This window comes from Tasmannia lanceolata, unplaced genomic scaffold (assembly GCF_043159265.1).
Source record: "Tasmannia lanceolata isolate RefF3 unplaced genomic scaffold, GAP_Taslan_0.1 ptg000037l, whole genome shotgun sequence".
Lineage (NCBI taxonomy): Eukaryota > Viridiplantae > Streptophyta > Magnoliopsida > Canellales > Winteraceae > Tasmannia > Tasmannia lanceolata.
The window spans coordinates 41,144,713-41,216,801 of NW_027518714.1; the positions used below are offsets into that span (position 1 = coordinate 41,144,713).

At 39.7% G+C, this 72,089-nt stretch overlaps 1 protein-coding gene and 3 long non-coding RNA genes across 17 annotated transcripts; 2 read left to right on the top strand and 2 right to left on the bottom strand.

The window, feature by feature from the left end:
* Nucleotides 1-2,748: 2,748 nt before the first annotated feature.
* On the top strand, nt 2,749-22,168 carry LOC143861965 (uncharacterized). Of its 12 annotated transcripts, none has more exons than XR_013240091.1 (6): nt 2,749-3,589; nt 3,714-3,805; nt 5,818-5,896; nt 13,967-16,349; nt 16,487-16,578; nt 21,421-22,168. It is a non-coding gene; the product is annotated as an uncharacterized LOC143861965 (long non-coding RNA). The 12 variants fall into 12 exon arrangements; XR_013240093.1 differs by lacking the exon at nt 5,818-5,896 and having other exon boundaries at nt 21,421-21,476; nt 21,574-22,168; XR_013240094.1 differs by lacking the exon at nt 5,818-5,896 and having other exon boundaries at nt 21,421-21,476; nt 21,651-22,168.
* Nucleotides 19,819-50,302, bottom strand: LOC143861964 (quillaic acid 3-O-glycosyltransferase CSL1-like). Of its 3 annotated transcripts, none has more exons than XM_077372947.1 (8): nt 49,652-50,302; nt 44,070-44,183; nt 23,849-23,980; nt 21,596-21,718; nt 21,409-21,520; nt 21,141-21,319; nt 20,693-21,040; nt 19,819-20,569 (listed from the first exon to the last, which is right to left on the bottom strand). In XM_077372947.1, exons 1-8 carry the CDS (start codon nt 50,264-50,266, stop codon nt 20,021-20,023), a joined length of 2,172 nt encoding a protein of 723 aa, XP_077229062.1. In that variant the 5' UTR covers nt 50,267-50,302; the 3' UTR covers nt 19,819-20,020. The 3 variants fall into 3 exon arrangements, with proteins under 3 accessions (XP_077229062.1, XP_077229060.1, XP_077229063.1); XM_077372945.1 differs by having other exon boundaries at nt 21,596-21,808; nt 49,652-50,301; XM_077372948.1 differs by having other exon boundaries at nt 20,361-20,538; nt 21,596-21,808; nt 49,652-50,301.
* Nucleotides 25,087-42,881, top strand: LOC143861966 (uncharacterized). Its single transcript, XR_013240101.1, has 4 exons — nt 25,087-25,144; nt 25,279-25,555; nt 25,939-25,999; nt 42,471-42,881. It is a non-coding gene; the product is annotated as an uncharacterized LOC143861966 (long non-coding RNA).
* On the bottom strand, nt 43,680-44,068 carry LOC143861967 (uncharacterized). Its single transcript, XR_013240102.1, has 2 exons — nt 43,970-44,068; nt 43,680-43,897 (listed from the first exon to the last, which is right to left on the bottom strand). It is a non-coding gene; the product is annotated as an uncharacterized LOC143861967 (long non-coding RNA).
* Nucleotides 50,303-72,089: the final 21,787 nt, after the last annotated feature.

Below are 72,089 nucleotides of genomic sequence, written 5' to 3' on the forward strand. Positions count from 1 at the left end.
ATACATATATCCCTTCCCAACAAAAGTACCCCCCTTAGAAAGAATGAACTTGTCAGATTCAAATACAAGTTTGAAGCCATTCTTGTTGAGAATGCTTCCAGACACTAAGTTCTTTCTAACTTCTGGTACATGGTAGACATCGGTTAGAGTGAGTCGCTTGCCGGATGTGAACTCAAGTTCCACCTTGCCCTTCCCTTTGACTTCTGCTGTCGACGAATTTCCCATGTATAACATGCTTCCATCTTCAACTGTTTCATAAGTTGAAAACAGGTTCCTGTTTTTACAGACATGCATCGTCGCACCAGAGTCAATCCACCAATCATTGCCATCTTCAAGCATATTTGCCTTTGAAATAATGGCGACAAACTTTTCTTTGTCTGTTGGTGCACCCGACTTCTTATCCTTAAGAAGTCGGCACTCACTCTTGTAATGACCTGGTTTGCCACAGTTGAAACAAGCACCATTTCTTTTCTTACTCTTATTAGTCTTCTTTTCAGGGTGTTTGTTTATCTTCCAATTGCCTTTTCCTTGTTAGTTCGAATTCTTGACATTTTCCACCAAATAGATCTTAGAGGATACAGTTTCATCTTCTTTCTTATCTCTAATTCTTGACTTTTCCTCAATCATGAGGCGTTGAGCCAAGTCTTTAATAAACATTTCCTCTTTCTTGTGTTTTAGACTTTTTCTAAAGTCTTTCCAAGTTGGTGGAAGTTTGTCAATAATTGAAGGGACAAAAAATGATGAATGACCATGAACAGCAGTGTTTGTCACTGAGCTTATTACAACGGGAAGAATGGATACTACACATCTTCTCTAGAATGTTAACACATTCTCATTATCTAAGAGATAGTCTTATCCCATAGCGGAAACTCCCTCAAATCTATAACCAATTCTTCTATCCCATTTCTGAAGACATGAGTAGACTCACAACAGACTGATTTCTGCCGCAATGTACTTATGTACCCTGTTTTGAACATCGGGGCTGCTGTTTTGGGAAGCTTTAAGAAGACAACATAACCAAGATTCTTGAAGTCCAAACTGATTCCTCCATGAGTTTCAATCTTGTTAATCCAAGTTATCCTTGAAAAAGCTGCAGTTGATTCGAATTATCAAAAGTTGATTGGCCTGCCTCCCTTTTGTTGGTTACTATTTTTTTTGCCTGGTAAAAACTATCAGAAGGAAATCAGACACGGAGAGCTGCTGATTGAAAGTCCAAGCAGCACGAAGAAGAGATAGCAGAGAAAGGCCAGCCCAGAAGTACCCTCACATGAAGGTAAAGAAAATCAGAAGAGCACAGATTGACGCCGGTGCCAGTCGGTTAATCTTGAGATCTATAACATTACTCTCACATATGGATTGAACTAGAACCGGATTCCTTCTAGAACTGGTATGTATTTTTTTTTGGAATGGTTCATGATACGGAAATTTATGCTTATAGGATGAGAATTCCTTCTTGATTGAAGTGTTAGTTAGAACTGAATTCCTTCTAGGGAGGGGACGAGGCTGACACATCAGCGAACATGCAGTGAATTAGGCCCTGTTCGTTTCAGATTGTGACAACCGATGGTGAGGGCCTCCCTATCAGTTGTCACAGTTGTGAAACGAACAGGGCCTAAACTAGGAGACATCCCTGGGAGTCTACAGGGATTTCAATTCTATATTGGCAACCAAACATTCGGTTGTCAAATCTGAATCGAATAGGGCCTTTACTTGGAGACATCGTTGGAGTCTACAGGGATTTCAATTCTATCTTGGCAACCGAACAAGGAATTTTGCTGATGTGGCACCTAAATGCCAAGCAAAATCCCTAAGCCGAGGCTTTTGTGCAACCAACCACACCATTGTGTATTTCAAATGGTAAATATGACAAATGGTTAAAATGACTAAGGCCCTGTTTGTTTTGGGTGTTGAGAACCGATTTTGAGTTCAAAACTGGTTATTCTACTCAAATTAGGCACTGTTTGTTCTGGATTGTGAGAGCCTATTGTGAGTCCAAAACTGATTATTGTAGTCCAATTATCAGTTTGGACTAATAATCAGTTTCTCAAAATCCAAAACAAGCAAGGCCTAAGTGTAATTTTGAGTCCAGCAACCAGTTTTGGTAGTTTGTACTTTGTAGGGAATTATGAGGTGACCTCGCGAAGAAAAGAAGGCGAATATATCTTTTCCCTTCCCTTCCTGAAAATAAAGTCATTTTCAGGAAAGGATAAGCAAAAGGGGTGTAAATGCTGGAAGGGGGGATTAACTTTGCACATTTGAAGTTACCAAATCCTAATGAAATTTCTTAAGTCGTGAGATTTTGTCTCGCTGTTTGGGTCCACAGAAAGCATTTTATTTTTTTTTCAAAAAAATCCACGAAAAAAATTCCATGGAAAGAGAAATTCCAGGGTCTAGCAAATTTTGAATTATGGAATCCAAGCATATTCAGAGCAAAAGGGCCCAGGGACTAGAGGTGGGGGCCATCAATCGGTGGTTTATGTCATTAATGGCAGATCACGGGGCTCTGGTTTGTTTGATTGGTAAATATCTATAATTATATGTAGCGCCCTCCTCTGGGTTTGTTTGGCGTACCGTTTGAAACGCCGTTACGTTTTCATGTTTGGTTGGCCAGATCAAAACGTCGTTTTAAATGGCAAACAGAGGTATTGTGTGTTTGGTTGCAAATGCCCTAAAACGGAGTTTTAGTAGTAAAATGACAAAAAATGGCATTGTTTTAGGGAAATTGCAGAGAGAGAGAGAGAGAGAGAGAGAGAGAGAGAGAGAGATGTTAGGGCAAATGGTGTAAAAATGGGTTTTGGTGAGGGCAAATACGTAAAAACCCACAGCCCAAAAATTCTCTTCCAAACGGCGTTTTGCAAATAGACCTTCCTCCCTCCATTTGCAAAATGCCATTTTGAGGGTTCAAAACGGTGTTTCAAACGGTGGCTGCGGACCAAAACACTCCCAAACAGCCGTTTGGCCCCAAAACGGTGTTTCAAATTTCAAACGGTGTTTTAAACGGTACGCCAAACGCGCACTTAAGCGGTCAGGACACAGGAACATTCAGCTCATAGGCCCAATTATCAATTAGGCCAGTTTAGTTGGACAATTCTAATCCTCCGATTTACCGAAGACTTCACCAAAAATTATGAACAGTTGTCTTCCAATTTTCAGCCGTCCATTTAAAATTGCACATATTGAATGCCAAGAATACAACGTGGTCCAAACTCCAAACCGGTAGATGGTTCGATCAATCTTGTCCCTCAACATGTGCTCTTTAAATGGACGGCTGAAAATTGGAGATGCTTCGATCATCGAGCAAATGGCCCCACTTATTTGGCCCCCGGAAATGGTATATTCTTACCCTTTTCTTCCCTGGGCCACCACCTGTTAGTTTAAAAGCCTAGTAGACGTGAATTCAATTCGCTCGATGGGAGTGGCCGGGAAATAAAAGGACAAGTATATCACTTCCGTGAAACAGCAGTGAGTCACGCACCACCTCTTTTGGGCTAAAAACAATAGGGAAAATAAGTATTCGCAGTGAAAGTCATGGCAGGAGAAGAAATAGGGTCGAAGTTCGTTCGCTTATTCTTCTTCGTTGGTGCCGGAGGTATAATTTTTCTAATCTTTATGTTCTCATATTAATCACATCGTTCTCCATATTCATGTTTCTTCTTTCCATTTCTTATTCCTTTTAATGCAATCTCTACTCCAAACCTTCAATTGTCTTTCAGTCATCTGCACCGCTGCGATTAATCTCTGGCGTGATCTCGAACGAAAGGCCGCTAATCAGGCTATCCAGGCGCCTGAAAAGCCTTCGGAAATGGTAAAGGAAGCAATCGAATCATAGTTAGGGTTTCGTTTTTTTTGAATGATATGGTTAGGGTTTTGTTTTTGTTCCTATATGTTTTTTTTTAAATCTAACGTTGCTGTAATTCCTTTTAAATGTTGGAATTTGTGGTGTTCCTTCCATTATATTGTTATTGGAAAATTATTGGATAATCTTGAAGTTTCACTAAGGATCAGATTATGCGATGGATATGTGTATTTGTTGATTTATGTGTTCTTATCGTTAGAGAATCAGTCCTTCTGAGATTCCTCTAAGAGGCCGAGGGAAGAATTATTCTTTAGATGGTTTCTTATTAGTTATAATTGATTTCATTATGGAATTCATTTCTAGGGATGAGAGTGTTATATCTGTCTATAACCTAGAGATTGGGCTATGCTAACTTGTAGAAGAAGTCCATTCACTTGTAATTACTCGATATGGAAAGTTTTGAGGAACTGTTAGTCGTACATCTGAGACAATTCTTTCTATTTTTATTTCATTCTTCTGGTTCAGCTCTGGTTCTATCGTTTACGCTTTCAGTTTTCTTGTGTTTCGTGTCTTGTTTTCAAAACATTTACAAATCTGTTTCCACAACCATATTGCGTTGAAACATGATGTGGAGAGAATTTTGAATTTCAAAATTAAGGCATGGCTACTCTCTTAAGAAAAATAGAGAGAGAATGAAGGAGATGAAGTGACAAGTCTCATCTCTTGCAAAAAATATGATGAAGAAGAAGAACACGGTTGTTTGATTTTCTTCTTGCATAGAGAAGGAAGAAGGTGAGAGGTTCTTGATTTTCTCTCTTGTGGTTTCCTTTTGTAGAAAAAGGGGTTTTTGACTTTTTCCTTTCTTATATAGAGAGAGAGAGAGATTTGAGAGAAAAGTATCTCCATGTAAGAGTAAACAAAAAGTTACGTGTACGGAATTGTGTTAACTAACCCCTTTTCTAATCTCTGTCGTTTATCTAATAGTGGAAAACGTTATCTCACCCGTGGATGTAGGCCATTGTGCCGAACCATGTAAATTCGTGTGTGTTATTTGTGTATTGTTGCTCTTTTTTGATTCTTATGGTCGCTTTCCATTTTGCCTTTGATTGTGTTCTTTGATCTTATTTTTTGTCCGACGGGATTTTACCGCACAAGTTTCATCTCCAGACGGTCTTCTTTGCAATATGGAAGGCCAAGGCCAATGCTAGAACGTTCAGTTATTTCAAATTTCCAACTGGGTCTTCCTCTACTTCCTTAGAGTCCGTTGCCTTGCTGCTTATCAAATCTAGATGAGCGATATTTGAGTCTGGAAAACATTAGTGGAGAGATCCTTGCTTCTATGAATTCCACCATTAAGCAAAGAAACATGTACTATTCACATTAAAGTTGGCCTTTCATTACCCCTGTTGACGAGAAACTAGAATTGTGAACAATGCCCTTGTTCTTATCTGCTTGCACATGCATTTATGGACACTTTTTGCAGAGGTTAATGGCCTTTGACAAAACATCTTGCACAAAGAATCTGAATGTGTTGCCATTCAAAATAAAAAAATAAAATAAAGAATGACTGCATGATAACCTGAAGGTCTCCAAAAGTATAAAGTACATATAGATTCTGTGTACTTACAAGGCATCTAGTGTTGTTGGTAATTAGAACTGTTTTTTCTTAAATGGGTATTTTTAATAGGCTTGAAAGGCGGTACTTTTGGAGAAGTATTTAAAAAGGGCAATTTTAGACTTCCATTAAAAATATCCTAGAATCTTCAAGGGATAATACAAATTGAAGGTTATGAACAGCGGCTGTGAGGAAGAAAAATTGAAAGGGCAAACCAATGGTAGGAATAATTTCAAGCTAGAGAACTGTTGTATGCATTTTCTTGAACCTCTCATATAAATATTCAAGAATTAATTGCATAGTATTGGTTTATAATCCAGAAAGTTTCGACCTGATGCGTGATAATTGTTATAAGTAGCTGATGTATGATAGTTTTCTAATTAGAATTGTTTCTGTGTTTTAAAAGGTAAGTAACAGGAGTAGCTAGATAACATGGTTTGTGGCTCTTCCTCCAACAAGTGACATCTGAGCGCTAGGTTTCTCAGGTAGTTTTGAGGAACTTGCTTTAGCCCCAATCTTTTTATCAAGAACAATCCCGAAAGTTGGTATTATTTGAATGAAATTGCTGCTAGGCTTTTTTGATTTTGTATTGTACGGTTGGGAATTCCACAAGAAGCTATTTTTGCTCCATTTTGAAATTCAAGGAAAAGAGATAGAATAACTATTTACTAAATCTAAGATAGGTATGCATGAAACCACTTTTGAGAGATTAAAGCCAAAACTTCTTTGAAGTATCAAGAATTCTCTATATTACAAAATACAGAATGGAGGAAATAAGGAAGTTCACATTATATATAATGGGTCATTTTGACGAATGTCTTTCAGTTTGAATCAGCATTTTTTGCTATAGAACTTGTACTTTTAATTCCATTATGTTGAGTTTCTTTGTTAGGGTTCAACAGTAGAGAGGGTCGAGGGTGATGAGGAAGGGTCTGATGGCGACGAGGATGGAGATGGGCGATGGTGGCCAACTTGTGGGTCTGTCATGATAGCAAGGGTGGAGGCATGAGAGACGCAGTGGGAGAAGGGAAGGGGGTGTTGGTTAGGGACAGAATTCCATTTCAAAATCCATGGACAAAATTTCCATGAAAAATAAGGCAGGTAAAACCTTGTAAACTCATTTTTTAGGAAATGACTCTTAAGAGTCGAGTTTGCGACATTGTATAGGTGTATCTAAATTGATTTTAGATAAGTTCTTATTAATTTCCATAAACCAATAGAGTAGGAAAGGAAGTTTTTGATGTCACTCGGATGGTGGAGAATGTGTAGGCTGTTACATTTTTTCTATATTATTTCAGCTATAAAAGAGTCAATGATTTATATACGATGACCATTGACCAACTATTGGATCCTTTTAAGCCCTTGAACATAGGTTTACCAATAGGGGAGAACTCTTTTCAACATGCTCTCCAAACCATGCTTATTGAATTTGACTAGCAAAACTAAGCTAAAGAGGATTTGGTTATGAAAAAAGGGAAAACATTAGCTGGAATGGCTTTTAGCCTTTGATAATGGCAGTTAAAGAAGGTAAATCTTGTGTCAAGAATCAAATCAGTGTTTAAAATAGTGGATGCGGCGTTGAAAGCGGCCAGTGAGAATCCTAATCGACTTGGCACAATGCGGTCAAGAACTCGGTTGATGTGGTCATAACTCAATAGTGTCAAAGGAGTTTTTATTGACTATGTAGGGCAAAACGTGGAACGCGGATGCGACACAATGCGGAACGTGGCCAATGTAAAAGGGAGTCGACTCATGCGAGTTGATGCGGACGCGGTGGAGTTTTAAAACTATATTCAAAAGAAGTGGAGCTTGGGCCAAAATCGTCTAGATTTAAGTTGGTGTGGCTCGAGTTGTCAGGGTAAGAGGTTGAAGGGCGATGGTGTCAGTTGGATTTTGGGGGGGAAAGGGATTACAATTTATCTAAATTGTAATTATTATCTTTATTTATAAATCTAATAGGCACCTGACTTGGCAAGATGATCAGCCACCTAGTTAGTACTTCTAGGATTGTGAAAAAAAGAAAAAATCTCTGAGTAATCGAGTCGATAGTGCCATCAATGTACTTAGACAATTTGCAGGACCCTCCCCCCTTTACCCTTAAACCCAGGAAATAGCTTTGGAAGAGTCACATTCCACAAATTAAAGTCCCTGCTGCCCATGTGGAACGCCCATATTTCCACCTTCATCGAGTCAATGATTACCAATGAGGCCTAATAAAGAGCGCACGATGGGACCGCTACCATTCCTGAAAACTCCCAAAATGCCAGCCATACCGGGTTTGCCAAGAGAGCAACCGTCGACAGTAATTTTAATAACACCCGATGGAGGGTTTACCAACGGGGGTAAAGCTTTCAAAGAGCAACTTGGCTGTCGGGTTTGGGATGGAAGGTTGACTGAGAAAAGAATCAAACGCCTTATAGATTTGAAAGAGATCTAATGTTCAAGAAGAATGGAGATCTAATGTTCAAGAAGAATGGTGGTTTGGGGATTGTCAACATTAGGGTTAATAAGCAAGACATTTGGAGGTTCAAAGAGGGAAAGAGATGCTGATTGAAGAAAAAAACATATCGGACAAGCAGTGTTGGTTGGGGGTGGTGGTTGATGCGGGAGGGGGGGTGTGGTAAGCTCCCTATGGATTCATGTTCAGGTGCATGGCAATCTGTAGTTTTTGTCGTTGAGAAAATTTTAAAACGTCTTTTCAATGCCCTGAGACATTCAAAATCCATTGATAAAATACTTAGTTTAATGGCCTCTTTGGTTGCTGCCAAAATTGGTCCTTATCTACAAATAAAATTATTTGAAGTTTATCTTATTTGAAAACTTTAATCCCTCTTTGGATGCCATAAACTATATCATTGCTAACAGTATTACAACCATTCTTTTCACGTAATCATATTTTAACTTCAAAACCATTTTATAGAAAGATAATATGCAAATAATTTCAGAGGTATCCACAAGGGGCCTAAGCTTTCCTCCCCAAATGTTGTCCGTGTATCTGATGTCGAGCATATCGATCATCTCGTCAACAACATGCTCCTCTTGCTACAAGATGCCTACCTAACCATTATTTGGATTCAACTTTTCCAACTTTTCTTGTTCACTCTAACATTAACTTTTCTAAATGCTACTGCTTTTTTCTTTTCTTTTTTAATCTCAAAGGGCCCTAACAAGGTGGTCATACTTGAAGATGCAACTGGAATCTGAATTACCTTGTTCAAGGGAGAACCATATTTTGGTTCAATACATTGGAGCTAAGGATAGAGGGCGAGCCTTGGCGCAACGGTAAGTTTGCTCCATTGTGACCTGGTGGTCATGGGTTCGAGTCACGGACACAACCTCTCTGTAAAGCACGCGTAAGGCTGCGTACATCTAGCCCTCCCCAGACCCCGCAATGTTGGGAGCCTCGTGCACTGGGCCGCCCTTATTTTTACATTGGAGCTAAGGATGAGGCATATCAATGACGTAAGATATTAAGGATCTTTTATATGTGATTAGAATGTGCCAAGGATTTAACATATTATGCTGTGATGCTATAGCAGAATTATGTCTACCAATATTAGGGTCATAAATCAAGGATTTGCTTCGTTTTAGTGGAAGTATCATTTGTGCAGTGTCCTAGTGGGTTCCTGTAAAATTTGAAAGTTTTTTTATGAAATTAGCATGTGTTGTAGCCATTCAAAAAAAAAACTGTATTGTCGTCTATGATATCAGAAATTTTCTATATGATGACCTCACTAATTGACTATTATTCAAGAGAAGAGAAAGGCAAGAAGTATGTGCTTCTTTTGATTGAGTTAGCGTCCTTGCATCCTTATTGGTGGAAGCAAGATGGGTTCAAATGAAATAATATGAACACCCCGTTGTTTTGGTATGGGTCCCATGACACACATCAATAGGAATGCACATTTGTTTTGATTCTCAGAACAAGTGGGTACCTACCATGAAGAAACACACGAGCAAACTCGAGAAACATGTACTTAATACCTGCTCTTGAGAGTTCTAGTTATATCTGCTCAAATTTTGTTGCTCTGGTATTCCATCTTCTTTCTACTTACATTTTCTTCGTGCTCTGATCTTTGAAATCGTTTCATGGCTGTTTCTTGCCAAGAAATCAGTTGGTAGTTGATTTTTTGAGGGGATTCTATTCTCTCTGCCATCTACACGTTGAGATACAAGTTATGCCTCAATAGATATAAATGAAGATCTGCCTCAATAGATATAAATGAAGATCAATCAACAAAGATGGGGAAACATTTGTATTGAACTGAAACCTACAAAACCTCACTTATATTGTCATACAAGTAGCATGACTTTCTCTTGAGTTTGATGGATCTATGCTAAATTTCAGCAGACCAATAAAATATGATCTAGGAAAGGAGTGATAGTGATGGTGGTTGTTTGAATGCATGCAAAATCCTGGTTGAGTTGCACTTTTTGTTAACAAATTGAGCTTTTTTTCTTTGCGTGTTTGGCAACAAGAGAACAAGTCTTTTCTCCCAAGTGTCTAGATATCTGCTTATGCCAATATCTTGTTCTTCCCATATTTATACAAAGCATTTAGTTGTGTATAAGGTTGAAAAACAGAACAAAAACGGAAAATTACATTGAATCAAAAGAGGAAAAGGAAAACAAGAAAGCAGAGATACAATGCTATCTGTAGATTTCGCATGATCACATCTAGACCACTCATTTAGATAAGAGGAGAGAAAAGCATCACCAACTTGTGGTAATCCAAAACCAACCTAATCATTTCTTGGTTGAGGCTGTTGCTGTTGATCACCTCCTTGCCATGTCCATACAATGTCCTTAAGAGAAGGCTTGAGGTCTTGGTTACAGAAATCCTGGTACTCTATTGTATCCCCAGATGATTTCTTCACTTCTACTATGTATAACGAAGGTGTAACCTCAAAAATCTCTGGGAAGGTGTATTTTGGAAGAAAAATCAACAACCGTATGCATCCAACGAACAACTGTTGGTTTTTCTTTATTTTCTTCTGCTATAAATAATGATAAAAACGTGTTACTTAATTAATTCACACCTAATAGCAATAATAAAGAAAGGGAAATGATTTCACTGTGCTCCCATGTTTGTCGTGTAGTGTTTAAAGGGCTTTAAGAGCTTTTTGAGAACCATAATATTCCTCTGACAGCCCTTTAAATACTACACGACAACCCATAAATTAAGTTGCATTTGAGGTGAATTGACTGAATAAGACAAAATCTGCCGAAAAGTGAGCCTGTGTGACTGCTCTCACATGCAACAGCCCCACCGCGAAATATCTTTTTGCGATGGTCCTTAGCAAATCCTATATAGTAATTGTACTAGTACATTAAAGCTTGATGTATAAACCATTTCTGTTTGACAATATGAGCACACCCATATCAATCAGGACCGTCTAAACAACGGTACCATGGCTTGGATTAGGCTTTGCCACAAAACTAGGCCAATTAGATGTTCCCATCCAACCATTGATGGGATATGTTATGGACTTTTGGTGACCCCACCAATATAAATGGCTAGGAAAGTCTGATCTTTGCGATTTCTAGGGGATTTCCATCTAAGAGCCGGTCCTCCAATTGTACGATATGGATTGATGGTCATATGCCCTGTTTAGATTGTAAAGATGGTATTTTAGCTGAGTTTCATTGCATTGTTATGAAATTATGGCTTCATGACAGAAGTGCATACACGCTACAATCCATGTATTGTAGAATGATCTCTGTTGATCGCAGAGATGGGTGTGCCTTACGACCTGGTGTATTTCTTTCTATCAACCTATGATTTGGCCGACACTCCGAATTTATTGCCGACTCACGTGTCCTGTCGTATCGGACACGACACGCGTGTCCACACGTGTCGACACTCCTTTGGACACTCTTACTTGTATTGCTAGACTTAATGTGGGTGTGTAGACATGTTTTTGTACCGTGTCAAGCGTGACATTTTTTTATTTTATTGAATATTGTGTTTACCTCATTTAGACAACTCGTATCAATGTCGAAATTGGACACATGAATCCATATCCACAAATCATTATTACATATGCTTTCTATTTTAGCCGTGTCCCCATTTCTAAAGTTTGAGGGTTTGCCGTGTCCGACGCTCCGTGTCCATGTCGACATGCGACACTCGTGTCTGTGTCCACAAATCATAGCTATCAACCCATTTCATTTAAAACGTATGGATCACATTGAATATAATGGTTTGGTTTGGTTTGGTCGACAAGAAATTAGGCGTGCAATTGGCCCACGTCCTGAGGTGAGTCCAGAACCGCGTGTCAAAATGTAAGAGATTCCCTATCGGATTGGAGACTTTCGTAAGCCACATGTAGCTGATGATACTATCCACACCCTCATAAAGACAAAGAGAGGGGCCCACAAATGCTGGGACACAGGATGCCAGGTGTCATTCCACGAGACTGCATGTGAGTGGTTGGGCCTGCAATTTCCACAAGAGCCACACACATCAACGTTGAATATGAAATTGTAGTGTTGTAGCTTATCAACGTGTCTTTGGATAAGATTCAGCTTATTCGTGTTACATGTATGCGTGATAGATAATTCAGCTAATAAATGTGTCGCTTGAAGTGTATTGGTTCCTAGTAGAAGCTAGAAAGTGAGGTGAGGTGGCCTGAATTTGTGCCAACATGGCCCACATAACACATTATCTTGTCTCGGAGCTGGTTTTGATTATAGGATTATAATTAAGAACAAATTAAGACTTATACATTGATTGTAAAGGAAAATTTAATCAAATTTACTGTGAAAAGTCGGATTAACTATTTCGTACCATGAAAAAATTTGAGGGAACTTTCTCCTCAAATCTGATTCTTCATACACTCCTGGGCTGATCTGTATTTGGTCAAAGCTCCGATTTCTGAAATCTATAACCAATTCTTCTATCCCATTTCTGAACACATGAGTAGACTCACAACAGACTGATTTCTGCCGTAATGTACCCTGTTTTGAACATCTGGGTTGCTGTTTTTGGAAGCTTTAAGAAGACAACATAACCAAAATTCTTGTAGTCTAAACTGATTCCTCCATGAGTTTCAGTCTTGCTAAGCCAAGTTATCCTTTAAAAAGCTGCAGTTGATTCGAATTATCAAAAGTTGATTGGCTTGCCTCTATGAGTTTTAGTCCAAAACCTTGGGGCTGGGTACTCATAGCTTTTTTTGTTCCTTACAAACTCAATCCATGTGCTATTTATATGCCTCATTTCTGCCCGATTTATGCTCTTTTACCTTTTATTTTATGATGGTACTGCTTACTGTTTATGTTTATTTTAGACAGCAGAAACCCCCCTTTTATTTGATTTTATTTGCTATCTGTTCTCAAGACAGAAGGGGCAAAGGAAAAGCTTATTTTTCCAACATTCTCAAACTAGAAGTAAGAAAATTTTATTATTCGCCATCCAAACTTCTAAAACAAATCAGTTGACCAACTGGAAACTTGCAGATAAATTTCTTTAGTACTGGAGATGAGAAGCTTGAGGAGAGTAAATACCAATGGAATCCCATGCTCATGAGAGAGAAAAGGCATGACCATGATGGTAGCAGTTTTGGAGCTATCTTGCAAACCATTCTCAACTACTAAAACATATGCTTAAGCTATGAAATTCAACACTAATAAAATTTCTTCGAGGAAATTTATGGAGAAAACGCTTGCAACACCGGTAGTAATTTCAATTCACAAATTTGCTGCTCTCAGTATGTACTTAGCTGGAACAATTGTTTTGTGAAATGTTTTTGGCCTTACTAGAACATTCTCGAAAAAAAGAAAAAAAAAACATAGAGTTGGATAACTAATGGAGTTAAAAATCTACACTAAATGCCACCGAAGGTCGCAGCTATGACCCGGTATGTGTATTGAGAATGGTTTACTCAAACTCGAACAAACCATAAATCCCAAGACACTGTTGAAATTCAAATAACTGTCAAAATGGAAACCTTCCAATCTTGAGATTACTCCAATGTTGAGGTATTACGGTGAAAAAAAGCATGTGTGAAAAGATACAAAAACCACTTCCAATTAAGAATAGTAGAAGCAAAGAACAAAAAACACCAAAAGAACTGAGGAAAACAAAAGCAACTAGATTTCCAGAATGGAAAAGCTTGATAAAAGGATCAATGACCATGAACAGCAGTGTTTGCCACCGAGCTTATTACAACGGGAAGAATGGATATTACACATCTTCTCTGGAATGTTAACACATTCTCATAGAGATAGTCTTATCCCATAGCGGAAACTCCCTCAAATCTATAACCAATTCTTCAATCCCATTTCTGAAGACATGAGTAGACTCACAACAGACTGATTTCTGCCGCAATGTACTTATGTACCCTGTTTTGAACATCGGGGCTGCTGTTTTGGGAAGCTTTAAGAAGACAACATAACCAAGATTCTTGAAGTCCAAACTGATTCCTCCCTGAGTTTCAGTCTTGTTAAGCCAAGTTATCCTTGAAAAAGCTGCAGTTGATTCGAATTATCAAAAGTTGATTGGCTTGCCTCCCTTTTGTTGGTTACTATTTTTTTTGCCTGGTAAAAACTATCAGAAGGAAATCAGACACGGAGAGCTGCTGATTGAAAGTCCAAGCAGCACGAAGAAGAGATAGCAGAGAAAGGCCAGCCCAGAAGTACCCTCACATGAAGGTAAAGAAAATCAGAAGAGCACAGATTGACGCCGGTGCCAGTCGGTTAATCTTGAGATCTATAACATTACTCTCACATATGGATTGAACTAGAACCGGATTCCTTCTAGAACTGGTATGTATTTTTTTTTGGAATGGTTCATGATACGGAAATTTATGCTTATAGGATGAGAATTCCTTCTTGATTGAAGTGTTAGTTAGAACTGAATTCCTTCTAGGGAGGGGACGAGGCTGACACATCAGCGAACATGCAGTGAATTAGGCCCTGTTCGTTTCAGATTGTGACAACCGATGGTGAGGGCCTCCCTATCAGTTGTCACAGTTGTGAAACGAACAGGGCCTAAACTAGGAGACATCCCTGGGAGTCTACAGGGATTTCAATTCTATATTGGCAACCAAACAATCGGTTGTCAAATCTGAATCGAACAGGGCCTTAACTTGGAGACATCGTTGGAGTCTACAGGGATTTCAATTCTATCTTGGCAACCGAACAAGGAATTTTGCTGATGTGGCGCCTAAATGCCAAGCAAAATCCCTAAGCCGAGGCTTTTGTGCAACCAACCACACCCTTGCATATTTCAAATGGTAAATATGACAAATGGTTAAAATGACTAAGGCCCTGTTTGTTTTGGGTGTTGAGAACCGATTGTGAGTTCAAAACTGGTTATTCTACTCAAATTAGGCACTGTTTGTTCTGGATTGTGAGTCCAAAACCGATTATTGTAGTCCAATTATCAGTTTGGACTAATAATCAGTTTCTCAAAATCCAAAACAAGCAAGGCCTAAGTGTAATTTTGAGTCCAGCAACCAGTTTTGGTAGTTTGTACTTTGTAGGGAATTAGGAGGTGACCTCGCGAAGAAAAGAAGGCGAATATATCTTTTCCCTTCCCTTCCTGAAAATAAAGTCATTTTCAGGAAAGGATAAGCAAAAGGGGTGTAAATGCTGGAAGGGGGGATTAACTTTGCACATTCGAAGTTACCAAACCCTAATGAAATTTCTTAAGTCGTGAGATTTTGTCTCGCTGTTTGGGTCCACAGAAAGCATTTTTTTTTTTTTTTCAAAAAAATCCACGAAAAAAATTCCATGGAAAAAAAATTCCAGGGTCTAGCAAATTTTGAATTATGGAATCCAAGCATATTCAGAGCAAAAGGGCTCAGGGACTAGAGGTAGGGGCCATCAATCGGTGGTTTATGTCATTAATGGCAGATCAGGGGGCTCTGGTTTGTTTGATTGGTAAAGATCTATAATTATATGTGGCGCCCTCCTCTGGGTGTGTTTGGCGTACCGTTTGAAACACATTTACGTTTCCATGTTTGGTTGGCCAGATCAAAACGGCGTTTTAAATGGCAAACGGAGGTATTGTGTGTTTGGTTGCAAATGCCCCAAAACGGAGTTTTAGTAGTAAAATGACTAAAAATGGCATTGTTTTAGGGAAATTGCAGAGAGAGAGAGAGAGAGAGAGAGAGAGAGAGAGAGAGAGAGAGAGAGGGCAAATGGTGTAAAAATGGGTTTTGGTGAGGGCAAACACGTAAAAACCCACAGCCCAAAAACTCTGTTCCAAACGGCGTTTTGCAAACAGACCTCCCTCCCTCCATTTGCAAAATGCCATTTTGAGGGTTCAAAACGGTGTTTCAAACGGTGGCTGCGCACCCAAACACTCCCAAACGGTGTTTCAAATTTCAAACGGTGTTTTAAACAGTACGCCAAACACGCACTTAAGCGGTTAGGACTCAGGAAGATTCAGCTCATAGGCCCAGTTATCAATTAGGCCAGTTTAGTTGGACAATTCTAATCCTCCGATTTACCGAAGACTTCACCAAAAATTATGAACAGTTGTCTTCCAATTTTCAGCCGTCCATTTAAAATTGCACATATTGAATGCCAAGAATACAACGTGGTCCAAACTCCGAACAGGTAGATGGTTCGATCAATCTTGTCCCTCAACATGTGCTCTTTAAATGGACGGCTGAAAATTGGAGATGCTTCGATCATCGAGCAAATGGGCCCACTTATTTGGCTCCCGGAAATGGTATATTCTTACCCTTTTCTTCCCCGGGCCACCAACTGTTAGTTTAAAAGGAGTAGACGTGAATTCAATTCGCTCGATGGGAGTGGCCGGGAAATAAAAGGACAAGTACATCACTTCCGTGAAACAGCAGTGAGTCACGCACCACCTCTTTTGGGCTAAAAACAATAGGGAAAATAAGTATTCGCAGTGAAAGTCATAGACAGGAGAAGAAATAGGGTCGAAGTTCGTTCGCTTGTTCTTCTTCGTTGGTGCCGGAGGTATAATTTTTCTAATCTTTATCTTCTCATTTCCAATTTTCATATTAATCACATCGTTCTCCATATTCATGTTTCTTGTTTCCATTTCTTATTCCTTTTAATGCAATCTCTACTCCAAACCTTCAATTGTCTTTCAGTCATCTGCACCGCTGCGATTAATCTCTGGCGTGATCTCGAACGAAAGGCCGCTAATCAGGCTATCCAGCCGCCTGAAAAGCCTTCGGAAATGGTAAAGGAAGCAATCAAATCATAGTTAGGGTTTCGTTTTTTTTGAATGATATGGTTAGGGTTTTGTTTTTGTTACTATATGTTTTTTTTAAAATCTAACGTTGCTGTAATTCCTTTTAAATGTTGGAATTTGTGGTTTTTTTTCCGTTATATTGTTATTGGAAAATTATTGGATAATCTTGAAGTTTCACTAAAGATCAAATTATGCGATGGATATGTGTATTTATTGATTTATGTGTTCTTATCGTTAGAGAATCAGTCCTTCTGAGATTCCTCTAAGAGGCCGAGGAAAGAATTATTCTTTACATGGTTTCTTATTAGTTATAATTGATTTCATTATGGAATTCATTTCTAGGGATGAGAGTGTTATATCTGTCTATAACCTAGAGATTGGGCTATGCTAACTAGTAGAAGAAGTCCATTCGCTTGTAATTACTCGATATGGAAAGTTTTGAGGAACTGTTAGTCGTATATCTGAGACAATTCTTTCTATTTTTATTTCATTCTTCTGGTTCAGCTCTGGTTCTATTGTTTACGCTTTCAGTTTTCTTGTGTTTCGTGTCTTGTTTTCAAAACATTTACAAGTCTGTTTCCACAACCATATTGCGTTGAGACATGATGTGGAGAGAATTTTGAATTTCAAAATTAAGGCATGGCTACTCTCTTAAGAAAAATAGAGAGAGAATGAAGGAGATGAAGTGACAAGTCTCATCTCTTGCAAGAAATATGATGAAGAAGAAGCACACGGTTGTTCGATTTTCTTCTTGCATAGAGAAGGAAGAAGGTGAGAGGTTCTTGATTTTCTCTCTTGTGGTTTTCTTTTGTAGAAAAAGAGGTTTTTGACTTTTTCCTTTCTTATATATATAGAGAGAGATTTGAGAGAAAAGTATCTCCATGTAAGAGTAAACAAAAAGTTACGTGTACGGAATTGTGTTAAGTAACCCCTTTTCTAATCTCTGTCGTTTATCTAATAGTGGAAAACGTTATCTCGCCCGTGGATGTAGGCCATTGTGCCGAACCATGTAAATTCGTGTGTGTTATTTGTGTATTGTTGCTCTTTTTTTATTCTTATGGTCGCTTTCCATTTTGCCTTTGATTGTGTTCTTTGATCTTATTTTTTGTCCGACGGGATTTTACCGCACAAGTTTCATCTCCAGACGGTCTTCTTTGCTAGGAAGGCCAAGGCCAATGCTAGAACGTTCAGTTATTTCAAATTTCCAACTGGGTCTTCCTCTACTTCCTTAGAGTCCGTTGCCTTGCTGCTTATCAAATCTAGATGAGCGATATTTGAGTCTGGAAAACATTAGTGGAGAGATCCTTGCTTCTATGAATTCCGCCATTAAGCAAAGAAACATGTACTATTCACATTAAAGTTGGCCTTTCATTACCCCTGTTGACGAGAAACTAGAATTGTGAACAATGCCCTTGTTCTTATCTGCTTGCACATGCATTTATGGACACTTTTTGCAGAGGTTAATGGCCTTTTACAAAACATCTTGCACAAAGAATCTGAATGTGTTGCCATTCAAATTAAACAAGAGAAACAGTAGGAGAATTTTTCGAAGACAAATTGGAGCCAAAATAACTCCCATTGGATGTGAGTTATTAATTAATTAAATTGTTAATTAATTATTTAATTATTATACGTTATTATGTATTATTAATTTGATTAATAAGAAGTATAATAATGTGTAATCCAAATGAGGATAGTTATTCCCAAACCGGTTTTGCAAAAATTGCGGAAATTGGAACGTAATTAGGAATTGGGATAGGACTACACATCCGGATAAGGTTTGTGTGGCCACCACACTCATAAAGCAATCAGATAAATGGGGAAAAGAGTTCCAATTGCTCAAGGACGGACCGAAACTGAAACGTACCGAAACCGAAATTCCCGAAATTTACCAATTTCCGTTCGAAATTTCAGGAATTTCGTCGAAATTGAAATTAAAATAATAATGTTTTAATGCGTTAAAGAATTTTGAACTAAATTACAGAAATTTCGTCCAAAAAATCCGGGATTTCGTGAGCGTTTACAAAATTTCGCCCGAAATTTCGGGATTTCGGCTTAAATTTTGGTTTCGGATTAGTCCGAAATTTTAGCCGAAACCGTAATTTCAAACCATGATTTTGACCATACTTTTAGCTAGGGGTGGTGGTCTATTTTAAAAAGGTCCTCTCTACAATGAGCAAATGATGTATTTGCGTCCTTTTCTTCCTATGGACAGTCCCCATTTAGTATCTTTTAAATCCATTATTATTATACTAGGGGGTGGCCTAAGGTGGGAAAGGACTCAGCAAGATGACCCTAAATGTGCACCCTTTCTCCTCTCCTGGACAGCCCCTCGATGTACTTGACTACTCCTTTTTACACCACAAGGGGGGCTCGGTTCGTCAATTCTCACAAAGCTAAAGTGATGGTTACCAGGCCATGGAAGTAGCGGAACAACCTACGCTGGAAGTTAGTCTTGATTCAATAATGTGAGTAGCCCTGAGGATTGGATGCCTTCTGATGGATACCTAAATGATCAGAAGGCATTAAAGTGTGCATAACTCCAGACATTATGAGACCCAGCCATCGGACCCCCCTGCTGGTAATGAACGTGATTATTGCTGGTGTGCTTGCATAAACTATTTTATGCATCACCAATGCATGCTTACAGGCTTATTGTTAAGCCTCTAACTGAATGAAGATTCTTTGAGAAGTCAAATATGACAAATAAGTTGGCTGTGAAAAGTAGGTTACTATAGTTTAGGAGTGATGATCATCCATGCTAGTATGCTACGCCCCTCCAAACGCAACTCAACAAGTAGCAATACTGCCATAAAGAGTGATACAATTGAAATAACAAAACTACAACTCAAACAGTTAAAAACAGAAGAAAATTTGAGTTCCTTCCACACAAAAAGGGCAAGTTGAATTGATGAAGATTTGAGTTCCTTCCGCATTTGGATTTGATTTCTCGGAGATTTCAGAATTTGGTTTCGGAATTTATTCGGTTTCGGGGATTTTATTGGATCTTGGGAATTTAGGGCCCGGTCAAAATGGGGTGTCTTCACTTTGTCTTCATCGATGCACAGGAGCTGGACTCCATCAAAATACCTGTGGTGCAATTCTCCTCCACAGATAACGTAACGAGATGCCAGTTTTTGCAATATCTGAAAAAATGATGATGTAGCTGATTGTGGAGATGATGAGGCTGATTGTGGGTGTGCATATCAATGAATAACCGAACAATCGTAGAAAAAGATATCCTCAATACAGACAAAATATGGAAAATATTACAGATAAGAAGGTGATTGAGATTGGGGCCCTACAAGTATCCTTCCTTATAGTAGATCATATATTCTAATTTCTAGAAGTTTGTTTCAAACTGCAAAGTAGTACTTAATTCGGACCCAAGCAATGATGAGTTATTCTAATCAAATCAAGTAGCTACTGTTCATACATGGAGAATAATGTATCCTAAAGATAGCAAAATAATTGAAAATATGACAGAGAAGAATGTGATGGAGCTCGGAACTCGACCCATATCCTTCCTTATGATGATCCCTTCGATTATAGGATAGCTATTAATTAATATGAAGAATGTGAGGAAGATCTGTCCAAGCATCTCTTCATGAATTCCCCCAGCGATAATTTTCCCTACTCCAACAGTGAAGGATACTGCATTTAGAATGGTGAGTGAAACCAATGGGAATATCAACATTGTTGCCCCTCTGAAGTCAAATGTCCCTGACTCATATCTCTGGATTTGTTCTTTGTCAACAACTTTGCTTGTTAGCTCAAAATCTATTTGCATCGTGCCAATAAGTTTCATAATAATACTTAGACAAGATAAGAAATGGGCAGAAGCTGCCTTCATCATCCAAAACCTTTGTTCGTTCCAAAATGTCTTGAAGGATCCTCCAGTTGAAAAGACGTCTAATAAATGTTGGCATAACGAAGATACGAAAATTGCTACAAAGACAAGAAACCATGGATCTGAAACCTGTAATGTCATGATCCAATGCAAAAATAAAATAAATTTAAAGGTTCAATTTAGTTTGTGTACTGTAGATATAGAAAAACAGGATGTTACAAGATTAAGAGTCAGATAAGGGCGGAGCTTTACCTTGGGATACAAGGAGATGTTATGCAAGAGGCACAATTGTGGGACAATGGCATAGCATAACACAAAGAAGGAACTAAGAGGCTGTAATGACATGGATCCGTAACACATACTCTGAAGGAGAGAAGTCCTGAATACCCCATATGTGAGAGGACAAAATCGAGAGAAAGAAACTTGGAGTAACCCAGATCCCCATCTCTTATTTTGAACCAAACAGTCGTTCAAATTTGTTGGTGATGTACCCAAGAATGATGGCTTTAAAGGATTACAATAAACAGACGTCCACCCTCTACAATGCAAGTGAAATCCCGTAAAGTAGTCCTCCACGACAGAATCATACAAGAACCCAATCTGCAATGAACACGAAGAAAATTCAACATAGTTAAAATTTTTGTTCATGCAGTGTTCATAGAACCAATATTTCTACAAATATTATTTATCAGCGACTTGCCTGTTCACCCCACTTCGTATCTTTCTCATAGTTGCAAGAGGCCAAAATGAGAGCCTCTCGTAATGAAGATTGTTTTGATGAAATTCTATTCATAGCATTGAATTTATAGTTTTGGTGGACCAAAGCAATCAACTCATTAGATGGGCCAAATTTTTTTCGATCATCAGCAGAACTGAATCCTGCATATTACAAGAATAAAATAAACTGAAAATTAGTACATTCATTTACTTTGATTCATGCAGTTTTCTTGCATTTTTGTACAACTGACCTTCTCTTACAGAATAACCAGGTGAATTTCCATACAATGCCTCCCTCTTCATATAAAAGTTAGTACCGGTAAGAATTGGTCCCTTGAGCCCATCACAACCTTTCCACATACTCTGAGAGATTTTGATAATTCTGTTAAACATTGAGCTCTATCTACATGTATCAGTAAGCTTTGAAGTTACACGTACCTTGAACACCGATCTTAGTTGATTGCAATAGATGTCATTGTTGCTAATGTTGTAGAAGGCTTGAGGGAACAGAACGAAAGCCATGGAGGGAGAGATTTGGGGATCAAGGTGGAAGCACATTGCCTGTCGTGCAGAGGTTACGTCGTTTGAATACATGTCACAATCTAAAACAAGTATGTAGGGGGAATTGCTGAGTATGCATGAGACACGAAGCTGCAGAATTGGGCAACACTGACCTGTTAGGTTCTTTTAGGAACTGGGAAAACATTATGTTATGGGGTACTGAGCAGATTGAAGATTGACACACTTTTGTCAGGGAGATGATAACTGCACTGTGTTATTTTGATATTATCATCCGTTTTCATCTTCATAAGTTGCTAATTAGATGCTAAGGCCATGTTTGGAAGCCATGGTATATTATCTTCCTCAATGGTGAGTGAGGACGGGTGATGCAGGAACATCCCCTGGATTTCATCACATCAGCTTAGACATGATCATTACCCTAGAACTTTTACTTTTGTCTCATTAATTATAATTAATTATAATTATAGTGGTAGTTTTTCCATTTTACCACTTTCCATGTCCCTTTAATTCATTTTGGGTTGACAGGGATAGTTTGATTATTTTGCTAGAGTTAAGACTTCTTAGTCGAGAGAACTGAGAGGAACTGAGTAAGGACTAAGAAGAGGGTAGGAAAAGGCTGAAAACAAGCAAAAAAACTCCATTCGAAATACGATTTATTTTTTCCCTATTTTTTAGCCACTTCTCAGACTCTCCTCAGTCATGCCTTATAAGGCTCTCCTCCTGCCACCATCCTTACCCATCTCTCACCTCTTGATAAGCATGGAAAAGATTCATGGTTGCCAAACCTTGCCTAAAGGATGTCACAATACCCCCAAAGCTCAGCAGACAACAATGAAAGTGTATCTTTAGTGAGAAGTGTCGTTATGAAAAGAAATGTGGATACCATTTGCCTTATTTATTTGCAGATATCAACTTACTCTTTTTCTTTGGCAAAATGGTGCAAGCAGCATGCCAGTGCCACATTAAGGCCATGTTTGGCGATCATGAATTTTTTCCATGTAATTTTAGTTTATGTAGGAGAGAATTGAGGGCGCAAGAGTGAGGAGATGGTTTAAAATGGCTGAAAAATAACGGAAAAAAACTCTTTCAGCCAGTTCTCACTGTGAAACAACCAATTACTCCAAAAGCTTAAGCTGTTAGAATTGGTGTTATTTAATCATTTATACTACACTCCCCCGCACGTGTGGCCGCTCTTTTTTGGTTGGTCGTACACGTGGATGTTTAATAACAAGGAGTTGATTTCAGTGCTATTCATTGCAGATTGGGTGGCCCAACCAATTACTCCAAAAGCTTAAGCAGTTGGAGATGGCGTTATTTAATCTTTTATACATCAACACTCCCCTCACGTGTGGCCCCTCTTTTTAGGGTTGGCCATTACATGTGGCTTTTAATATCAATGAGTTTTGAACCTAGGACCTTTGCTTTGATACCATGTGAAACAACCAATTAGTCCAAAAGCTTAAGCTGTTAGAGTTGGTGTTAATCATTTGTATTTCAACACTCCCCTTCACGTGTGGCCCCTCTTTTTTGGGTTGCCCGTACACGTTGCACATTTGACCCCTCTTTTGGGGAGTTATTGAGTTTTGAATTCAGGACCTGCTGTGAGGCATTGCTCTGATACCATGTGAAACAACCAATTACTCCAAAAGATTAAGCTTTATTGAATCATTTATACTTCAACAGACCCCCTCACGTGTGGTCCCTTGTTTTTTAATAGCCCTACACGTTGGGTTTTCAACCCAAGACCGGGTTAGGCAATAGCTCCGATACCATGTGAAACAACCAATCACTCCAAAGGCTTAAGTCGTGTGAAACAACCAATTGCTCCAAAAGCTTAAGCTATTAGAGTCGGTGTTATTTAATCATTTATACTTCAACACTCCTTGATATTAAAAATCCATTTGTACGGTCAGCCCAAAAGAGGGGTCACAAGTGCCCGTGTACGGCCAACCCAAAAATGAGGGGCCACACGTGAGGGGGGGTTGAAATATAAATGATTAAACAACACCACCTCTAACATTTTAATCTTTTGGAGTAATATTCAATAAAAATATTTTCATGGCTGCCAAACATGGCATATGTTTGTGGTGTATGTGTATTGTTATTGTGTGTGTGTGAGAGAGAGAGAGAGAGAGAGAGAGAGAGAGAGAGAGAGAGAGAGGTAGAGACCAGAACGTTTAAGGCACCAGCTTTGAAGTGATGAGGATGTTGCGGTCTCTTCTCTCGAGAAACATATACAAGCATGGGCATCTTAGCCTTTCCATCATCTAACATGTCCATCCTTCCCTTCTCATGTATGACCTAAATAACAAAGAATCAAATAATTGAATCAGTAAACATCATCAATCAATCTTAGTATCAAGGTAGCTATTTTGTTTGATAAATTCTATAGGTTAAAGATTGTTATTTTCATAGTTTTGCATGGTCGGTCAACTGACACCAGATACCTGTTCTAGCAAACTTCCTAGACCTTGTCTTTGCTTCTCAATTTCTTGTTTATATGAGCAAGAATAAGTTAGTAGCAACTAAAAATACAGCAAAGGAGTTGAAGGCAGGAGCTTAACAGGTAAACCAGAGAGCAAGAAAGTTGCTTTGATTTGAATCAGTATTGAGGCTGGCCATTGGCATCCTCAACTAGAAAATGAGATAATCCTCATCTAGAAAATGAGATCGTCTATCAGGAGGATTAATGAATTTGTGATTTCAGTGCTGTTCATTCCCTGCTTATCAAACCAAGTGAAAAGCACAATTACTAACCCTGAAGCTATAGATACCAATCTTGAATCCTACTCCCAAATTGTTGAGAGCTGCCAAGGAACTTGGTATTTTTTGCTTAGTCTGTTCACAACAAATGATGAAAAACTTTCGACCCGGTTGAAAATATAATTTAGAAGAATCTAGGAGGAATCTTTTCATTTCCCTAGGTTATGCATATGAAATTGTTTTGCATAGGAAGTTTTAATAACCCTTGTGTTTTCTAGGAAGATAGTTATTTCATCTTCTCATTTCCTAAGAGTTTTGTTTAAGTTTCCAATTTATGCAGAAGCTTCTCTCAATGTCTATAGATTGAGATGATTTTCATGGGTGTAAGCAAGAAATTTCATATCAATACAAAAGTCAGTTTGCTTCACCATATCTTCAATTCTTCTCTTCTTTTCCAACAAATTTACAGAGCAAAGAGCCAAGTTTATAATTCACCAATGCTTGATCCCTTAACCCCTTAATAGATTGGTCGTCAACTTATGTGACGTCTACTATATAGTTTTAGAGGATTCTAAAACTCATTCTGAATCAATATTATGCATTGATATAAGAAATTGGCTTGAATCGACATAGAATTTATGTACTATAAAAGAGTCTATGTCTAGTAGATCCACCTGAAGGCATTATGCTCATTTTGGATGTAAGTGGATCTATAAAAGGAAGATAGTGCCTAATTGGAAAAGTGAATCCATACAATGCTAGGTGAGTGGGAAAGGCAACCAAAGAATGATATTAATTTTGAGCATACCTTCTCACGATAGCTATGCTAAAGTCCATTAGGATTCTTTTGACAATAGCCACACAAATTGATTCTTAGATAATCAACATGTTTGCAGGCTATTAAGACCAATATGTGGGTTAAAATAGACTTCTTGCAGCTAGAACATCTATTCTGATGAAGTTGAAATGCCCAAGCCCAAGAAAGGTGGGGGCATTCTCGGGTTTTCTTCTCTAAGGGGTAAGTGAAAATTTGAAAACTTAGAAGGGTGATTTGGTCAATTTACCTTGCCTTAGGTTTTAGCTAATATAAAAACCTATCTTTCTGGTTATATTTTCTCCGGAGCAAACCCTAGAGGAAGAGAGAAATCTAACGTTTTGAAAAGGATTTTCAAGGTAAGAAATTAAACATGATCGTTCTAATTTGTTTAATCTAATTGATTTATAATGGAATGAATGATTTATAACTTGATTATGACGAGTGACCCTATTCTCGTCGCCATCCACTGTCCAGTGAGGTTTTGGCGACTCTTGTCGGACTCGTAGGGATCCTTTTTAGTACTACAATTCTGATGGGGTTCGTTTCGGGCCATTCCATCTAGAAAGAGCATGATTAGGCACAAGAACCAGTGTTTTAGAGCATTTTACGATGTAGAAAATTGGGATTATCAGGTGAAATCACATAAAAAATGAGGAATCACGCGTTCTAGAGAAAAATCCAGAATCCCGAATGACTTGTTTGGTACAAAAACATTAATCTAGAGATGATTTGATTGTAGGTTGATATTATGCGGCAACTTGAGGATCTTGTTCGCGAAGGAGATTCTTATTTACATCTAGGTAAATAGTCTTGTTCTCTTATACCAGTTATTTATTGTGTAAGGTTATGTACGTCCCAATGTTAAACTTGATTGGGAAATTATGTGTAGGTTACACATGGGTTTCCAATATTCTATGGTATTGCTTCTTGACATGTGGTTTATTCTGAATTATTATTCGACATATTCCAAATTATTAAATTAGGAAACGAGCATGTGTATGCTATTATTGACTTGAGTTGCCAAGTGCTACACAAATAGATATTGAACACGTCTGTTTCTCATGTGATACTTAAGACCCCTACAGGAGATACCTAGATCTGGAAGGATGTCAAAATGTGTGTGATATATGCCCTAGTCTTGGCCCGAGCCAAATTTGTTTGGTCTCTTGCGGGTTTAGCGATGATGTGATCTTCCACATGTTTAGCGGGCATGAGATCTCTCACAGATTTAATGAGGATGTGAGCATCTCGCACTATCATGAGATCAACGGTCAAGATCGTCGGAACCTTATCGTATCGTCCAGGACTTTCAGATTGGATGATTTCGGACGGTGCCTAGATCAATGGCTCAGATTTATTACTACCCTTGAAATTTAAGAGTTTTACTTATTGTAGGATTCTTTTTAGAAGTTTTAGGGTAATTGTAGATACCTAATTTTGTCAAAGCGGTACTAATGATAGGTGTCGCGAGGAAGAACCTTATGACGAGTCCTAGAGCACCAATTCGGTTTCTCTCAATCTCTCTTTAGGTTATTTTCGAAAAGAAACGATTTCTCTCAACCAGAAAGCCTGTTTTTACACAGCACCTGCCTTTTCAGCAACCGAAAGCCTATTTTTACACAGCACCTGCCTTTTCGGCAACCGAAAGCCTGTTTTTACACAGTACCCGCTTTTACGGCATAAACCGGTAAACCCGTTTGCACACGGCATTTCAATCGGTAAGTTAATTTAAAGTAAAAAACTTCCGTTTTTACCCAAATAACACTTCGTTTCCTGAAAGCAAGAGATATTAGATTCATTGGAAACTCCCCAGATCTAGAAATCCAACGGATCTGACTGCGTGTGAATCGGAATTCAATCAGAGGAGTTATAGACATTCGAAACTCACCGATAAAAGACGAAAAATCGCATTTATCGAGATGAAGAAGAGACGAAACCTCGCGCCCTCCCAAATATGAGGTCATCTAGATGGCATCATCTGGATGACCCTCATTTTCGCAGGGGGCGAAATTGGATTTCGACCCCTGCAAAATTGGGGCGAAATTACCAAAATTTACCCCCCCAAACCTATAAATAGGGGGGGGGGGGTAAAGTGTAAACACATGAGAAAAATCTCCCTCTCTCTCCCTCTTTGTTGATTTTCACCCCCCTTTTTTGGTATTCTCAGCCCAAAATCCTCTGAAATCCTAGAAAATCCTAGTTTTTTTTGTTTCTAAAAGAGAGAAAGTAGAGAAACTCTAGGTGGCTCACACCGGGTGTCGGCAGTCTGCCGAAATTTAGAAGGTTCGTAGTGACATCTTCCAAATAGCAACGTTGTTCTGTCTAATTTCACAGAACCACGAGCTATTTTTCGATAATAGCGTCGTTGTTCTGCCGAAATCTCGGCAAACTCGAAGCCCCTTTGTCAGAACAGCGCCGTTACGTCGCCGATTCTCTGACAAACCCTACACCTCTTAATCAACACAGCGTCGTTGCACTGCCGAATTTTGGAGAACGCAAAGCCCTATTATCTAAATAGGCTCGTTCTTCTGCCGAAATCTCGGCAAAACCCGAAGCTCCTTCCTCAACATAGCGTCGTTAAGCTGCCGAAATCTCCGCAACTTCGGAACCTCCCTTTCAGAATAGCCTAGTTATGCTGCCTATTTCTCTTCAGATTCTTGTAAATTTACATTTATTTATCAACTTTATGTAATTTCCTTTACAAAGTAAGGTACGAGGTGGTGACATCATAAGATATTCGGCTCACATTGCCTTCAGAACTTATGATATAAATCCCTCTACCTTTCTTTTACTTTTCGCACTGTCTTTTCCGTTAGATTTAAGTTAACTTGATTTTGATCAGTTGCGAGATCTTCTAGGACTCATAAAGCAACATACGATCTCAATCAGGGTAACTACCGCTTATTTTCTGTCTTTTCAGAAATTCATTTTATCTCGATCCTGGAATTAAGCATAATCTGAATAAATGATAAAAAAGATAAGTTATCATGGTCAAAATTCTTCGAAAAATGCCAAACTAAGTTAAGAGACCGGATTCATCCGGGTCATCCGGGCAAGAGGGATGCCTAACCCCTTCCCCGATTGTAACCATAACCGTTACTCAGATATCTGTAAGGACCATGCCTTGAACAAATAGAACAAACATATAAGGTTCTAGGCCCAGAGCAAAAGAACCCCTTTGGTTATTGTTCTTCAAACGAAATTCGAGTACCACTACTCATTTCCTTGGAAGAACAGGCACGGATCTTAGGCCCTGACATAGGTGGCGACTCTGAGTTTCTCTTTCTTGCGAAGTTAGGACCTTGGTCCCGAGTCGGCAAGAAACGCAGATCAAATAAATACTCCCAGAAAACCCGATGTGGTGATCCCCTGCCGTCCTACGCACGCGGGAAAAAATCGGCTCCCACAGACTAGCGACTCTGCTGGGGATTCTACTTGATAATTTCTCTCAGCAGACTTGTTTATTGAAAATCAAAAAGGGTATAGCTCTATATTTACTTGACTTGGCATTTTCAAAAAATTCAACCAAATAACTGGGCTTTTTCCACCTTTATTAGGGTTATCCTTAACCCGATGTAGCCTTTAGGAGTATCTGCAAGTTGCGAACACTTCGTAAGTTGCGGACAGTCCTAACGTGCAAAATAAAACAAGTGTTAGATTTACTTTCTAGTACCATATACTTGTTCTGCATGGATTGCAAGAGCCCATGCTAAAAAATGCCCTGGGTTGCACCTAGGCTTACCTATTTATTTTTATGCAAACATATGCACACATTATATTTTGCATACCTATTACCCTCGGGAGTGACTAGCACTCTGGACGGATGGGTGGCGTTTGGGTTTTCATCACCCGAATTGCTGTTTATCACTCGCTCGTTTGATGTGAAAGCACCACCTCTTTGCACGTCGCCCTTGTGGTGGCGTTAAAACGATGATGTATTGAACTTCCTGCCGAGCTGGGGACCACCTGGCAAGGTTGGTTGATCACTTCGGAAGAGGGACCTTCAAGCCTTTATCACAATGCATAAGCCTAGCATACACACATAGATGTTACCATGCCCGCGTAGGGCATGCTGAGCTTAGAGTTAGGCGAAGCCAAAACCAGTTACTCTCGAGAGATGTGAGCGTCTTCCCAAAATAGGAATACACTAAACCTTTGGCCCACCTGGGTATGTTGAGTGAGTCTAGAAAGGTGTCCCCGTGTTGCCTTTTCTTGCAAGGGATGTCATTACACTAGCCTGATGTGCAAACAGTCGCAACTCATTTTACCCAAAATTAGAGGTTGTTTCCAAACCTTTAGTTTTGTCCAGAGTCGTGTTTGCAAACCCATATCATCATATTCCTTGGATAAGCAACCATTGTACCCTGGAAGGATGTTCGTCTTGCGGTTAACACGCTTAACCAAGAGACATTCATTCTGGTCCCATCTTTCGAAGGTTATTATTTCTCTTTGAAATATCAACCCCTCAGTCATCTTCCAATCCAGACCATCTTGGTCTCAGCCTCATCAGGCTCTATTGTTTTTCGGGTCTAAACTTGTCCTGCCCATCGTTATGGTCAAGACGATGAAGCTTTGCCTGGATAAGTCTATCTATGGACTTGTCCAAACCACCCCGGTCAAATCCTTTCTTGAATTTATCTCTCCACATAGAGATAAACCTTCCCGTACCTCTGTTATTGTCAATTGCGGCGGAGCTCTGCCCTAATAAATCCATCTTCTTGTACGAAGATAATCATGTCATGACCATTGTTGTGGTCACAATACTTGAGCTTTGCTCAAACCAAGTCAGTCTTTTCGAAAGGTTAGACTCATTCTGACCATCCGTTATGGTCAAAGTAGTGGCAGAACTCTGCTCAAATTGTCTCTATCTTCCTCTGGGAAGATACACCCCTTTTCTTCTCAAAGTCATGGTCACATTTCAGGAGTCATGCTCAAGTCATGTTGTCTTCACTTTGAAAGACAATCCTACCCCGACTACCTTTTTATGATCAAAGCGTCAGGGCTCCGTTCAAATGAATATATCCTCTCTTATGAATATATACCCAGCTAAACCTTTGTCGTAACCAAAGTGTCGGACCTCTGCCCATTTGTCATCTCGAGATCAGATTTAGATCTTTATCTAAATTCTGATCAAACTCAATCTGTTCAGGGATATTTTCCCAGTCAGCAACTGTAGGGGTAGACCTCGCTCTCACTCCTCGCATGTCCAGGTTCTGTCAAAGTCCTGTCAAAATTTGAGAAAATTGTAAAAATTACAATTTTTTTTTTGTTTTGAAATCAGGCTAGCATAGGCCTCTTGTACAAATTGTAAAAGTTAATCAGACGTGCAAATAAAGAAGATAATTCCATGAAAAATCTTGTTTGAACCCTTAAATGTCTATATGATTCTTTCTCCTTGCGTGAAAAAGCTCTGAAACTAGTGTATGAATATTCCCATCCGTGGGTAGAAAATTCACACACTCGAAACCATTGCACCTAGGAAAGAGAAAACCTGGTCCCGAACATATGCTCGTTTGGTGAGAACCTTAGAACTCGTAGTTGCTTAGTTCCTACTCACTCAGTAGAAATTTCAGAACCATCTAGTCCTTCGACTCTTCATGCCATCATGGCAGAACCCACGAATCAGTCCTAAGACATTCAGGATCTGCAACAACCAGTAGCGCCAATGTTGGATCTGTTTCTGCAAGAAAGAATTCTGATAAGGCAACAGAACCTAACACCCCTCCCCCTACGGCACATGTCCGTTCATTGTTTCGCAAGTCTTAAATATTTCGTTGAAACTAGAAGCAAAACAGAGGCCCACATGGTTCATAGATGGATTTCCGAGGCTAAACTTTATGCAAATCTCGTTGTGCCCGAAAAGCCACCTGTGTCCAAATAAGTTAATGCAACGAAGTCAGTCGTAGAAACTTTGGAATCACCTGTTATCTGGTAACATGGCAATGCACCCCAAGGGCTTGCCACCGCAAAAAAACATCTAAGGGAATTTACCCCCTTACCTGCTAGTCCTTCTATCATCATGAAGATACTTCTCCAGAAAAAGAAGTTGTTCTTACGGGTGCGCATTCGGTTTTAACCGAACCGAAATCATGAAACTGATCGTTTTCCGATTACCCAAAAATTTGAACCGAAACCGAATCGATTGGTTGATCAACTGAACCGAACCGAAACCGAAAACCGATTTCGATTTTTTGGTTTTAACCGAAAACCGAATTCTGAGAAAATCTTCCCAAGGATTATTAGAACAGAGTAAAAAGAAAAGAGGGTTTTTTTCTATTGAGGAATAGAACAGAGTGAAAAACAAAATAATGGGAGAAAAGAGATTGGTTTTTATACCTTTTCGAGGAGGATTTCGTTGGTGAGAGTAGAGCTCCTTGCCTCCTTCCTCTTCTTCTTCTATTAACCCATCCAAATCTCAGATTTAGAAAATTTCAGACAAAGAGGGGTTTGGATTTTAATAGATTTGCAGGGAGAGATGGAGGAATGAATGGCGATGGAGGAGCCGTAGTTAATGGAGGATCCCAGAGTTTGCTCATCGGAGTTGGAGAGTGGAGAAGCGGCGGACTACGAGGAGGTAGAAGAAGATGAGGAAGAGAAAAGAAAAAACCCTACCTTTTCCTTTTGCCTGAAAAACAAAGATCAAAAGTTAAAACTAAAAACGAGAAAAAGGAGGGTGGATATATCAAGTGACTCGTGTCGTGACTTGTGGACGGTTGAGATCTTTCAGTGAGGGTAAATTTAACTTCCAGTACTTGTGATTGGTAATGAATTAATAAAACCGAAATGTTCTTTGGACTTGCCACAATTCGGTTTTTCGGTTAACCGAAGTAATTTTTGATGGAAACCGAAACCGAAAACCGAACCAAAATTGACCAAAACCCGAACCGAAATAACCGAACCAATTCGGTTTGGTTCGGTTATTCGGTTAAACCCGAATAATGCACACCCCTAGTTGTTCTTGCTTGCATCTCGTCAGCCTCTGAACCCTCTGCCAAAGAATTGGAATAACAGAGAGTTTTGCGAATACCACCAAGGAAGGGGACACCCAACCGATAGATGTCTTGCTTTGAAACATGCTATCCATGACCTCATTGAAAAGAAACAGAATAAGCACGAAGATATGGCAGAGTTTAACCATAATGACAACTTGGCCCCTGGGCTGCTAGAATCCCTGTTCATGGAAAATCTTCCAATCGTCGGCATGATGTAGGAATATGTTCTACCTTTTTCCTGCAAAGTATGATTACCGATGCTGGCAACACAGAACTCTCCAACTAGTCTGATACTTTCGTTCCATTTCGAGTATCCCTTCAGAGAAAAACTTCTCATCTTTTGAATTAGAATACATCTTCGATTTTGGTTCTTTCTTTTGAAACAAACGTCAAATGTAAGTGAGCCCGAAAAGGGCGCGTCAGTCAGTTTTTCCTCTGATGTATCTCGCAAATCAATGAAAGAACTTTCTCTGTACTTGCATTTGTCTCTCAATTCTTCTGAAATAAATGCTTTAAAATATAATGAACAACCCTCCTCGGAGGAGGATGTAGAAGAAACTCCCCTCGGGATTAAGGAATTAATCAAACGAGAGGAGGGGCGTCGAGCAGAACCTTTAGAAGATGAAATTGAAACTATTAACATCGGCAGTGAATCCCTGCTTTAGGAGATAAAGATTGGCAAATCCTTATCCCTTGAAGAGCGTGCGGAATTAATCAAATTGTTAAGAGAATTCAAAGGGGTCTTTGCCTGGTCATATGAAGATATGCCAGGATAAATCGAAGAAATTGTCCACCACCATACCCCTCTCTTCCCAGAAGCCAAGATGGAGAAGCAGAAGCTCAGAAGAATGAAACTAGAATGGGTTCTCAAGATCAAAGATGAAGTAATCAAGCAGCTAAAAGTATGATTTCTAAAGGTTGTCAGGTATCCCGAATGGTTAGCAAACATCATTCCAGTACCCAAGAAAGATAAAATGTTCGATGTTGTGTCGATTTCAGAGATCTTAACAAAGCCAGTTCAAAGGATGACTTTCCTTTGCCTCAGATCGACATTTTGATTGATAATACGGCAGGTCATGCCTTACTCTCTTGCATGGATAAATTTTTTGGGTACAATTACATAAAGATGGCTCCATACGACAAGACCAAGACAACATTCACTACGCATTGGGGAACCTATTGCTATAGGGTGATGCCATTCGGTCTCAAGGACGCCGGCGCAACTTGTCAAAAGGTTGCGACGACCCTCTAACACGACTTGATTCACAAGGGAGCAGAGGTGTACACCGATGACATGATCATCAAAGCAAAGACTCGAGCAGAACATGTTGGAGCCCTGAGAAAATTCTTCAGAAGTTTGTCAAAGGAATATTTGTCGCAAAACAATTAGCTGATGCATCTGTTGAAGATATAGAGCTGAGCCATGAATTTTCAGAGAGGGGGATATGATGTTTAGAGAATGCCGAGCTCATGTTTTCGATCCTAGGGGAAAATTTAGACCTAACTGGTCTGGCCCCTACATCGTTGATGAAATTCTGTCTGGAAAAGCCGTAAGACTTCTTGACCAAAATAGAGATAAAATATAAGAACCTACCACCTCGATCAAATCAAAAGATATTACTCATAAATTTTGAAGGCTTTAATGCACCGATCAGAGCCTAAAATGACACCTACAAATTCAAAACCCTATTGAAGATGCCTTCAAATTCTCGAACTATGCGGACTTGATCCCAGCCTCTTTGGGGTACGTAGGCAGCATGGCAAACTCAGGTTCGGTCACCATTTGGCGAAGCCAACAAAATCTTTCGCGTTATCCCATTCGACCCTTTTCCACAGAAAAGTCTCGAACTATGCAGACCTGATCCCAACCTCTTTGGGGTACGTAGGCAGCCTGACAAACTCACGTTCGGTCACCATTTGGCGAAGCCAACAAAATCCTTCGCGTTATACCATTCGACCCTTTTCCCCACAGAAAAGCCTCGAACTACACGGACCTGATCCCAATCTTCCTTGGGGTACGTAGGCAACCTGGTGAATTCAGGCTCAGTCACATTCTGCAAAACAACCTTGAGTCCTCAAGACTTCACACGCAAGTCTTCCCAATATTCAGATAAAGAAGATCTGAAGACTCGCTAGGTCGAAAACCTCAAAAGGCGACTCAGGCAAAATTTGGGGTCATCGTGCCCGCAGAAACGAAAACCCGAAAGGGCATTTCTGGCAAAAGTCAGGGCAAAACGGTCCGCCAAGTCGAAAACCTGCAAAATGCGACTTGGTTGTTGGCAAGGCATACCTTCAATAAAGAAAAGGGTCTTTGGACCATCATTGAAAAATCAGGGGCATGTACAAATAAAACTAAACTCATCTTCTAAGGTTCGACCTACCTAAAATAAATCGAAAGCATTTCTTTCAGTATGAGTCGAGTCTTCTTCCTTTCTTCTAAACTTCACAGGGAAACCTAGAGAAAAGATAACCTTTCCCTCAGTAAGCCATTACCCAGTAAAGGTAATCATACCTTGAAGGAAAGACACATCGAATCTCTCCTCGATTAGAAGAAATCAGGATCCAGCTAAGTAACCTGCGTACAAGAGAAGAATGTTCAGAAAAATGTAACCCCATGATCATGAGCGCTCTTGTCGTTGCAATGGAATTGCTCTTTTGTTCCTTACCTTGTGTTAAGTTTCTCTTGACTATGAGAATATGTACACTAGGGGCATTTTGCATTGTTAGTCATAGTGAGATGACTAACAATGCAAAATGTTCAATCAAATCATTAAGGAAACCATACTAGGGCTTTTTGCATTGTTAGTTGTCACTAACAATGCAAAATGCTCAAATCAAGTTGTTCAAAGAATTAAACTAGGGACATTTTTGTATAAATATCCACATAGAATGGGTATCTATTTATACAAAAAATGCACTTTACTTCAGACAACAACGCAGACAAGTGCAAATAAAAGGCACTCAATATCCGGAGGAATCTATTAAACTCATCACCAAAGATCCTTATTAGATTCAAGTTTTTTTTAAATCTATGGATAACTATTTCGCCTAAGTAAAAATTCCTTTTTTACTGACCTGATTGCATGACTATTGCATCTTGTCCAGATTCAATCTTATTAGCCTAGATTGGCCTTGGCTCACTCGCTCGCCAGGCCAATCCCTGATCGACACAGGCTTACACGCTCGCCTGGTCGATTCCATTGGCCCTGGCTCACTCGCTCGCCAGGCCAACTCCATGATCGACCAAGGCTCACTCGCTCGCGTGGTCTATTCCATTGGCCCTGGCACATTCGCTCGCTAGGCCAATCCCTGATCGACCAAGGCTCACTCGTTAGCCTGGTCGATTCCATTGGCCCTGGCACATTCGCTCAGCAGGCCAATCCCTGATCGACTCAGGCTCACTCGCTCACCTTGTCGATTCCATTGGCCCTAGCACATTCGCTCTCCAGGCCAATCCCTGATCGACACAGGCTCGCTCGCTCGCCTAGTCGATTCCATTGGCCCTGGCTTACTCGCTTGCCAGGCTAACTCCTTGATCGACCAAGGCTCACTCGCTCGCCTGGTCTATTCCATTGGCCTTGGCACATTCGCTCACCAGGCCAATCCCTGATCGACCAAGGCTCACTCGCTCGCCTGGTCGATTCCATTGTTCCTGGCTCACTCGCTCGCCGGGCCAACTCCCTGATCGACCAAGGCTCACTCGCTCGCCTGGTCTATTCCATTGGCCCTGGCACATTCGCTCGCTAGGCTAATCCCTGATCGACCAAGGCTCACTCGCTCGCCTGATCTATTCCATTGGCCCTGGCACAATCGCTCGCCTGGTCGATTCCATTTGCCCTGGCACATTCGCTAGCTAGGCCAATCCCTGATCGACACAGGCTCACTCGCTCGCCTAGTCGATTCCATTGGCCCTGGCTCACTCTCTCGCCAGGCCAACTCCCGACTTTTCAGTTCATTTGCAACCAAGTCAAAGTTCCGGAGTAACCCTCGAAACCAGAGGAAGTCCGTTTCTACACGGTAGCTCCCCAATATCAATATAACCCTCAAAAGCCATGGATTGGATGCTAGAAAAGCACCTCGTCCTTGTAGGTATTCGTATCCGTACAAACACTAGTCTTTTGGCCAACCCTCAAGGCAATCAACTCTAGACGCCGAAATGGGGTCTTCCAAGATCAAAACCCGTTAAAACACGGTACTACATCCAATCATATCAACCTATCCAAATCTAAGAGCAAATGACGATAATGCATCCGCTCTATTCAATCAAATCTCGTGTACGTCGTACCAATCATCGGATGCCACATGGGCACCCCCTTTGTCAGTGTCAGCACTGGATGTCAGAAAGACATCCCTCGAGGTCCCTCCCCAAGTCAGTCTCCAAATCTAGCTTCCGATGACTCTCCCGGCTGTTAGTAACGACTTTCACCTAAGACTCGTTCTGACGACCGTATTTTCAAAACCCCAAAAACTGTCGGCGAGAGGTTTCCACTTGGTGACCTGACAGTAAGATTCCTCGGTGAAGGCTATACGCTTTAGGATCCGATGTGAGTCTTGCAAACCTATCATTAGTCTCCAGTGACAAAATTTTGTTCTCCTTACTTTGGCTTTCAGGTGCCTTACACCCTCTACCAAAGAGGGGCATCTGTAGACACCCAATTTTGTCAAGGCGGTACTAATGATAGGTGTCACGAGGGAGAACCTTATGACGAGTCCTAGAGCACCAGTTCGGTTTCTCTCAATATCTCTTTATGTTATTTTAGATAAGAAACGATTTTCGAAAGCCGTTTTTACAACCGGGTTCAGCAACCGAAAGCCTGTTTTTACAGAGCACCTGCCTTTTTGGCAACCGAAAGTCTGTTTTTACATAGCGCCCGCCTTTTACGGCATAAATCTGTAAACCCGTTTTCACACGGCATTTCAATTGGTAAGTTAACTTTGAATCAAAAACTTCTGTTTTTACCCAAAGGACACTTCGTTTTCCGAAAGCAAGCGATATTAGATTAATTGGAAACTCCCCAGAATGAGGAGTCCAATGGATCTAACCGCGTGTGAATCGGAATTCAATCGGAGGAGTTACGAACATTCGAAACTCACCGATAAAAGATAAAAAATCACATTTATCGAAACGAAATCTCGCGCCCTCCCAAATATGAGGTCATCCAGATGACATCATCTGGATGACCCTCATTTTCGCAGGGGCGAAATCCAATTTCGCCCCCTCCGAAATTGGGGCGAAATTACCAAAATTTACCCCCCCCCAAACCTATAAATGGGGGGAGGGGGGGGGGGGGAGTGTAAAAGCATGAGAAAAACCTCCCTCTCTCCCTTTTTGTTGATTTTTCATCCCCCTTTTTTGGTATTCTCAGCCCAAAACCCTATGAATTCCTAGAAAACCTAGTTTCTTTATTTCTAGAAGAGAAAGTAGAGAAACTCTACATAGCTCACACCGGGAGTCGGCATTCTGTCAAAATTTCGAAGGTTCGGAGTGACATTTCCAAATAGCGTCGTTGTTCTGTCGAATTTTACAGAACCACGAGCTATTTTTCAATAATAGCGCTGTTGTTTTGCCGAAATCTCAGCAAACTCGAAGCCCCCTTGTCAGAACAGCTCTATTATGCCGCCGATTCTCCGAAAAACCCTACACCTCTTAATCAACACAGCGTCGTTGCGCTGCCGAATTTTGGAGAATGCAAGGCCTTATTATCTAAATAGCGCCGTTGTTTTACGTAAATCTCGGCAAAACCCGAAGCTCCTTCGTCAACACAGCGTCGTTACACCGCCAAAATCTCCGCAACTTCGGAACCTACCTTTCAGAAAGCGCAGTTATGCTGCCTATTTCTCTTCAGATTCTAGTAAATTTACATTTATTTATCAGCTTTATGTAATTTCATTTACAAAGTAAGGTACGACGTGGTGACATCATATGATCTCCGTCTCACTTTACCTTCAGAACTTATGATATAAATCCCTATACCTTTCTTTTACTTTCCGCACTGTCTTTTTCGTTAGATTTAAGTTAACCTGATTGTGATCAGTTGCGAGATCTTCCGGGACTCATAAAGCAACATACGATCTCAATCAGGATAACTACTGCTTATTTTCGGTCTTTTCGTAAATTCATTTTATCTCGATCTCGGAATTAAGCATAATCTGAATAAAGGATAAAAAAGATTAGTTATCCTGGTCAAAATTCTTCGAAAAATGCCAAACTAAGTTAAGAGACCGGATTCATCCGGCAAGAGGCGTGCCTAACAACTTCCCCGATTGTAACCATAACCCGTACCCAAATATCTGTAAGGACCATGCCTTAAACAAATAGAGCAAAAATATAAGGTTCTAGGCCCAGAGCAAAAGAACCCCTTTGGTTACTATTCTTCCAACGAAATTCGAGTACCACTATTCATTTCCTTGGAAGAACAGGCACGGGTCCTAGGCCCTGACCTAGGTGGCGACTCTAAGTTTCTCTTTCTTGTGAAGTTAGGACCTTGGTCCCGAGTCCGCAAGAGACGCAGATCAAATAAACACTCCCAGAAAACCCGATGTGATGATCTCCTACCGTCCTACGCGCGCGGGAAAAACCGGCTCCCACAGTAATTAGAGTTGGGTGAGTTTTGTAATCTTTTTGGATTTGTTATAGAGATATTTTAGGAATCAGAATTTTTTTTAGGAATTGGGTTGCAAAAGTTGATCGTCGAAGTGTTAGAGAAATTTTAGGAACTTAAGTTGGTTATTTTCTAAAGTCTTTAGACGTGTGAATGGTTTAGAATTTCTAGGAGATTTAGCTACTTTTTAGGATAGAGATTTGTTTTGCTTTAATTTCCATACGTTTCCAGTTGTAATGCAAAGAGGTATCTCCTCTATAAATATGATTATATGGAATAGAAAGATAGCTTTTATGAATTAAAATTTGAGTTGCCTTTGAAATTGTTGTCGTTGTTGCGAGTCGGAGAAAGAGAGCCACCTGCTGCTATCTCTACAAGGTAAGTCATTTACTACTTGCGCGAGCTATCTTTATCTTCTAGCCCTCCCCATATTATTGCCGATTAGTTTTGCCACCCAGATCAGTCCCCTAAACGACCAATTTCTACTTGTATTTTCAGCCGTTCATCATACTCGAAGCCCAGCCAAAGCTTATCTCACCTCATCCAATTTACACCCCAAATCAGCTCCTAACACTATATGTTCCCTAGACTTAGCAACCCCTTTTAACCTCCTAAAACCCAACTCTCATCTCATTCGATACATACAGCCTCTTAGATCCCAATATCCTTTCTTGATTTGTAACCACCCAAATTCCTTGCCCATCACAGATTCCTTGCCCATCACCAATTCTTAACCCTTGGATAGCTAGCAATTAAGTGCTTGTTTTATTTATCCACAGTCTTTGATCCTTTAACCAATTCATACTTTAACAAATTCTTGAACAACCTAAGAATCTTCAAGATTTTTCACTATTAACCCTCTTGATTTCATTGAAAACCGAGAACTTAAAGGTTCTATACAATTTGGTATCCGAGCTTCCACTATCGCATATCCGCCCTTGCGTTATTTGGTATTAGAGCTTAGGGAACAAGAGATTCTATCACTCTTGTAATCCTGGATAAGAAAATATGTTAAGGAAAGCTTGATATTATTACAGCTCTGCTGGATCCCACATACCCTTTTTCTACGGTGAAGATGAAAACGAGTGCCTTGATTGGATCGACGCTATCGATGAGTACGTTGAAGAAGAAGATTTGAATCATGAAGAGATAATCGAGTGCGTTGAAGATACTGTCAGAGGATGTGCCGAACGTTGGTGGGAACGTATGAATTGGTCTCAAGAATTTTTTAGCAAAATGCTTGGAAAAAAAAATCTGTGATCAACTTTTAAAAGCTTTTGCGCCAAAAGCTTTTCAAAGGCTCCTGGCAAAACAGCTACGTAAAGCCTCAGAGACGGATCAAAGCTCCAAACCACAAAATCCGACGGTGTTCTTGAAGCCCAAGAGCCAACAAGAGACAGTTAAAGTAGAAGCTCCAATTGTCATCACTGAAGATCCACAGAGGCTAGAAGAAGATCACATTGAGAATTCGCTCGAAGAGGAAGAGAAAATTGATGAAGATGCCGATAATGTGTCAATTAGTAGTGATCTGGCTCCAAGAGATCTTGCCAGGGAGATGAAAGATGATCTGCCCTGGCTTGATGAATACGAAGCCCCCTAATCAAAGCTACTTTATGCCCTCGCCACAAAAATTCGAAGACTACATCGAGGGCTTACTTTCCGAATGAATCAAATCCCACCGCCAGTCAAGCGTGCTAGAATAATTGTCTGGTGGAAGTATCTAATTCGTTAGAAAGGTCTCCAATTTGAAGTGGGAGCAAAGCGAGCGTTGACTTTGACCTCGCATATCTGGAATCCCCATGGCGATATCAACTTTAATCTGAACTCGTGGTCGAGTTCTCTTCAAGAAAGGGGGTCTGATGCATGTGCATCTCGCACTATCACGAGATCAACGGTCAAGATCGTCGGAGCCTTAATCGGATCGTCCAGGACCTTCAGATTGGATGATTTCGGATGACGCCTAGATCAATGGCTCACGTTGATTGCTACCCTTGAAATTTAAGAGTTTTACTTATTGTAGGATTCTTTTTAGAAGTTTTAGGGTAATTAGAGTTGGATGAGTTTTGTAATCTTTTAGGATTTGTTATAGAGATATTTTAGGAATTTGGAATTTTTTTAGGAATTGGTTGCAAAAGTTGATCGTCCAAGTGTTAAGAGAAATTTTAGGAACTTAAGTTGGTTATTTTCTGAAGTCTTTAGATGTGTTGATGGTTTAGAATTTCTAGGAGATTTAGCTACTTTTTAGGATAGAGATTTGTTTTGCTTCAATTTCTATACGTTTCCAATTGTAATGCAAAGAGATCCTCTATAAATATGATTATATGGAATAGAAAGATAGCTTTTATGAATTAAAATTCGAGTTGCCTTTGAAATTGTTGCCATTGCCGTGAGTCGGAGAAAGAGAGCCACCTGCTGCTATCTCTACAAGGTAAGTCATCTGCTACTTGCCGTGAGCTATCTTTATCTTGTAGCCCTCCACATATTACTGCTGATTATTTTTGCCACCCAAGTCAGTCCCCTAAACGACCAATTTCTACTTGTATTTTCAGCCGTTCATCATACTTGAAGCCCAGCCAAAGCCTATCTCACCTCATTCGATTTACACGCCAAATCAGCTCCTAACACTATCTGTTTCCTAGACTTAGCAACCCCTTTTAACGTCCTAAAACCCAACTCTCATCTCATTCGATACATCTCCTTCTACTTCACCCAGAACTCATCTACAGCCTCTTAGATCCCAATATCCTTTCTTGATTTGTAACCACGCAAATTCCTTGCCCATCACAGATTCCTTGCCTATCACCAATTCTTGACCCTTGGATAGCTAGCAATTAAGTGCTTGTTTTTATTTATCCAGTCTTTGATCCTTTAACCAATTCATACTTTAACAAATTCTGGAACAACCTAAGAATCTTCAAGATTTTTCATTATTAACCCTCTTGATTTCATTGAAAACAAAGAACTTAAAGCTTCTACATAATTTGGTATCCGAGCTTCTGCTATCGCATATCCGCCCCTGCGTTAGGATGTGGTCTCTCACAGGTTAAGTGAGGACGCAGTCTCCCAAGGGTTTAGTGGGGATGTGGTCAACCATGGGTTTAGTGGGGGCGTGGCTTGTTGCCGGCATGGTTTCAAATTTCGGTTTCGGAATGCGTTTCGCTTCCCACCGAAACTGAAATTTTGGGTGAAATTTCAAAATTTCAGCTGAAATCTGACGAAATAAAAAAATATAGATTATTTTATCTTGTACGAAATTTTGGCTGAAATTTTGGTAATTTCGGCTGAAGTTTTTGGAAATTTTAAATAATGAATAAATCCCGGATTTTTTTGATGAAATTCCCTAAATTTCGGACTGACATTTCGGGAAAACAAATTTTCAACTGAAATTTCAAAATTTCGATCGAACGATTTCGATTTTGGCATTCACCGAAATCCGAAATTTCAGTCAAAATTTGAAACTATGCCTGCAGTTTTAGTGGGAATGTGAGCTTGACTATGTTTTGGGATCAGTTCACTATGCTATTAATATGAAAATTCGTGGGACACCAACAGGGTGTTGATTTTGTTATGATGCATGATTTAAATGCTCAAAAAGTTCATGATATTAACCATGAGTGTTTGGTTTATCTGCTATAGGAAAAACTTGTCTAGTTCTATTATTATCTTACATTTTTCAGATCCCGGGGAGTAAGCTTGGACCACGTTGCGGGATGCCGGGCGAGTGAGGATTTCTCATTTAGGGAACTTATCTTAGATATAGTTTGCTGAACACTTAATAGCTAATTTCATGTTATTGAGTTTTGTGAACCTGTAATGGAAAACTTGAATTTATTATCATGAAGTTTATGAGCTTAAATAGAGATGTCCTAAGTTGCCCTGTATACAGGTCGGGACCGGCGAAGGAGAGGATCAGATACTAGGATCTATGTTCTTGAGTCATTGACTAGAAGATCTAGACTTCCATTTTTTTATTTTATTTATGTCATTGTCATTGCAGTCTAGGTTGGACAATATATATAGTAACACAATCGACACTTATTTATGATGAATCATAAGATAATAGAAGAATCATTTTCCTCGTAGGCTCATTACTGATCTAATTAATAAAAGAATTTAGTCGCTGTGCATGTTATATGTTATACGGGTGATTGTGCATGTTATATGTTATACGGGGGGGGGGGGTTGTTCAAGCTATATGTGCCTCTGCCCCCTGACGATGCCGGTGAGGTAGATCGGGTTGAGGCCAACCCAACCCAACCCAAATTGATTTTTCCGTAACCTGAACCCAACTCAACCCGAATTCCCAAGTCGGGTTGGGTTGGGTCAGGTTGGGTCGGGTATAGACATTTCGGATGAAATATTTAGGAAGGGAAATGGCATCCAAGTTCAAAACCCAAGAAAAAAAAAACACTAATAGAACACATGCACAGATTAAATAACTACAAATGAAGCAAGGAAAACATGACAATCACAGTCACAAGGATATGCACCCTCTGCATCTCATCTACACAACAGCAGCCATCTCTTCAGAGAATTATATTTTTAAGGATAGAAAACAGAAAAAATAAAATGTCAAAAACTAAAAAAGCCAAAAAACGTGTTAATGTTTGCCGGGTTACGGGTCGGGTTGCCTGATGCCCAACCCAACCCAACCCAACCCGAATTTTGGTCGGGTTGCCAAATCCCAACTCGGACCCGAACCCAACCTAAATTTTGTCAACCCGACCTGCCCAAAAATCGGGTTCAACCCGATCCAAGTTGCATCCCTAGTGACAGGGTTCGGGTTGTTACAATTCGGTACATAAATTATGCCTTTTTACGCATGCAAGGTAATATTAGAATAATGTGCCTGTTTCCATCGAATAGATTTGAATAGGCTAGTCCACTATATATGACTCATAACTCTTCATTTTCCTTGCAACGTAATGTTAAAATATATAAAATAATACCTATATGGAAATGATATTTGCACTCCGTTGTGTTTTAATAACGACATTCTTCTATGTAATTACACGTCTCTAATAAGCTGTTTAAGACATGAGAATTGCTAGCATCCATCGCAAATGCCTTTCACAGCTGGTTTGTCGCATGTCAGACCAGCCACCTCGCGAATGGAGACAAAACCTGTTATCTTCATTCACAAGGTGGCTAGTCCGACATGTGACAGCCCAGCCGCAAAATGCCATTTGCGATGGACCCTTGCAAATCCCTTAAGACATTAATAAGCTGTATATTTGTAGGAGGGAGTCAGGGTATCATATGACACTGTTTCATACCTCTATTACAGCGGGACGATCTGCTCTATTATGTCCACGATTGAAGCTTTTATCTCCCTCCTTACTTGTTTCTGCAGCTCCGTTTGCACGCTCTTTGAAAACTTCGTACATCAACTGCATTAGCAAAGCTTTCATTCCATCAAGCATGTTTTGATTTCTTGTACTAAAAAAGTATATATAAAATATCAATAGTTAAAAGTGACGAATTCCATGCAATTTCTACGTTTGTCCATGTTGTTGTTGATGCATATTATGGTTACCACCCGTCTCAATTCACTTATCGTGCATCATATAGGGTGCTACTATCACTCCCAATGGCGCAATTCTAGTGGCCACAACTATCTTCACCTTTTTCAAGAAATCAATGTATATTAAAAATATGGGATTTGCTAGCGTCCATCGCAAAAGGCATTTTTTGGATGGGCTGTTGCATGTGAGAGCAGCCACACAGGCTGACTTTTGGGCAGATTTTGTCTTCATTCATGAGGTGGGTGCTCTCACATGCAAAAGCCCATCTATGAAATGCCTTTTGCGATGGACACTAGCAAATCCCTAAAAATATAGAAGGAAAAATGCTATGATAGCCCTGTTCTAGGATTGTCCGATACGCCGCCCTAATGACACGATGTGTACAAAAGTAGGGTTAATTATGATTTAGGGAAGGGATATACTCCCCCTCTTTTTTTTACTTGGGACAGCCCCATTTAGTGTATTTATAACTACTCTTTTTTTTTTTTTTCTTTTCAAACGGCAGGAAAATTCTTATCATGAAAAAATGTCCTTAAAATGTAATGTTCTACATGATGATCAAAAGGGGGGATTCTTGGGGAGTAAGACAAAAAAACCCATTCACCTTTTGGTGGCCGACATTAATCACATCCATATTTTTTTTCCAAATATTCTTAGCATAGTTTAAGAACCAAAGTTCCAGTCAATTTGAAAGTGAGTCGAGTTAACTTGAATGTTTCTGGAGTGACTCTAGAAGTTCAATTATGATTTAAGGAAGTGAAATATTCGGCCCCTTTTTTTACTTGGGACAGCCCCATTTAGTGTATTTATGACTAAATTTTTTTTTTTTTTCAAACAGCAGGAATATTCTTATCATGAAAAAAAGGTCCTTAAAATGTAATGTTCTACATGACGGACATTCTTGGGGAGTAAGACAAAAATCCCGATTCACTTTTTGGTGGCCGACAATAATTCACATCCATATTTTTTTTTTCCACATAATCTTAGCATAGTTTAAGAACTAAAGTTCTAATCAATTTGAATGTGAGTGGATTTAACTTGAATGTGTCTAGAGTGACTCTAGAAGTTCAAATACACTATCCTATAAAGGGATTTGCCAGCAGAAGGCATTTCCCAGATGGCCTGATGCATGTGAGAGCAGCCACATCACAGGCTCACTTTTCAGGAAATTTTGTCTTCATTCCTTCGTAGAAATATTACTAACGCGGAGGTATTGTGTTGTATACAGAAATTTCATGTCATAATCACCATTACACAACTCTTCTCAACACATGGCTTGTGGATCAAGAAGCAAATGAACCAAGAGTTTGCACCTACAGTGAAGACATCACCATTAGGAGATGATCAAGTCAAGAAGCTCGACACGAAGATCCCACAAGTTCCAAGCAAGTGTCAAGAAGGAGCTTGGAGTTGAACATGCCATGGTGACTCCTCATGCACCTCTCAACATGATTTGAAAATTGGAGGAAGTCACAAGAGCCAAGACAAAGTTCAAGATGTTTACTCAAGCCGAAGTAGTCTAAGGAAGTGCAATAGAGCTGATACAATTCAAGAAGACTCACGGTATACATTTTTAGATTGTATTTAGAGTCCTCTTGATTTATGTAAAATGCAATTTCGAAAGGTTTTCAAATGGTTTTCATACCTAACTTTTTATATATTTGGAAATCATTAACACACCCAAAAATGTGTTTGAAAACCTAAGACTAAAGCTCAAAGACATTGAATTTTACATAGGGTCGGTCGACCGGGGGTATCCCGGGCGACCGCGGCAGGGTAGTTAGAAATCCAGCACTTGTAGAAATTTAGCGGGATGGTCGACTGGGGGAAGCCGGGCTTCCCTGAAAATGGTTCTGTGGAATCAAAACCATTCTGTCATTGGTCTGGGAGGGCGACCGCCGTGGGTCGGTCGACCGAGATAGGTGTTTGCACTTAAGTGTTGAGCGGACAGGTAGCCCTCGCCGGGCGACTGCCATGGGCCGGTCGACCGCGACGGTTGGGCAAACTAGCCGTTGGGGCTTGCGCAGGTTGACTTTTTTAGCCCTATTTTTTTACAGTTTTGTCCCCAAACGGTCATATTTTCAAATACACTATATATACACTATCAAAACCTATCTAAGGAGGCTTTTGAACATTTTAGAAAGATAAAATCCCATTTTCTTTGAGCCAAATCCTTCTATCAAAAGCTAAACCTCTTATAACTTGATTTTTACATTCTATCAAGAGGAACTCCATAGGTTTTACATTTGTATCTTACCTTGGAGTGTTTGTGAGCTTTGAAAGTTGTAATCCGCCTATCAAGAGGCTTTGAGATAATTTTTATTTTTTTTCTTCATTATATTTGAGGGTCTTCTCTTTGGCTCGTTAAGAACGGCAAAGATATTGTGAGGGTCTACTCTTCGGCCCGTTAAGAAAGAAGAAGACATTTGTAAGAGGGTGTTTCCCCTCGGCAAGGATTCATGCAGAAAGGGTTTGTCCCCTTTGGAGATTTGAAGAGTTGGGTGTACGGCTTGGAGATTCGCTCATTGAAGAATCTCATTGTTTTAGTGGAGTGCCCAAGGAGATAAACTTGGAAGAGTGGAGTAGGTCTTGTGATGGACCGAACCATTATAAATCTTGTGCCTTGTGGATGCTTTCTTTCCTCATTTCCTTTGCACATTGTGGTGATTGGCAAACTCTAACCTTTTCTTGTATTTATGTTTTATTAAAACAAGGGTTAGAGTATATAGGCTTAAAGTAACATATAAACCCTCGATTTCACTATATTGATTATTTCAACAAGGGTTAGATTAACTAGTGCTTAATTAACAAATTAATTTCTAATAATCCAACTAATTAAGCTCAAAATTTTTAATTGACCAATTTACCCCCTCTTGGATTGTCATACCAACATTTCAAGGCCACTTTTGGATACCCACAAGATTTTGATTTTGATTTCTCACATTTGCAGTTGAGATTTGGAACTAGATCTGATCCTTTGATTTCTAAATCAGCTACAATAGTGGAAAAATAATCCGATCTTCAAATCTGTTCTCTAAGAAATTATTGGAAATCAATATTTGTGGGAATTACCTTCACCCTCACTGCTCCTCGACCTTGCTGCTTCAGCAGCTAGACGTCCCTCCCTCCCTCCCTCTCTCGTACAACATGAGCATGAGGATGATTGATGTATTTTGTATCCATAACTCAAATCCAAATCCAAATACAAAAGCACGAGGTATCCAAATGTGGTCTAAGGGTAGTTGGATTTTAGGGGGTTTGGCCTGTGGGGGCAGATGGGGAACATGGCATGATATTGAAATCTCCTTTTTCCCCAATTTCCTAGCTCCAACTTCGGTTTCTAAGCTCTGGTTTACTGTTCACCCAAGGACATGAGGCCTGGAAAGAACCCTACCAAATGAAGAGTTTTTATATGATGTCCGACCGTCAAGTCCCGTAAACAAGGTACCGCCCTTGATATTTGATCCAACAGCTGCCCACTTTTTAAGAGGCTGCTGTGGTGAAGTACCACCTTAGACGCTACTTCACGGTCGGGCACCATATAATTTCTCCCAAATGAAATAGATGAGAATCTAGCTATCTCTGAATTCTCGAATCTTGGTGCCACATAGGACCTTCAATAAGTTAAAGAGCTGCTAGCAAAAGGGAATCTATTTTCCTTGAAATGGACGGTTTAGACCAATTTGTGGTCAGATATCTTGGTGCCAGATAGGACCGTCAATAAGTTACTTGCGCTCTCAGTCAAGTCCCTCTCAAATTCAGGCCTCTCTATCTTTCTCTCAGCTTGAGCAAACAAATATTCCATACATGTATCTGTCTTCCTCTCACATAATCCTTCTAAATATCCGAGAATATATAGTTTCAAGTTTTGGTGAGAGGACACCTGCGAATATCCGAGAATCGTTTGAAGACGCACCCTTTTTTTTTCAAGGGGAATTATATACCATATTTTGATAGAGGAAAATGATTGTGAGCTTGAAGCTCATATAGCTTATATGAGCTTGAGGACCCAAACACATGTGAGCCCATATTGTTAGGATGATCCAAAACATTCATTTGAAAGGCCCTTACATAGATAGGGTGTGTACAAAAAATCAGCTCCACAGGATCATCCTAACCTATCCAAAAGTGGAGGGTAAAATGGACAGACACCGTTTGCCACAAATCTGCCCATTTTTGCCTTTCGCTTTTGAAGTTGTTAGGATGATCCAATGGAGCTGATTTTTGGTACACACCCTATCTATGATGGGGCCTTGTAAATGAATGGTTTGGATCACCACAAAAAATGTGGGACCCATGTGTTTGGGCCCTCAAGCTCATATAAGCTATATGAGCTTCAAGCTCACAATCATTTTCCTCATTTTTATAACCACACTTCTTACTTTGTTTTATACTTTTTAAAATTCGATAATGATATTGTGACCGAGAGTAAGATCAATGGGAGAGCCCATCAATGAGTACGTGCCATATGTGCAAAAAAAGAGAGAAATGATATCAGCACACAAACTCTCTTTTTTGTTTTTTGTTTTTTAATTGGCCTGTAAGAGTTTTCTTAAACTGACCTTTGACTGCTATTTAAATACTAGAGGACATGATAGGTGAGCGCATATATCAAAACATGGTTGTGTTGATATCATTTCCCAAAACAAATCAACCTCTTATTAATTTTCCTAAACCAAGGGTAAGACAAGGGGCTGGCTTATGTCACTTTTGATGTTGGGGTAAGCATGGTTTTAAATTTCGACCGAAATCTGAAATTTTGGATTTCGGTGGAGAACCGAAATCCGTCAAAACCGAAACGGTCATTTATTTCGGCCAAAATTTCGGTTTTTCCGAAATTTGACCAAAAAATTATGTGTTTTTAATATTAATTTAATATTTCACCGATATTTCGACCGAAATTTAATATTAAATAAAATATTAGTTTCGGGTCAAGTACTAGATTTCGACCGAAATTTCGAAATCTTGCTAGCATTACTCTTTTAAAGTAGCGTTTCCCTGCCAATATATTCTGTAAAATAAAGTATTCATTATCAAAGTTTACTGTTACTGGCACTTCCATGTTTTGATAATTGCACAAACCCATTTTGTCTTTTATTATTTAAACGACTGTCATGTCAAAGGTTATTACAGACTTACAGTTCCCAAAAAAGCTGTCATAAGCTAGTTAAAAAAGAAGAGACAAATTGAGTTTGTGCAATTCTTAAAACATGTTAGTGCCAATATCAAAATACGGTAGTGCATCGTAGCCTCTTCCTTAATAGTTCATGCATGAGACAAATACCAGAGCTTTTTAGTGTGTGCGTGTGCGCGCGCCCGCACGGGGAGAGTACCTTGATCTTCTCTCTTTCTTTCAATAGTTGAGGGCTCCCTCGATGATAATCCTCATGTGTTGCCGAGAAATAGGCCTCTGGGCATCTGGTTTGGATTCCATGCTTTCTGCAAAAGGGTAGCCACGAGCTGGCGAAGGAAGCGGCCTCTTTGAGAGCATAAAGGGTGATAGGAGAACCCCCATCGTCGGAGAGATACACCGACAACTTATCGGCCGGGTAATCCAAGGACATGGCCGATATGACCGTGTTCATCACCTCCACAGCAGGCTCCTTCTCAGGATCCGCCGTGCAGATGAATACATCTATGGGAGGCAACTCCCGGTCGTCCGGAAGATTCTCAGGAAAGACAGTTCGAGAGACAGGGCGCCATGAAAAGGCTACATTGAGGAACCATAGGAAGGACTGAAGGATCTCTGAAGCCAAGACGAGGGACCATGCTAACATGACCATGGGACGTGGGCTATAGAATAATAGCCATTTAGTCCTGTAGTAGAGCAATCCCATAATCAAAGCTGAATGGATCAGGCCTTGTATTCTGCTCATAGTTGCACTGGCTTCTACGCGCATTTCGCTCAGACAGAGAACACGTTTCTCATTCTCTCTCCTTATCTCCATCTCTCTCTCTCTCTCTCTCTCTCTCTCTCTCTCTCTCTCTCTAATAAGCTCAAAGCTACGTACTATATACAGATAGGAGTGCTTGACTAGGGAGAATGGTAGTTGAGAGAGTTCTGTTTCCTACGAAGAAAGACATTTAGCTGACGATTACATTTCTACGCTGTATATGCAATTGTGACTTTGCTTCTCTTGGGAGACTATTGAGCTGACAATTACGTCTATGTTTTTTTCTACTGGGAATAATGTTGTATGAGGATCTTTTGGTGAGGGGTGAGGATCGTACGTCGTGGCGTCTTTATGATCCGCACACATCCAAATGCAAGAAGTTTTTGATAGGGACAAATGCAAGAAGTTGATAGAAACGACTCATAAAAAAAAAGAAGTTAATAGAAAAGTAAATGATATTCACACTTATGTTTTGATATCAGCAACCCCTATCTTTTAAACTTATAGTACTGATTGATTGGTCACAATATTTGGATGAAAGGATACCATAAATGGATCATAAAGACGAGATAGCCAAATGTGGATCATAAAGACGAGATAGCCAAATGTTATAACAAGTGGCATGATGATGATGAGATGGCCAAATGTTATATCTTGGCTTCGATGACCAACGTGCTGCAACAACAGCACCAAGGGTTGCCGACAGCTACGGAAATGATGGCCAACATCAAGGAGATGTTTGGGGAGCAGAATCACACTGCTAGGTACATAGTGATGAAGAGCTTAGTGTCCACTAAGATGGTGGAGGGCACACTAGTCAGGGAACATGTAAGCCCAAGGGTTCCCATGGGTTCAATCATTTACCTTACCTTCTTGTTTTGATGCTAGCAAACCAAATTCATCAGTATTTATGGACTAATGTGTTGCGTGTAGTGTTGTACTTTAGACAGGAATTTCACATGTTATATCGCCATTATACAACTCAACACAACACATGGCTTGTGGATTCAAACACACAACGATCAAAGAGCTTGCACTTACAGTGAAGACATCATCATTTGGAAGATGTTCAAGTCAAGAAGCGCGAGATAAAGATCCCACAAGTAGCCTAGTCAAGTGTTAAGAAGAAGCTTGGAGATGAACCAACATGGTGACACCTCATGCACCTTTCAACATGTCTTGAAGATTGGAGGAAGTCACAAGAGCCAAATCAATTGAAGATGTTCACTCGCAAGTTGAAGAAGTCCAAGGAAGTGCGAAGGAGCCGACACATTCCAAGAAGACTCAATGATATCATTTTTAGAATGTATTTAGAGTCCTCTTGAATTTATGTAGATTGCACTTTCAATAGGTTTTCAAATGGTTTTCATACTTAATTTTTATATCTTTGAAAACCATACACACACCCAAAAATGTGTTAATCTAGGACTAAAGCCCAAAGACCATGGCCCAAAGCCCTTGATTTTTATAAGTTAAAAACAGATTTTATACAGGGCCGGTCGACCAGGGTTTCCCGGGCGACCGTGGAAGCAATGCTGGAAATCTAGCACTTGCATTCCAAAGGCGGGCCGGTCGACCGAGGTTATCCGGGCAACCACGGAATGGTTTCTGTTGAAACAAAAACATTCCAACATGGTTTATGGCGGGTGACCGACATAGGCCGGTCAACCACGGATAGTGTTTTGAGCCGAATTTTTATTCAAACAGGGAGACCTCGCCGGGCGACTGCCACTGGCTCGTCGACCGCGACGGTTTGAAATTTGAAAATACATAAGAGAGCACGATAAGGGGGCGACCTCCGTACCTCGGTCGACCGCCACAGACTGAAAAAGTAGCCGTTGGGACTTGACTTTTTCAACCTAGTTTTTTACTGTTTTACCCCCAAATGGTCATATTTCTTTATGGGCTATATATACACTATCCTGAAAATGAGCTAGGCAACCTAAGAAGAGGGGGGGGGGGTGAATTAGGTTTATAAAAAATTATAGTTTAGAAAACCCTTGTTTTAAAGTTCTTCTCTTTTAGATTCACAAATCTATTATCTAGAAAAGAGTTTGTAATGCAAGAAGGTTAGAATGTTACTAATGTGGTTGCTAAGAGATAATGTGAGAGAGAGAGAGAGAGAGAGAGAGAGTAGAAGGCACACCACAAGAACAACGAGATTCATAGTGGTTCGGTCCACAAAAGAGACCTACTCCACTCTTCTTGAGGTCGCACTCAAGGTTGTCCGCTATCCGAAGACCACACAACGCCTAGCTTCGAGGCTCCTTACAAATATGAGTGTTTAAACTCACCGAGTCTTTAAACTCCGAGTGTTTAAACTCACTGAGTCTTTAAACTCCGAGTCTTTAAACTCACCGAGTCTTTAAACTCATCAAAGGTAACAACCCTTCCCTTACAATGGTAGATGAAAGAATGAAAGCTCTCAAGCCTCTTGAATAGGCATATACAAATGTAGAAGCTTAATGATTACTCTTACTTTTCACTAAATGAAAACAACCCTTAAAAGATCTCTCTTGGAAGATTTAATGTAATGGCACACTAGAGAAATCAATGAGGAGGAATATCACATTCAATATCAAGATTGGAGTAGGTGAGAGTTTTTCAAGCTTTGAAGATGGTAGCTAGGGTTTCTTAATGCAAGAGTTGTGTTTAGGGTTTCTCAAGAAGTTGTTTAAATAATAAGTCACAAAACGAACCCTAATTTTTGGCTTTCAAACGCGTCGCGGAAGAAGTGCTGGATGTCCGCCAATTATAGCCGTTTGAAATTAAGACGCGCGCCAAAGACCGTCTACGGACGTCCGTAATATCTTGGACGACCGCCATTTTCTCGGTTATTTTTATCCACCCTTTCAGGGTGCAGATGGACGTTCGCCAGATTCCCGGACGACCGCATTTTCCTTGGTTATTTTTCAAAGGTGCAGACGGACGTCCGCCAATATCCCAGACGTCCGTAATTCCTCTGGATATTTGAACTTATATTTCTTGAGGAAAATTACTACGGACTTGAACATACTATGAGGAGTGTGATTCTTAGAGATGTTTAAGTTTCTTTTAGGACTCCCTAATGTGCCATATACGCAATCAACCAAGAGAGACATACAATACTAAGTTTCATGAGATCAACTTCTCTTCTGGGCTTCTTGAGTCTTCGATCTTCTCGTTCAATCTTTTCCTTGTCTTCGATTGACCTTTTAGTTTGTGATCGTTGAGATTCCAAAAGTCACTTGTGATGTCCATGATGTCTTGCTTGCATTCAGCGCATTAACCTATTCATATCATATGCAAACAACTTGACATAATCAATCAATATGGGTTTGGTTTCAATCAAAACATTGGTGAGAGAAAGCCTTCCGGCTTACATTCTCCCCCTTTTTGATTGATGGCAAAACCTAGATTGATTGCGAGGTAGAAGCTAAAGACATGTAACATATAAAGCTTGCTCCCCCTCAACAGAAGCTCCCCCTTAATAGATGCACTAGTTAGTATAGGGAACTTCTAACTAAATCATATAGTTTGTGCAAGCAATCAAGTTATATATGCATTTCTCCCCCTTTGACATAAGTAAAAAAGGTTCCATTCAATAAACAATTAGGTCATTTTAGAGCATTGCAAGTCATTCAAATAGATCAAAACATTGCAGACTATTTAACCATATCAACCACATTCATTGGTCAGCGAGGCAAACATCTAATGCAACCATATAGGGTTCATACCATCCACGCATAAGATATGTCAGCCACACAATAAAACCCATAAATTAGCTCCATGTCAGAGCATATCAATCATCAAAATGAGTTCAAGCTATGGCATCCAACAAACCATAGCAACCAAAATTAAGAGCAATAAACCCGCAAGAGTAGTATCAAGTGAAGTGCAGAGAATGTAAAAGTAGTTTGTGAAACCTGAATAATACATGCCAGAGAGATAAAAATAGAGGATCAGAGTGCAGGCATGCAAGTAGGACTCCAAGTCCTAATCCTCGGGTGGTGTTGAAGTGGGCGACGCGGCACCAAAGCGTTCCCCGAATGCAGTGAATTCCTCATGAAGGTGTGTCACGTAAGTGACAGGTACGCGCTAGAGCCAGTAAGGACCTCATACTGTGTCTTGTTCTCCAAACGAAATTGCTCCACAGTGTGCTGGAGCCTATCATAGTGATGAACGAAGGAGCCCTGGTGTAAGCCCAATGGTTTCCACCTTGGCATTCCCATCTTATTTTGATGATTCCAATACACAAGTGATTTATGATCACTAATTTGTTTGATTGTCTAAGTTGTAGATCACATTGGTGCTAAGACAACATTGCTTGGATTGAGGCCAAGAAGATCTCATTGGACCACATCATGAAGGCCAAAGACATCGAAGTCCAAGACGATGAAGACTTGAAGAATCGCATTGAAGATCGAAGTCAATTTAGATTGTATAAGATCCAATCTTAATTTAGATTTTAAGAGGCATTAATAAGTTAATCTCACACACCCGAAATGTATAAGAGATTGTCCTTGTGGTGTTCCAACAATGTGGAACCCTCATAACAATCTAAACTTTGTGTAAAGTTGGAAGCCCAAGAAACAGAATTAAAAATCTGCTCGGCATAGGCTTCTCGGAACTCTGAGCTCGGAACTCCGAGAGATTCCTCGGAGCTCCGAGAAATGGTCCAGTAGACATTTTTTCAATTCTGTTTGTATTCCCGGAACTCCGAGATTTTTTCTCGGAACTCCGAGAACACTATAACGGTCGGATTTTTAGCCGTTGGGAATTTTCCAGGAATTACAACAATGCCCTTGAACGGTCATATTTGGCTTTTCCTATATATATGGACATTCTAAACTTCAAGAGAATGAATCCTAACACTCTAAAACTGTACTTGAATATCCAAAGAGTGAATCAAACTTGTTTATGCCTCTCATCCTCTAAGATTAGGATTTGGATCTATAGGCTCAATTTGTACATCTTCTACAATTTGTAAACCTTTGTGAGGGATTGTTTTTGTTCTTTCTTTCCTATCAAGAACTTTGTATTGGGCGAGTGTTCGGAGAAGCGTAGCCCACTCTCCGTGGTGAAGATCGCCACCAAGGTTAAAGGCGGTTGGAATTGTAATCGGCATTGATCTTCGCCGAAGTTAAGAAGATCACATAGTGAAGCCATCAACGGGTTTGGTAGGTGGAGTGGAGTAGGCCTCGCGTTTGGAGGACCGAACCACTTTAAATCTCGGGTGCACTCTCTCTTATCTTTTGCTCTTTATTTGCATTTGCACCTTTAGATTTAACTTGTGTGCTTGAATTTAATTCTTGATCTCTTAATCTTCTAAATATTGGGTTGAAGTTTTCAAAAGCTTAAAACTCGTTAGCAACCTAATTTTTCACTCCTCATTAGTTGCCAATTCGGGACCACCCTTGGATTTTCACCTGGAGACCACGGTAGAGGATGTCGAGATCATTTGCTGTGCCGGTGAAAGTAGGAGGAGCAGGACCTCCAGTATAGGGGTATGGATGTGGAGGTACTGGATCAACAGTAGGAGCATCGGGAGCATTGGCCTCATCGGCACTGTCCCTTGGAACATCAGGACCACCATGCGCAGGAATGTTCTCTAAAAACCGAGGAATGCGCATCCTACAGAGAGTAGTTTGGTCGATATCTATAGTGGCAGCAGAGGATTTGACATTCTCAAGAGGAATGTCAAGGAATTGAAACAACCGGTTCAAAAGAAGACCGTAAGGAAGATGAGTGTGTGCCTTTGTAGGGACCTTTGCCATATGTCAAAAAATGACATAGGCGAGACTAACAGGGGTGTTCGTAAGGAGAGCAAATGTAAGAACGCCTCTATAGGGCGTACCTCATCCTTACACCCGGTCCGTGGGGTGATGTTATTGTAAATGATCAGGTGGTAAATACGGGCAGTCTCAGAAAGGTCATGGGTCTTGACCTGAGTGGATGGATCATAAGCTTTACAAATGCCCGAGAACACGGTGAGAGATGGGATGCCGGTGGAATCAATGTCGTCATTTGGCCAAAAATAAACTTGGGCTCCATCATTGAAAAGTTCAAAGACATTGGCAAATTCATCTAGTGAAAGAGTTACCTTTTTATGACGAACTTTGGTAGTAAGAGTTTTGTTTTCAATGGAAACTCGAAGATTTGTATAAAAATCATGAACGAGAGAGGGATATACGCACCACGGACTGTAAAAGAGGATACTTTCCCATCCAAGAGTGGTAAAGTCGTTGATGAGTGGAAATCGTTCGTAAGCCTCAGTGTCGACGCGTCGTCCGCTCAGAATCTTTCTCTTTGGGATTTGTTGAATCATGAGCTCCGAATAGGTTTGAGGAGGCGGCGGTGGAGGAGAGGGAGATTGATCTTGGTCGTGAACACGTTTTCCCTTATTTCTTCCTCGTGAGGAACCTTCGCCTTGAGCGGTGCGAGATCAAGGCATAATATAAGAATATAGAGCAGGAGAAAAATGAAAAATGCGAAGATGGAAAGAGAAAAATCCACTGGATGAAGCAAGCACGCTAGAGGAAGCAAAAATTTGGACGAATCGGTGCCGGACAAAGGATGGACTCGGAGGAAGTAAAGGAAGAAAGAGGAGAAAAGGTAAAAAGATATGAAATAAAAGTGAAAATGGGTTTTTAACCCATCGTCTGCGCTTCAGCGCTTTATCCTGGACGTCCGGGAGACGGCGGGCGTCCGTCTGCCCAGAAAACTCAAAATGAGCAGATTATTACTTATACAATCCAATTTTGAGTAGATGCTTGTATATTTTGAGTGCACCATGCAACCAAAGGTGTGTGAAACTAGTGAATCATAAAAAATTATACAATTGTCACACATAATAGCCAATGAGACTTGCCCACACATCAAACAATCAGATTTCAATGATAATTATCAAGTTCCAATACATGAGACATACTCTAAATATTCAAGCCACTACGGATGTCACAAAATCGATCTTTACTAAGAGGTTTTGTGAAAATATCCGCTAATTGATCATTGGTGTGAATGTATTCAATGGAAATGTCTCCTTTTTTAGAGTGATCTCTCAGGAAGTGATGTCTAATCTCATTGTGCTTGGTTATGGAATGTTGAATGGGATTTTTGGTGAGATTAATAGCACTAGTGTTATCACAATAAATAGGTACACATTTCATGTTTAAACCAAAATCCAATAAAGTATTTTTCATCCAAAGAATTTGAGCACAACAAGCACCAGCCGCAATATACTCGGCCTCAGTAGTAGATAGGGTAACAGAGTTTTGTTTCTTACAGAACCAGGAGATAAGTGATCTCCCAAGAAACTGACATGTTCCACTTGTGCTCTTCCTATCTACCCAACAACTGGCAAAGTTAGCATCGGAGTAGCCTTCTAGGTCAAATGAATCATATTTACCATACCATAGACCAAAAGAGGGAGAACCTCTCAAATAGTTAAAAATTCTTTTAACTGCAAACAAATGGGACTCTCTTGGGTCCGATTGAAAACGTGCACAAAAGCATACACTAAACATGATGTCAAGTCAGCAGTTAAATATAAAAGACTACCAATCATACATCTGTATTTCTTTTGGTCAACCTTGGGACTACTATCTTCTTTAGATAGTTTTGAGCGGGCTTCACAAGTGATGTGTCCATGCCAAATCTTTTCAAGAGCTCATTAGTATATTTTTCTTGGTTAATAAAGATGCCATTTGTCAATTGATGTATTTGAAGACCAAGAAAGAACTTGAGCTCACCCATCAAGCTCATTTCAAATTCATTTTTCATACATTGAGAAAATTCATCATACATGCTTTCATTTTTAGCACCAAAAGTAGTATCGTCAACATAAATTTGCACAATCAGGATATCACTTTTCTTTCTTTTGATAAAAAGGATTTTATCAACTTTTCCGTTTTCAAAACCATTGTTCAACAAAACGGATGTCAATCTTTCATACTAAGCTCTAGGAGCTTGCTTTAAACCATATAGAGCTCTATCCAATTTATAAACATGATCCGAAAAGTTGTTCAACATATACTTCTTCCATTATATAACCATTTAAAAATGCACTTTTAACATCCATTTGATATAATTTAAAACCTTTATGATATGCAAAAGCAAGGAGTATTCTAATAGCTTCAAGTCTAACAACCGGTGCAAAGGCTTCATCATAATCGATGCCCTTTTCTTGGTTGTAGCCTTGAGCAACAAGTCTCGCTTTGTTCCTCGAGATATTTCCATGTTCATCAAGTTTATTTCTATACACCCACCTAGTGCCAATGACGGATTGATTGTTAGGCCTAGAAACTAACTTCCAAACTTTGTTTCTTTCGAATTGGTTGAGTTCCTTTTGCATAGCAATCATCCAAAATTCATCTTGTTCGGCTTCGGTGATGCTTTTAGGTTCAATATATGATATAAAAGTAAATTCTCCACAAATGGTTCTATATTGTGCTCTAGTCTTGATTCCTTGTGATGGATCACCTAAGATTTGTGAATTAGGGTGATTCTTCATAATTCTTTTTCCTTTGTTAGTTAAAGTTTCTTCTTCATCTTCTTCTTCTTCAATTTGTTCTTCTTTCTCAAGATTAACTTCTTCTAGTTTCTTAGATATATCATTTGTTTCATTGTTTTCTTGAGATTTTGAATGTCTTCCTCATCATCATCATTAGTTATTGATTTAGGGTCTTAAGATTCATCAAATTTTACATGGATTGCTTCTTCAACAATCAAGGTTATTTTGTTGTAAACTCTATATGCTTAACTTCTGTTGGAATATCCAAGGAAGATTCCATCATCCGACTTGAGGTCGAATTTATGAAGATTATCCTTGATATTTAAAATATAGCATTTACAACCAAAGATTTTGAAGTGACTTATGTTAGGTTTTTGTAAGCCCAAGGGTCTACTCTCCTATCTTGTTTTGATGATTCTAAACATAATTGATTGTGTTATTGAATACTAATCAATTTGCCTTGAAGTGTTGTGTTTAAGATAGGATTGATCATTGAAGAAACCAACACACTACATGGTCATGCTTGGAGATGTCCCATACAAGAGTCAAAGGAGCTAAGTGGAGCTCACACCATCTCTCAAGCAAGCATTCACAAGATGGAAGATCAATTGAAGACCAAGACTAAAGAGAAGTTGAAGGTTATATAGGTATCATTGTACATCCTTTCTCTTTAGATTTCCAAGACAAGGCAAGGTATTTTAAAAGAGTTTTTCAAACACACTTAAGAACTTAAAATGGATTAGTGAATGGTTATGTGGTGGACCAACATGTTGGCACCCTCATAAACATTCCAAAATTATCATAGGAGTTGAGTTCCAAAAGCCAAAAATCAAACAAGCAATAAAAACACAAATCTGCTGATTTTTAGGCATCTCGAAACTCCGAGATTTTTCTCGAAGCTCCAAGCTCGGAACTCCGAGAAATGGTCCAGTAGAATATTTTCTTCTTCTGGCCGTTCTCTCGGAACTCCGAGAATATTTCTCGGAACTCGAGAACCTCGCGACAGACCAAAAAAGAGCCGTTGGGATTTGAATTAATTTGTGATTTTTGTTATCTACACCCCCAAACGGTCATATTTGGTAAGGAAGCTATATATACAACATCAAGAGGATTAATTCCTCTCTCTTGAACATTTGAAAAACCTCCTTAAGCATTCAAGAATACTTGCAACCCATTTGAGCTTAAGTTTTTGTTTTTCCCAAACTTGCCTTGCACTTGCAAATCTATTTGAGATGGGATTTAGAGCTTTCACTTGCAACCATCATTGAAGAGCAATCAAGGGATTTCAAAGAGCATCAAGCTTTCAAGAAGAAGCTAAGCTATTCAACTTCCATTTCTTGTAAAGGTGTAAGGGCATCCTATCTTAATTCCCTAAAGAGCAATCGCTTAGAACTCGACGAAGAAGGAGAGTCGTTGTAAAGGTGTAATGGCATTCTTATTTAATATCCCTTGGAAGTGTAACCGCCTCGGAGCCGGGCATCGTGGAGGTCTCGCATAGTGGAAAACCTTAAGGACGATCTTAAGAAGAGTGGAGTAGGGCTTTGCCCGAACCACTATATATCGGTGTGTTCTTTCCTTTTCTAGCACTTTCATTATTGTTCTTCCTTTTCTAGCACTTTCACCCCCCTCTTGTTTATTTCAGTTTTCTTCCTTTCCAAAGCTCATATGGAGTCTTGAGAGTCTTTGGTCTTATGAGAACTCTGTTAATGACATAGCATGCCGTGTTAACGGCTTCAGCTCAAAAGTTCCTAGGGGTGCCATAATCACTTAACATAGTTCTTGCCATCTCTTGAAATACTCGATTTTTCCTTTCTACTACACTATTTTGTTGGGGAGTTCTAGGTGTAGAGAAATTATGATCAATTCTAGATTTAGAGCAATACTTTTCAAAGTCAATGTTTTCAAATTTAGTTCCATGGTCACTTCTCATGGATGTTATAGAAATTCCTTTTTCATTTTGAACCTTATTGCATAATTTGAAAAACATTTGAAAAGTTTCATCTTTACTACTTAAAAACATAACCCATGTGTATTTAGAAAAATCATCAACAACAACATACACATATCTCTTCCCACCATTACTACAAGTTTTCATAGGACCAAAAAGATCCATATGAAGAAGTTGTAGGGGTCTAGTGGTAGACATAATACTTTTGGGTTTAAAAGAGTCTTTGGCTTGTTTTCATTCCTGACAGTTTTCCTTTCTGTCAGGCTCTACAAACATGATCATTTGAGAACTTGAGTTTAAGCAAGCCATTGACAATTTCTTTATTGCAAATTTTTGACAATAATTCCATATGTGCATGCCCTAATCTTCTATGCCAAGTCCATGAATTATTATCAATAGAAGAAAGACATTTTACATTTTGTGATGTGAGCTCCTTCAATGCAAGAGTGTAAACATTATCATTTCTAGTGGCAATGAAATTAATTGTGTCATTGTGTGTACTTTTTACAATGCATTTATCATTTTTAAATGTGACCTCATTTCCAACATCACAAAGTTGACTAATGCTAAGTAAATTCATAGCTAAACCATCAACAAGCAGAACATTAGATATAGTGATGTATTTAAAAGTAATTGTACCTTCACCAATGATTTTACCTTTCTTGTCGTCACCGAAGGTGACCTTACCTTAATTTCCCATAGTGATGGAAGAAAACTTGGATGAGTCTCCGGTCATGTGTCTTGAGCACCCGCTATCCAAGTACCATTTGTCGGTTGTGATATTTCCTTTAGCACAAATCTACAATGAAAACGTTCACTTTCTATACTTAGGTACCCAAGTTCTTTTGGGTCCTTCCATGTTAGTATCATACAACTCATCCTTTCTTACCCAAATATACTTTATATTTACTTGCTTTCTTACTTTGCAAGCAAAATTGTTATGTCCAAGTTTTCCACAATAATGACACGTAGGAACAAAAGAGTTAGTTTTTGTATTTGATCTTGAGTTTCTCTTTTGTTTATACAGTTGGACAAACTTATTCTTGTAAGATTCTTTCTTTTGAAATGGTTGGTATCCCAAACCTGCCATTCCATTAGAAAGATTCCTTTCAAGAATCTCATCAAGCTTAGACTTTCCACATGAAAATTTCAATTGAAGCTTGTCACTATCCTGTTTCAAGTCTTTATTTTTATAAAAGAAATTTTCAATATCATCATAAAGCTTTTTGTTTTCCTCCTTCAATTCATTATTTTTCAAAACAAGATTGTCAATCCTTTGATTTAAAGAGTTGTTTTCATAGACGAGAAGATCTCGTTCCCTTGTTAAAGTTCCAAATTCTTTGGTAATTTTTTCAAGTGAACTCTTTAGATTCATGATTTTTGAAACTTCAAGAAGTAGTCCATCTTGACACTTTTCACAAACCTCAAATAGTTCATCGTATGTAAAAGGATTGTAGTTATCATTTTCATTTTGACATGATTCATTTTCGGAGTTAAGGGGTTCGACATATACCTCTTCTTCATGAGATTCAAGTGCCATGAAGCATATGTTGGCCTCTTCTTCTTCACTTGACTCGCTTGCCGATGAGCAACTGAGACCGTCCCAAGTTGCACCGAAGCTTTTGTTCTTTTCTTTCTTTTTTTCTTCTCGAATTGTCCTCTTGTTTGTTTAAGGGACAATTGCCGGATGTGTCCGACTTTCTTGTATCGATAGCATCTTGGAGGATCATCTTCTTTTGCATCATTCTCTCTCTATGATGCCTTATCCTTCTTGAAACCTCCTTTCTTTCTCCTTGAGAAATGGCGAAACTTCTTTGTGAGGAGAGCTAGTTCCTCTCCCAGATTTTGAAAGCACAAAAAAGTGTATTCACTCCTTTGGAGTTTAAGACGGCTCTCTTCTTTTGAGCATCCGTCCACTCACTTCTTTCGGTTGTAGGTGGAATGTATCCATCTTCTACAAGTTCCCACATATCATAATCATGTGATTCAAGAAAAAATATCATTTTAGTTTTCCAATAGCCATAGTTGGTCCCATTAAAATATGGTGGTCTTGTCATGGATTGTCCTTCGACATTTCCGGAGGAGGTTGCCATGATGTTTTAAGAGTCCAAAGCTCTGATACCAAGTGAAAATGAGCTAGGCAACCTAAAAGGGGGGAGTGAATTAGGTTTATAAAAAATTATAGTTTAGAAAACCCTTGTTTTAAAGTTCTTCTCTTTAAGATTCACAAATCTATTATCTAGAACAATGTTTGTAATGCAAGAAGGTTAGAATGTTACCAATGTGGTTGCTAAGAGATAATGAGAGAGAGATACTAGAAGGCACACCATAAGAACACTGAGATTTATAGTGGTTCGGTCCACAAAAGAGACCTACTCCACTCTTCTTGAGGTCGCACTCAAGGTTGTCCACTATCCAAAGACCACACGCCTGGCTTCGAGGCTCCTTACAAATACGAGTCTTTAAACTCACCGAGTCTTTAAACTCCGAGTCTTTAAACTCACCTAGTCTTTAAATTCCGAGTCTTTAAACTCACCAAGGGTAACAACCCTTCTCTTACAATGGTAGATGAAAGAATAAAAGCTCTCAAGCCTCTTGAATAGGCATATACAAATGTAGAAGCTTAATGATTGCTCTTGCTTTTCACTAAATGAAAACAATCCTAAAAATCTCTTTTGGAAGATTTAATGTAATGGCACACTAGAGAAATCAATGAGGAAGAATCTGACATTCAATATCAAGATTGGAGTAGGTGAGAGTTTTTCAAGCTTTGAAGATGGTAGCTAGGGTTTCTTAATGCAAGAGTTGTGTTTAGGGTTTCTCAAGAAGTTGTTTAAATAGCAAGTCACAAAGAAAACCTCAATTTTTGGCTTTCAAACTCGTCATGGACGAAGTACCGGACGTCCGCCAATTATAGCCGTTTGAAATTAAGATGCACGCCAATGACCGTCTACGGACGTTCGCAATATCCCGGACGACTGCCATTTTCTCGGTTATTTTTATCCACCCTTTCAGGGTGCAGACAGACGTCCGCCAGATTCCCGGACGACCGCATTTTCCTTGGTTATTTTTCAAAGGTGCAGACGGACGTCCGTAATTCCTCTGGATAATTGAATTTATATTTCTTGAGAAAAATTACTGCGGACTTGAACCTACTATGGGGAGTGTGATTCCTACAGATGTTTAAGTTTATTTTACGACTCCCTAATGTCCCATATACCCAATCAACCAAGAGAGACATACAATACTAAGTTTCATGAGATCAGCTTCTCTTCTGGGCTTTTTGAGTCTTCGATCTTCTCGTTCAATCTTTTCGTTGTCTTTGATTGACCTTTTAGTCTGTGATCGTTGAGATTCCAAAAGTCACTTGTGATGTCCATGATGTCTTGCTTGCATTCAGCGCATTAACCTATTTATATCATATGCAAACAACTTGACATACTCAATCAATATGGGTTTGGTTTGAATCAAAACATTGGTGAGCGAAAGTCTTCCGGCTTACATATCCAAACCTTTCTAATTAACCTTTTGCAAGATCAAATCCTATCATTTTGAACGTAAACTTTCATAATAAAGATTTTACCTCTTTGAACTTGTATTTTTACATTCTATCAAGAGGAACTCCATAGGCTTTACATTTGTATCTTTCCTTGGAGTGTTTGTGAGCTTACGAAGTTGTAATCCTCCTATCAAGAGGCAAAGAGAGAGTTCTATTTTTATTTCTTCATTTGTATTTGAGGGTCTTCGATTCGGCCTGTTAAGAAAGGAGAATCTGGTGTAAGAGGGAGTGTCCCCTCGCAAGGCTTCGTGTAGAAAGGGTTTGTCCCCTTTGGAGTTGGAGGAGTTGGATGTACGGCTTGGAGGTTTGCCATTGAAGAACCTCATTTTTAGTGGAGTCCCCAAGGAGGTAAACTTGGAAGAGTAGGGTAGCTCTTGTGATAGACCGAACCACTATAAATCTTGTGCCTTATGATTGCCTCTTCTTCTCCTTCTTCTTGCACTTGGGGATTGGTAATCTCTACCCTTTACTTGTATTTATATTTTGTTGAACAAGGGTTAGCGCATATAAGCATAAAGTAATATCTAAACTCTAGCTTTCATTATCTTGATTATTTGAACAAGGGTTAGACTAACAAATGCTTAATTAGTAAATTAATTTTAATAATCCACCTAATTAAGCTAAGAATTTTTAAATAGCCAATTCACCCCCCTCTTGGGCTGTCACACTTGCATTTCAGAACACATGCTCAAGATGATGGGTTTCCTAAATGAGCTTGATGTGTTGGGTGCCTTCCTTGATACCGAGTCCCAAATAGACATAATTCTGGCATCCCTTCCTCAATCCTTCGATACGTTTGTGTTGAATTACAACATGAACAAGTTGGAGGTTACGTTGTCAGAATTACTGAACTTGCTTCAGTCAGCAGAGGATTTTCTTCAAAGAAACCGGAAATTAGCCTTCGTTGTCGAGGGAAATGTTCCCAAGGCGCCCAAGCCAAAAGGCAAGGGTAATAAGAGGAAAGGCAAGGGTTCCAAGAAACATACTCCTAACGTGGTCAAGAAAAAGGGTGGCTTTAAGAAGAAAAAGTCACAAGGCAATGATGGATGCTTCCACTGCGGTAAGACAGGGCACTAGAAGCGGAATTGCAGGTCGTACCTAGAGAGCCTGAAGAAGGACTAACTTTTAGAAAGTAAGTTTGAAATTTTCGTTGCTGAAACTAATATGATTGGTCTTGTTTTTTCATGGTGTGTGGATACTGGTGCGACCTCACACATCTGCAATGTGTTGCAGGGATTCAGGGAAACTAGAAGGCTGACTGATGGCGAGCTGTACCTACAAGTCGGAACGGATGCAACACTTGCAGTCCAGGTTGTAGGAGATTTTGAGTTATCATTCTCTAGTGGTAGTAGTTTACTTCTTAAGGACTGTCTTTATGTACCTTCGATAAGAAGGAACTTGATTTCTGTTTCTAAGCTGATTTCAGATGGATACTCTGTGGTTTTTAATAAAAATGTTTTAATAAAGACTGGAAAGTCCTTGATAACTGAAGGTGCATTGATTGATGGTCTATATATAATAAATGCCTTGGAGAATGTTAACTTCACCGAGAGCGTAGTGGTTGCAAATACCAAAGCTCTAAAAAGGGCCAGAGACACCCCAAATCCAACTTACCTTTAATATCTTCGACTGGGTCACATTATCATAGAGAGGATCACTACGTTGGTTAAGGATGGCCCATTGGATTCAATACAAGTGGTGCCCTTCCCAACTTGTGAACCGTGTCTACAGGGTAAAATGACCAAGGTTCTCTTTAAGGGCAAGAGTGGAAGAGCTGGAGATTTATTGGAGTTGATTCACACTGACATGTGTGGACCCTTTTCTCATGTGACGAGAGGTGGATTTATCTATTTCATGACTTTTATGGATGACCATTCTAGGTATGGATACCTATACCTAATGCGACGTAAATATGAGACCCTTGAAAAGTTCAAGGAGTTCAAGAATGAAGTAGAGAACCAATTGGGTAAAACCATTAAGGCTCTTCGCTCTGATAGGGGTGGAGAATACCTCTCTACTGAGTTTATGGACTACTTGCGAGAATGTGGAATAGTCTCTCAGTGGACTCCACCTACGACACCACAGCATAACGGTGTTGCAAAAAGGAGAAATCGAACCCTGTTAGACATGGTTCAGAGTATGATGAGCTTCGCTAGCGCACCATTGTTTCTCTGGGGCTACGCCTTGGAAACATCGCTCTATGTCCTCAACTGAGTTCCTTCAAAGTCAGTGCCGACGACTTTGTATGAGATATGGACGGGTAGGAAACCCTCATTGAATCATAGGGGGATATGGGGTTGTCCTACCCATGTGAAAAAGATAGGCACAAATAATTTGGAGACTAGGACCTACATGTGCGTATTTATTGGGTATCCCAAAGAGACGAAGGATTATTTATTTTATAACCTAGGTGAACATACTTATTTTGTGAGCCGGAATGCCGTATTCCTTGAGGAAGAGTTCCTCCTAAATACAGGCAAGAGGGATAGGATTGCCTTGGAAGAGAAATCTGAAAATCCAATAGAGAAAACACATGAGGACACTGAGCAGGAACCCACATTACCTATTCCGACACTCTGATGTAGTATGAGGGAGATAAGGCCGCCTAGTAGATTTATTCATCTTGGAGAAGTTTATAGTATGGTCTCTGTTAGAGTCGACACAGATCCCCATAACTACAAAGAGGCGATGTCATACATCGATGCGGGAAAATGGCTAGATGCAATGAAATCTGAAATGGACTCGATGTATTCCAATAGGGTCTGGACTTTATTAGATCCACCAGAGAGCATAAAGCCCATTGGGTGCAAATGGATCTATAAGAGGGAGAAGGGCCCGGATGGAAAGGTTGAGACCTTCAAAGCACGGCTAGTGGCGAAGGGCTATAGTCAAAAGGCTGGCATTGACTATGAGGAAATCTTCTCACCAGTCGCCATGCTAAAGTCCATTTGGATATTATTAGCGATAGCAGCACTTTATGATTATGGGATTTGGCATATGGATGTCAAAACCGCCTTTCTGAATGAAAACATTCAGGAAGACATTTACATGACCCAGCCCGAGGGTTTTGAGGCTGTCGGAGATGGTAGTCAGAAAGTGTGCAAGCTGTAGAAATCCATTTATGGATTCAAGTAGGCGTCCTGTAGTTGGAACCTCCGTTTTGATGAGGCAGTCAAAGAGTTTGGCTTCTCTCAAAATATGGACGAGGCTTGTGTGTACAAGAAGGTCAGTGGGAGTGTAGTCACTTTCTTAGTACTATACGTTGATGATATACTGCTCATTGGAAATGATGTAGAGATGCTTTCAAGCACAAAGATATGGCTTTCCAGCCACTTGTCCACGAAAGACTTGGGAGAAGCGTCCTATATTCTTGGCCTTAAAGTGTTTAGGGACAAGAAGGATACGTTGCTTGGACTTTTATAGGAAAGCTATATCGATAAGATATTAGCTCAGTTCAGCATGATGGACTCTAAGAAGGGGTTAATACCTTTTCGGCATAGAGTCAAGCTTTCCAAGAAGATGTCTCCCAAAACGTCTGACGAAAAGCAGAAAATGAGCATCACTCCCTATGCATCAGCTGTGCGTAGTTTGAGGTATGACATGCTATGCACTAGACCGGATATTTGTTACTCCGTGAGCGTGGTTAGAAAATACCAGGCCAACCCATGTCTAGAGCACTGGACGGCAGTGAAACATATTCTTAAGTAAATGGGAACAATTTGATCGTTTCAGGATATACCGACTCAGATTTTCAGTATGATGTTGATGACATGAAATCTTTCTCAGGTTTCGTGTTTACTTTAGTAAATGGGACGGTGAGTTGGAGGAGCTGCAAGCAAGAGACCACAACGGATTCCACAACTAAAGCGGAGTACATTGCTGTGTGTGATGCTGTGGACCCCGATCCGAGAGAGGCGGGGGACGAGCCCCCACACTAAGTCTCAGTGGATCATCCATGTGAATGGAGAGCTCTACCAAGGAACTCTCAAAAGAAGTGCCCCTCACAGCATGAGTGGCGATAAAAGGTGAGATACCTCTCGATTCGGGGACTAGCCCAGATTCGAGGCGTACCTTAAACAAAGAAGAGTCGCCATCCAAAGAAGTGAGCCAAGGATCCCATACTATGCTCTGTTGCAACGGATAACCAGAGATATAAAAGAAGGTTCGTGCCTGGTTACGAATTTAGAAGGTCCGAAGAGCACCTCGTCCGCCCAAGTGCATGCACCTGGTCTCTTATGCCATTTACTTATTAATTTTGAAGAGTTTTAGGCGAAAGTCATATGAAATAGGAACGAATATCTCCGAGAAGGCGCCTATCTAATCATGCATGTCTCGGAGATGAATAATAAGCATACACATAAAAAGAAATGAAAGTAGTGTCGCCTAAGAATAACTAGGTTATGAGTGTCATACCTAGTTGGTGTCTAAATTCTGGTGTGCAAACACATGCATGCTACAGCTAAAGGTATAGGATCTGTACATGAAAGTAAGAAAACACAGCAAAACACACAGCACAAATCAACTCTATACATGACTGGACAAGACGAATCCTAAAACTCTAATGCAGGACTTGACTCGGACCAAGATGGCCGTCCATCCCAGCTGCTCTACGTATCCCGGCCTCGGGAAGAATCGGAGTCAACGTAGTTCGATGACCTATTCTAAACTACGATGCCTAACCATCTAGAACCGCTATCCTAGACTCGATTCACTAGACTTGACTGATTCTTAAAGCTTTTTGTACGATTGTTTAAGTTCAAGTGAATTGTAATTTTTAGGACTCTCTATATGCCCTAACTAATGCAAGTTGATTAGCCTTAAGCTAATGCAGGTGGGCCCTACATCCTATGTGTAACTAGGCTGTGCATCCTAAAGAAAACCACGGGCTGACTATATGCTTCCTAGTCTAGCCATCGGTTCGACTAAATGTCTAACCGATCAACTCGAGGCCTCCTACCTCTACGGACACTCACACGACAGGACACACCATATCAATACAAATCAGGACAGACTCCTAACTCTAAAACACCCCAAATAGCTAAGACAAACTCCTAACTCTAGGGGAAGATCTTTTTGAAAAGGTTTTGAAGAATTTTTGAATATTTGGAAGGTTTTGAAATGCTTATTTTGAAAAGTTTGGCTGGACTTGGGATAAAGATCCCAAGCTGCACTACGTACCTTGTTGAAAGGGATCAAGCCAACGTAGTTCAGAATAGATTCTCTTAACTACTCTGAATGACTCAAGATTTTTAAGATTTTTGGTTTTTGAAATATTTTTGTTATTTTTGACACAAGAGGACAGAATCCTATCATCATAAGGGGAGGACAGACTCCTGATATCCCGCAAAGGTTGGACAACATCCTATGCTTTGCGGGGGAAAATGACAGAATAACAACTTTGCAAGGGTTGGACAGCATCCTATACCTTGCAGGAGCGGATAAAAATCACATGATTTGATGAGAGGTTGGACGGAAATCTAACCCCTATGATGATAGGACTGGTACCGGAAACTGAAGGACTGACTCCTATGCTAAGACATGACTCTCTTAGACTAATGACTCTAAGAGGGGGGTGCTATCTAAACAAGGTATGCTTTTTAGAGAAAGGGAAGACAAGGAAAAATGCTAATGAGACTAGGCAAGTCTCCTAAAAGAGAGGTGGGCTCCAAGTATCCTTATCATTGCCCCTGCAATGATGAAAGGATTAGGACAACTACCAGACCAAGTCGGCCTTCAACTAAGAAAAGGAGTTTCTAATGATGAGGCTAAGCAAGCCTCCTAGTGTGACTCACTAATGAGACAAAGCCTGTCTCTTAAAGAGTATGACTCTCTGCTGAGACATAGCTTGTCTCCCTAAAGGATATGACTATCTACACGAGACATAGCTTGTCTCTCTAAAGGGTAAAACATTTCTGCAAGAGACATAGCTTGTCTCCTAAGAGGGCTCTAGATAACTCTTTCATTGCCCTTGCAATGAATGAGCTTCTAAGTTTCAAAGCACATGTCTAAAAGGTTCGACAAGTTTTCTGAAGGAGAAAGAGATTATTACTAAGACTAGGTAAGTCTTCTAAAAGAAATAGGGGAATGCAAACAAGACTAGGTAAGTCCCCTAAGGATGGGCTTGGGCTATCGCCGCTACAATGAAGAAACAATCTGCTAGGAAAAACATCCACCAGATAGAACAAATATTTTATCTAATAAGGAAAAGATAAAGTGCCATGACTCAAACATATTTACAATCAAGAGAATATAATCAAAAGACATGATAAGCAAGTCATTGAACCATATCTCCTTTTGATTCTTTTGACCACCCAAAACATAAAATTATAATGACTACAATTCTACAATTATATGCTTTAACAGAAACCAAAACACCTCTAATCGAACAGCCTGATCCTAAATAATTATGTCTCCTTGAACTAAAACCATGGGCAGCAGTTATATGTAATAGTGGACAGAAGTTATGTATCTTTGAACTAAAACCATGGGCAGCAGTTATATGTAATAGTGGATAGAAGTTATGTATCTTTGAACTAAAACTATGGGCAGCAGTTATATGTAATAATAGACATCAGTTATGTATCTTTGAACTAAAACCATGGGCAGCAGTTATATGTAATAGTGGACAGCAGTTATGTATCTTTGAACTAAAACCATGGGCAGCAGTTATATGTAATAGTGGACAGCAGTTATGTATCTTTGAACTAAAACCATGGGCAACAGTTATATGCTTATGAACCGAACCAAATTACACCTACAGGGCATATAACTTACAGGACAGCAGCTATGCACTTCTATGCAAATATGTAACTAAATTGGAGAATGATAATGATCAATGTCAAACACACATCCAAACATGTATAAGGGGAATAAACTATGGGTAATGAAAAACACATCTTAACCCTTACTTTCATGCATACTACCACTATTAAGACCATTGCTTAAAACTATTCCTCTATTTATGCCACCTATGCAGCCCAAAATGGATGCACTAATCAATACAGAAAAGTAAATAACTATAGCTCTTGTCCTGTGGAAGTGAACAATAGCTCCTTCTGTTACACCAACACAACAATGCTCTCAACTCTTCATATCTAAAGAGTGAAAAATAACTAAAAGTTCACATTGCAATTTTCAAATGGATGAAGTAATTCCACTGGGCAATATTGTTCATAGTAAAGCCTTGGTGCCATATCATCAATAGTTGCATTTTCTAAAGGACCTCGTAAAACTAATCTAGGCTCAACATGAACATTATAAAACAATGATAAAATCAGACCTTGTACCTCAATCACATCTCCTTTTCCAATCAAATTTTGCAGGCCTTTATGTTGACATATTCCCCCCCTTTTTTTAGGCCCACAAATGCATATAACATGCAACAAAAACGAAAATCTCTGAACAAGTGACACTTCAGTATATGCATAGACAAATAGTTATCCAATATGCAGGGACAAATAGTTAAAATGATGAAGTATGAGATCAAAAGTGATAACACAAGGCATGCATTAGTTAGTGGCAATCTCACTCGATGAGGATCTTGGAAGATTTTTAATACATATACTCTCAAACACATAGGGATGAACATAAGTAGAGTTGTTGCTATTCAAAATGAAGAGATGGTTGCAAATATCAAAGTGAAGAGGGTTGTCTATGACAAAGCAAAATGAGGGTTGCACATATCAAAGAAAATTGTCATTAAAAGAGCAACAGAAAATAAGCTTTTTCAATGGGTTAGAAATTGAAGTCTATATGGAAATCTGATGTAGGGGGGTCCCAAGTTATACTAAAATGGCAACACAATGAGGAGAGAGAATATGGTTGTTTTAAGAAATAGAATCTACCAATTTAAAACCTTTTAAACCGATTTTAAGATTAA

Excerpts from the sequence above, each read along its gene's own strand:
- LOC143861964 (XM_077372945.1), bottom strand. The coding sequence starts at position 50,266 with ATGGAGATAAGGAGAGAGAATGAGAAACGTGTTCTCTGTCTGAGCGAA. Across the intron at positions 21,809-23,848 it reads CTGGTGCCTTAAACGTTCTG|CTTCGTGTCTCATGCATACT; the intron begins GTCTCTACCTCT and ends CCAATTCTGCAG. Across the intron at positions 21,320-21,408 it reads TGGTTATTCTGTAAGAGAAG|GATTCAGTTCTGCTGATGAT; the intron begins GTCAGTTGTACA and ends TGTAATATGCAG.